The sequence below is a fragment of the Triticum urartu genome, chromosome 6 (assembly GCF_003073215.2).
Source record: "Triticum urartu cultivar G1812 chromosome 6, Tu2.1, whole genome shotgun sequence".
In the NCBI taxonomy this organism is placed as follows: domain Eukaryota; kingdom Viridiplantae; phylum Streptophyta; class Magnoliopsida; order Poales; family Poaceae; genus Triticum; species Triticum urartu.
The window spans coordinates 62,674,447-62,746,535 of record NC_053027.1 but is presented as its reverse complement, the minus strand read 5'-3'; the positions used below and the strand labels follow the sequence as shown (position 1 = coordinate 62,746,535).

The 72,089-nt window shown below is 47.1% G+C and overlaps 3 protein-coding genes and 2 pseudogenes across 3 annotated transcripts; 1 reads left to right on the top strand and 4 right to left on the bottom strand.

The window, feature by feature from the left end:
• The window catches only part of LOC125517586, a 3,131-nt pseudogene extending 856 nt beyond the window's left edge, over positions 1-2,275 (bottom strand).
• A 7,291-nt stretch (positions 2,276-9,566) lies between these two features.
• On the bottom strand, positions 9,567-11,546 carry LOC125515792 (protein Rf1, mitochondrial-like). Its single transcript, XM_048681293.1, has one exon. It carries the CDS (start codon positions 11,259-11,261, stop codon positions 9,786-9,788), a length of 1,476 nt encoding a protein of 491 aa, XP_048537250.1. The 5' UTR covers positions 11,262-11,546; the 3' UTR covers positions 9,567-9,785.
• Positions 11,547-22,230: 10,684 nt separating this feature from the next.
• On the bottom strand, positions 22,231-51,574 carry LOC125516550 (annotated as a pseudogene).
• Positions 51,575-58,635: 7,061 nt separating this feature from the next.
• Positions 58,636-59,887, top strand: LOC125515801. The gene has a single exon (XM_048681305.1). It carries the CDS (start codon positions 58,726-58,728, stop codon positions 59,512-59,514), a length of 789 nt encoding a protein of 262 aa, XP_048537262.1. The 5' UTR covers positions 58,636-58,725; the 3' UTR covers positions 59,515-59,887.
• A 221-nt stretch (positions 59,888-60,108) lies between these two features.
• LOC125516549 lies at positions 60,109-61,750 on the bottom strand. Its single transcript, XM_048681954.1, has one exon. The coding sequence runs from the start codon at positions 61,748-61,750 to the stop codon at positions 60,593-60,595; it is 1,158 nt and encodes a 385-aa protein (XP_048537911.1). The 3' UTR covers positions 60,109-60,592.
• Between the last annotated feature and the right edge of the window lie 10,339 nt (positions 61,751-72,089).

Below are 72,089 nucleotides of genomic sequence, written 5' to 3'. Positions count from 1 at the left end.
ACCAGGAAGCACACAGCTAATAATATCTTCATAGAATTTTTTTTGGCTCAATACTAAAGCTATATGATCAAATACCAATTTTAGTGTTTCACACAGTTATTTATGGCAGAAAAGTGAAATCATTCTCTTTCTCCCTGAAAGACAGCAATAACTCTCTATTGCAACTTATCAATAGATAACTGTTTCATTGTCTATCATGTACTCCCTCCATTTCTAATAATAAGATGTTTTAGGTACTGCAATATGGACTACATACGGATTAAAATGAGTGAATATACACAGTAAAACGCATCTAGATGCATACAGATCTGAGAAAATAGAGAAAAGCTAAAACATCTTATATTTAGGAACGGAGGGAGTATGAGGTTTGAAGAGCACTAATCAGCCAGGTCGCAATCCACCCTAAATATTGCAGTGCCTCGAGAAAATTCAAACTACAACAATCAACCCAACTACCAATAAAGAGCAACTAACAACCTTACGGCTTAATTCACACCTACCAAATTCAAGTGCAAGCTGGAATAATCAGAATAACAACACCTTTAGAGAACATCAAGACGATGAGAGCATAACACTAGGCTACACCAACTGATATCAGAGTATCAAGTACTCTAAACGCTTTCTCCGTCATGGTGATAAGCAATACCAACCGACCATTGAAGTGAATGTAATAGGATCAGTCCTCTCACCAGTACGGGTAACCAAGTCAAAGATGCTGTGTTCATCAATTACCCTTCCACGGCCTATGACGAATATCCTTGTTCTTCATTTTGGTAATAAAATCCTTGGCTTTCACTGAATCACCATTTTTAAAATAACCCTCAACTATGCACATGTAAATTTTTGTGTCAAGTGGTACTCCCCTATCAATCATCTCATTGAATTTTTCCATCGCATCATCCATCCTGCCCATCTTGCAAAATGCAGATATGACAGTTAAATAAATGAATTCATTAGGCTTCACCCCCTTCTTCAACATGTCTTCGAAGAAAAGCATAGCCACATCCATCCTTCCATACTTAGCATATGCACTAATCAGTATGTTGAAACAATGGAGGTCGGGTACAACTCCATCTCTTGCCATCCGCTCACAGAGATCAATCATATCAATGAGGGATCCTTCTTTAGCGTACCCATGGAGCAAAACAGAGTATGAGATGACATCAGGTTTTTGGCCGTTCACGGCCATGGAATAAAAAAATTCAACAGCTTCCTTGAATCTTCCATTCTTGCAAAGGCAGGTCATGAGTGAGTTGTAGGTAACAACGCTTGGCATAACACCTTGGCTTCTCATCACTTTCAACAACCTAGCGACTTCTTTCAACTGTCCCAAAGTTGAATATCCTTGGATCAAGCTATTATATGTCACAGCATCTGGTTGGGCACCATTATGAACCATTGATCGAAGAACCACCTCTGCCTTGTCCATTGCTCTTGCTTTGCATAGCGCATTGATAATGGAGCTATATGTCACCTCAGTAGGCACAATCCCCTGTCGTATCATTTCTTGGAATAGATCGCATGCTTTGCTTACTTCACCCTCCTTAAAGAAGCCATCAATTACCATGTTGTATGACATCACGTCGGGGGAGTGGTCAGCGCCTTTTTTGGCCATCATCTGGAGCAGATCAAGCGCAAGCTGGCTCCTCCCATTGTCGCAGAAGCTCTTGAGAATCACTGAGTATGAGATGACATTAGGCAGGTCGTCGGGCATCTTATGGAACAGCACGTTCAGAGCCTCCTCTGTGCGCTTCATGTCACAGAGGCACTTGAACAAGCTGCTGTAGGTAATGACATCCGTCTTGATGCCTGTCTTGAGCAGGCGGCCGAAGAAGGCAAGCCCTAGGTCTGGGCGGCATGCTCGGTGGCAACACTCCATTAGTATGCTGTAGGTGTAAATGGTGGGTGCTGTCGCCTGGCGACGGCCTGCTCGGGCCATGCGGTTGAAGAGCTCAATGGCGAGGGCAGGGCTATCGGTGCACGCAGGTGAGGGCGGCGCACGCGCAAGTGCAGCAAATAAGCCGCTGAGTGCACGAGCAGGTTGGCGCAGCATTTCGTCGAACAGTGGTGCGCGAGCTCTGGCCTGAGCGTTCTGAAGCCCAGATTGTCGTGGAGTTCGTCCAGAAGCTCGTGGGCGCGTGAGGAAACGGAGCTACAGAAAGAGCGGACCTGAAATCGTGACATTGTCGCAGTCTAATTTCTGCAGCAGCGGTGAATGCTGGCGGCAACGACCAAGCCCTGGTTGGAGGAGGGCGGACGGAGGAGACACTGGACAGAGTGGTCTCGCCGCTTCTTCCTGCAGCCACGGTGAGTGCGAGCGCGCGCCGGCGACGACCAACCGCCGGCGCGTCCAGCGGCGGGAGGACGGTGGACGGAGGAGTGGGATTGGGGAATTTTAGGTTCGATGTGGAAGTGGGAGGTGTTCATTACAAGCAGTGAGGCAGACGTGCGAAGTCTTTTCTTTTCTTTTTTTCTTTTCGAATCAACGGCCTTTTCATTTAAGTTAATCGGGGAAATTAGGGATACAATTTAGCCATAAACATCTCCTCCTGCTGCTACTAGCCAATATAATCAAGCGCAAAAGTTTGAGAAAAAGCCACTGATTTCTTCTATCTCTTGGAAAATGCCAGCAATCTCTATCTTCCTTTTACTAGTTCCTTCCATAGTTCTACCGATGTCAGAACGCTTCTTCCTTGATGTAAATGTAGGCGCAGAAGGCGAGCCGCGCGGGTGTGCAGATCCAAATAGACGAAAAAACATATTTAAAATAATCTCAATGGTCGTTACAAAATAAAGTTCATTTAATACTATTAAATTATTGTATTAGTTACATATAACTGAAATCCTATTATTTCGCAAAAAAAAAACTGAAATCCTATTAAAAGTTGAGGCTCAAGTCTAATGCCTGCACCTCAATAAAAATTGCAGTAAAAATGCTTTACAAAATATTTTCTTGAATTTTCTTGGGCATTTTGTAGCCAAGGTGAGGCCCATAAAATTTCCAACAATATTTTGATTTTTTTGGTATTTGAATATTTTTTGAGTGAGGTCTACTTTTACTTTTAATTTGATTGTCTTGAAAAAAATCCTCTTTTCCATGGATGTTTTTTGTTCTTTGTTCATTCTATCGAAATTTGGTTTGACATGGCTATCCCTTTTCCACACTATATTTCTTCATGTACAGAAGTACTGACCCCTGTTTTTCGCGGATACGCAAAAATTGTGTATCATTGCATTGATAGAAGTAGTAGAATGAGTACAAATAAAGATACAACACATCATATGAACGCACACAGGCGTGAACATGGTGCTTGGAGCAGAGAGACAAGGGATGCCCAGGCCGAACAGAGGATACATCATAGCTAAACCTACCAAGCATGAACCAAGAAAGTCAATGCCGAACTAGCAAGAATTCTAACATCGCCTAAGCCAAAACCGAGGACACCGCGAGTAAACAAGATACACCTTCAAGAAGGAAGTTAACTCCGAGACGTCATCACCATCCGGTTCGGAGGAACCAGACCCAGGGTTTCCCCTGAGCTCGAAGAGGGGCACATATGAGGGCCTTGACAATGCCTCCAAGAAGGAAAATGACATCCGCATATGCCGCCGCTGCCAGCATCGATAAGCAGAGCAAGGATTTCTCCTTGGCCCGAGGCTAAGCAATCCCATAGCCGCCGTAACTGGATTCAGAAATGAGGAAGCCCACACTGGTTGGAGCCACCATGTTGGAAGGGGGATTGGCGGGCTGCACCTGCTATCGGAGGGTGGCACCGCTTCCCGACTCACAAGCGTTAGATCTGGCAAAAAGGAGGGCTTTGAGTCGTACATGGTAGGGCAAGCGGCGAAGCAAACCACGAGGGGGTGGGCGATGACGATTAACAATGCCGGCAAGCAGGGAATGGAAGGACGCGGATCCATGCTGCCGTGGCCATAGCCGTCGGGACGTCGGTGAGCCAGATGAGCTTGAAGGGACCCAGGTATTGGGTCGCCGAGGCCGGAGCTGCCCGGCAGGGGACGCCGTCAGCCATGGGCACCGGAGAGACGCGGGTCCAAGGTTGTCGGGGCCGAAGCAGCGCCAGCAAGCACCCCGCTTGAGGAGCCTCGCGACTGTCACTAGCACTGTAGCCTCGTCGCCTCCACGTGATCCGTCACCGTGGCTCGAGGGGAGGAAGGGACGCCGGGGACGAGGGAGGCCGCCTATGCATGGAAGGCAGGCCGGAATACCCCCACGACCAGCCGCAGGTCTGAGGGGGGGGGGGCGCACAAGGCCATGACCTAGCATGATGCACCCGTCGTCGGACCAGCAGGGACGCAACAAGTAGGAGGGTGCGCCCGCGACGCGCGTGAGAAACTCGAGGACGCGAGGGAAGGGGTCGATATTGAGGAAGCACGGGAGGGACGGATCTGCCCCGTCGTGGCCATCCTAGGGCACGACGCGACCTTGCCGGCCGACCCTCCAGCGGCGGAGGCTCCCTTGTATTTCAGTTCGGCGGTATGGATCTCAGTTCCTTTAATTTCCATCATTATTCAGATTGGCAACTTGTGCTCCCTTGTATCTGGAACTACATAATTTAACACCCTAATTTGCAATGCCAAATTTGTGCAGTTCCAACCAACTGCGCTATCAGACCAATGCCTTCCAGTACAGCCAGCTAAAACGAGAGATTGTGCATTTCTTGTAATTACGGACACAAGCAATTCAGTTCACGTAGGAACACATCATTACAGGATCTCTAACTCATCAGTCATTGCCAATCGATCATATACATGAGCAGCATAACAAGGCCTGCACCAAACCATTTGTCCAGAAATGAAAAAATGACAACAGGTTACATTCTTCTAAAGATCTCAGTGTTAGAGATTGTACACGGAGATGAGGGACTTGATGGGAAAAACCATGAATGCCAGGAAAGACACAACGATGGAGCTGTTCACCATTTTTGGAGAAGGATTGCTCCCCCAGCTGTCGTTCTAAGTCCGTTACTCGAGCACCTGCAATACAAATCAAATAAATAATTTCAGCATTGGTCTCTCCTTGCAGAGATTCAAGAACTAATCAGTCGTAACATGTGGTGAAAGCATGTTATCCCATACAAAACAGAACAGAATGAACGAAAAGATACTAACATTTTAGCATACAGCCTGTACGAGACAAGCACACACGAAAGCTCCAGAAAGCTATTTAGGCAATGTCAAACAAAATGGTTGGACATTGACAAAATGTAATTTGTTTTGGGTAATACTATTTATCTCGGATTTAATAGCTGGCAGAAGGAAGAAGAAAAGAAGAACAAAATGAAGTAAGTCCAATGCATTGATCAAATGACATATTTTTCCAGCTTCATGTCCTCTGCTTTGGTTTATTGGTACAAGTGCCAATTTATGATTTGCTTGGTGCTCGCAACCAGGTCTGGTTATCTCACATCAAGAATAAAACACATGAGGTAAATACACGCAACTTAAACCGAAATGATAACTACAACCATAAGGCTAATGACTAATACAGTATCATCATGACGAAGGTGCTACCAGGAAGCACACAGCTACTAATATCTTCACAGAAAACTTTTGGCTCAATACTAAAGCTATATGATCAATGACCAATTTAGTGTTTCGACTTCAGCACACAGTTATTTATGGCACACAATTATTCTCTTTCTCCCTGAAAGACACAGCAATAACTCTCTATTGCAACTTATCAATAGATAACTCTTTCATTGTCTATCATTTATGATGTTTGAAGAGCACTAATCAGCCAGGTCACAATCCACCCTAAATATTGCAGTGCCTCGATAAGATTCAAACTAAACAATCAACCCAACTACCAATAAAGAGCAACTAACAACCTCAAGGCTTAATTCACGCCTACCAAATTCCAGTGCAAGCTGGAACAATCAGATTAACAACACATTTAGAGAATATCAAGACGATGAGAGCATAACACTATTGTAACGTCCTCGATGCGGCTATAGCTCCCACGTGTCGAGGCACGACTTAGAGACATAACCGCATTGAAAGCAGTGTCGTAAGTCAGGCAATCATTACAACATCCCATGTAATACATAATAAAAGGGGGAGATACATAGTTGGCTTACACTCGCCACGTCACATCAAAGTACGTAAATAACATCCATCAAACAAACACTCATGGCCCGACTACGGCGCCAAAATAGAAAAGAACCCAACATGCGACAAGGCCCTGAATCGATCCCCCAACTAGGCACCACTATTGATCATCGGGAAAGGAAACATAATAACGCTGAGAGTCCTCGTCGAACTCCCACTTGAGCTCGTACTCGTCACTTGGAGTGAAATCACCTGGACCTGCATCTGGAGTTATAGTATCTGTGAGCCACAGGGACTCAGCAATCTCGCACCCTCGCGATCAAAACTATTTAAGCTTATAGGAATGGATGAGACAAATATATGTGGAGCTGCAGCAAGCGACTAGCATATATGGTGGCTATCTTATACGCAAAAGAGAGCGAGAAGAGGAGGCAAAGCGCGAGCGAGAATCTAGAAGGACAACCTGCGCAAGCATAACTCCAACACCGTGTCCACTTCCCGGACTCCGCCGAGAAGAGGCCATCACGGCAACACACACAGTTGATTCATTTTAATTAATTAAGGTTTAGGTTATCTACAACCGGACATTAACAAATTCCCATCTGCCCATAACCGCGGGCACGGCTTTCGAAAGTTCAATCCCTGCAGGGGAGTCCCAACTTAACCCATGACAGGCTCTCACGGTCAACGAAGGAATAGACCTCCACCCGAGACATACCGATCAGACTCGGCAACCCGGTACAACAAGACAATTCGACAGGTTAAAACAAGACCAGCAACACCGCCCGAATGTGCCGACAAATCCCGATAGGAGCTGCACATATCTCTTTCTCAGGGCACACTCAGATGAGCCAGACGTCGGGTAAGCCAGCCCAGAGTTGCCCCTGGTAGCCTCGGACATAGCTCAGTGGGACCAACACTCAGAGGAGCACTGGCCCGGGGGGGGGGGGGGTTAAAATAAGATGACCCTTGAGTCTGCAGAACCCAAGGGAAAGGAAAAAGGCTAGGTGGCAAATGGTAAGACCAATGTTGGGCATTGCTGGAAAAGCTTTAATCAAGGCGAACTATCAGGGGGTTCCCATTATAACCCAACCGCGTAAGGAACGCATGACAAGCAAGATATGACAGGAAATGCATGAACCTGGCCCCAACTTGGAATTCCAAGGGTGCCACTGGAAAGATGAGATGAAATCGCTTGAAAACGATATAAAGATCATTGGAATCGGAGTTGCGGTTTGGAAATGGCAAGCGTTTTAAGATATGACACCGGTCTGCGATTTATAGCAAGTAGGCATCTAAATGCACTGCAACGAACATGCTACAGCCACCAAACATGACAAAAAAATACATGGCAGGGATGCACACAAGATGCTTAACAAAAGACTAGCACTGAGCCACGGCCAATTCATCCATTATGAGGTTCAAACAAGCATGGCAAAAACGTAAATGCAAAACAGATTCCAGACTTAGTGAAATTAACACTAGTCTGAAATTTCAGATCACGAAGCCCTCTTCGGAGCAGCAAAACAACATGAAACATGACCTGATTAAGACTAGTAAGAACATGGAATGGAGCTACTCAACAAGCTTAAGAAAAGACCCAAAGTGACCTGGGGCCAAAAGGGTTCATAAAATATATTAACGGGCACACGAACATAGCTAAAACACAATCAGTTTTCAGACTTCGTGAAAACTGAGACATGCTGAAATATAACTCACGAAGGCATGTAAACGAGCTCGATGCACTCACCATGGTGCAAGTCATAGCAAGGCAGGCATCCATCCATTAAGAAGGCACAAAATACAAGCTAGACATGGCAAGAACAATGGCATAGCATACACGGATCAACTACAACAACGCCGGCAAAATCGCAAACGAGTTGACGATCTGCCCAGATTCACCACGAAGCAAAAATAGAGCTCGATTGACTCAAGCTAGGGTGCTCCATAATTGCGAACAAAGACATGGATGGATAGATCATAACATGATTAACAAAACTCCTTTACTGATCATCCTCAAAAGAGGCACAGATCACTAGGAAACAAGCTGAACATATGGCATCATGAACTAAAATATCCCAGACTTAGTGAAAACAACTAAGTCTCTGAAAACAGATTTCCCGGGTGCCTCTCTTTGCGAGCTTGCACAAGTCACCACACACATCCTAAAAATGCATGGGTTGCACCTCTGGAAAGAAGACAAAATTCTTAACAAAACATATGAAGGACGCACAGGCATAGCATGCACACATTAATCATGGCAAAAATGACAAAAGTCTAAGATGAACTAGCAGATCTGGCAATTCACTCACGAAGCCTCCTTCTAACAGCATTTTGGGCATCAATATGAACTCAAATGAAAATGATGCAATGGAATGAAATGATGTACTCGTCGAGACGAACATTTTGAAATATATTATATGCCCAAATCGGAGCTACGGATGCAAAGTTACGGGGCCTCGAACATAGCAACTTGGACTAAAAATTTTAGGGACTTAGAAGAATTTGACCTAGGGTTCGTCCCAGATCTGGATCAGCACGCGAACCGAGGAGCTCCGGCGAGGGTTGACTTGCTCCGGCGAGGTCACAAAATCCGGCGGGGAGGAGAGGGAGAGCCGGACCCGGCCGGATCCGAGCCGGATCTGGCGGTGGCGGCCACCGGGGACGCGGGGCGGCGAGCCCGCGGCGGAGGCGGGGTCGGGCTTGCCGGCGGGCGGTCGCGGGCGAGCTTTGCGGCGGCCGGCGCTGCTCCGGCGACCGGACACGAAGAAGGCGGCGGCGGGTGGCTCGGGAGCCAGGCGGCGGCGGATGGCCCGATCGGGCGCGGGAGCGGGCCGGCGCTGGGCCTGCGGGCCCGCGTCGGTGGGAGGCAGCGGCGATGTGGACCGGGCGGCGGGGTGAATCACGACGTGACACGTGGCGGCGGCGGGCTATCCGGACATGTCTGCCTCGCGCGGTTTCGTCCGGCGGCGGCGGGAAAGATGGATCTAGGGTTAGGGGTGGTAGAGACCCGGGATTTACGAGGGGGTGTATATATAGGCATAAGTGGAGCTAGGAGAGTCCAAATGAGGAGCGGTTTTCGGCCACGCGATCGTGATCGAACGCTTTAGGACATGGAGCAGAGTTTGGTGGGTTTTGGGCTAAATTGGAGGGGTGTTGGGCTGCAACACTCACGAGGCCTTTCCGGTCCCTCGGTTAACCGTTGGAGTACCAAACGAAGTCCAAATGGTACGAAACTTGACAGGCGGTCTACCGGTAGTAAACCAAGGCCGCATGACAAGTCTCGGTCCAATCCGGATATGTTTAATCCCCACACACGAAAGAAAGTTAGAAATGGCCACCGGAGGAGAACGAAGCGCCGGAATGCAAAACGGACAACGGGGAAAATGCTCGAATGCATGAGATGAACACGTATGCAAATGCAATGCACATGATGACATGATATGAGATGCATGAAAACGAAAACAACACACGGAGACAAAACCCGAACCCGAGGAAATAAATATAACTTAACGCCGGAAACGGCAAGAGTTGGATACAAATTTGGAAAGTCGTATCTAGGGCGTTACAACTATGCTACACCAACTGATATCAGAGTATCGTACTCTAAACGCTTTCTCCATCATGGTGATAAGCAATACCAACCGACCATTGAAGTGAATGTAATAGGATCAGTCCTCTCACCAGTACGGGTAACCAAGTCAAAGATGATGTGTTCAACAATTACCCTTCCGCGGCCTATGACGAATATCCCTGCTCTTCATTTTGGTAATAAATTCCTCGGCTTTCACAGAATCACCATGATTCAAATAACCCTCAATCATGCACATGTAAATTTTTATGTCAAGTGGTACTCCTCTATCAATCATCTCATTGAATTTTTCCAGAGCATCATCCATCCTGCCCATCTTGCAAAATGCAGATATGACAGTTAAATAAATGAATTCATTAGGGTTCAACCCCTTCTTCAACATGTCTTCGAAGAAAAGCATAGCCACATCCATCCTTCCATACTTAGCATATGCACTAATCAGTATGTTGAAACAATGGAGGTTGGGTACAACTCCATCTCTTGCCATCCGCTCACAGAGATCAATCATATCAACGAGGGATCCTTCTTTAGCGTACCCATGGAGCAAAACAGAGTATGAGATGACATCAGGTTTTTGGCCGTTCACGGCCATGGAATAAAAAATTTCTACAGCTTCCTTGAATCTTCCATTCTTGCAAAGGCAGGTCATGAGTGAGTTGTAGGTAACAACATCTGGTAGAACACCTTGGCTTCTCATCACTTTCAACAACCTAGCGACTTCTTTCAACTGGCCCAAAGTTGAATATCCTTGGATCAAGCAATTATATGTCACAGCATCTGGTTGGACACCATTATGAACCATTGATCGAAGAACCACCTCTGCCTTGTCCATTGCTCTTGCTTTGCACCGCGCATCAATAATGGAGTTATATGTCACCACAGTAGGCACAACCCCATGTTGTATCATGTCATGGAATAGATCGCATGCTTTGCTTATTTCACCCTCCTTGAAGAAACCATCAATTACCATGCTGTATGACACCACGCTGGGGGAGTGGCCAGATCCTTTTTCGGTCATCATCCGGAGCAGGTCAAGCGCGAGCTGGCTCCTACCACTGTCGCAGAAGCTCTTGAGAATCACTGAGTAGGAGATGGCATCAGGCAGGTCGTCGGGCATCTTATGGAGCAGCACGTTCAGAGCCTCCTCTGTGCGCTTCATGTCGCAGAGGCACTTGAATAAGCTGCTGTAGGTAACGACGTCCTTCGTGATGCCTGTCTTGAGGAGGCGGCCGAAGAAGGCAGGCCCAAGATCCGGGCGGCATGCTCGGTGGCAGCAGTCAATTAGTATGTTGTAGGTGTAAATGTCAGGTGCTGTCACCTGGCGACGGCCTGCTTGGGCCATGCGGTTGAAGAGATCAATGGCGAGGGCAGGGGCATTGGTGTAGATGGTGGAGGGCGGCGCACGCGAAAGGGCAGCAAATAAGCCGTTGAGTGCACGTACTGATACTGGGACTGGTTGGCGCAGCATTTCGTCGAACAGTTCGCGCGCGGGCTCTGGGCTGACCGTCCCGGAGCCCAGACGGCCGTCGAGTTCGTTCAGCAGCTCGTAGGCGCGTGAGGAGAAGGAGCTGGAGAGAGAGCGGACCTGGAGGCGTGACATTGCCGCCCTCTAGTTCCCGCAGCGACGGTGAACGCGGGCGGCAAGGACCAAGTCCTTACTCTGGGGGAGGAGGATCGGACGGAGGAGACGCTGGACAGAGTGGCCTCGCTGGCTTCTCCCTGCAGCGACGGTGAGCGAGGGCGCGCGCCGGCGAGGACCAACCACCGGCGGGAGGAACGCGGGCGGAGGTGTGGGATTGGGGAATTTCAGATTCGATCTGGAGTTCGGCGCCACCGCGTTTCGATCTTTACTCCCGAGAAACATGCGAGAAGTGTGATTGGCATCGTGCACTCGTAGATAGGGAGTGTGACTTTTCCTTCCGGGAAGCTAGAGCGGAGATAGGAGACGCTGGAACCAGTCAACCAAGGGTCCAAGGTCGTCAATTCATTTATCCATTTTTTTAAATAATTTGATTATATTTCAATTAATCACTTTGATTTGTAACATGAGTTTATAATAAAAGAAGAAACCCTAACATAAGTACTTCTTGTCTTTGGCGACCTTTTTTCGGCCCCGTTTGGCGGGACTTCATTGGTTTTAGTGGTTTTCGTCCTATCAAGTCTAAGGTTTGGTCTTGATTCAAACGAAGAGGCAGCAACGTTATAGTAGGGCATAATGTCCCTCTCATCCCTTATGGGTAACATTACGGTTCTATACCGACGGTGGTGTTCGATGGTTCGACTTCAGATCCATTTGGTGTTGGCATTTGAGAGCGTGTGGTAGTGATGGTGGTGTCAATGGGACGAATAAACAAATCATAAGTAGGCTTGGGACGCGGCCCTGTCGATTTTCTTCAAGAGAAGTCTCGATAGCGCTCCTCGAAGAAAGTGTATATTGCGATCCAAAAGCTTGTGAACGATTGGAAATTTGGGATTCTTCCTGTATTTGCTCGGTCCCCTTGTTCTCTTTTCCTTCGGTGGTGGCACCGTCAGCTGTGAGAATAGTTTTGGAATGTCCATGGGTTCGTCGAAGGAGAAGGTTTTGCATGTTCTTCATGCCACTTCTTTGTTTGACAAAAGCTTCTCTGGACTCCTCGGGAGCATATGTATCGTTATACTACTAGCTACTTTTTTCCTTGATGAAATTCAGATATGAGATGTCCTCTAGCTGTCTCTTTAGAAAGATAAGTACTCATATTATGTTTTAGAAAATGTGAGTGGAATGGAAAGGATATATAATCAAATCGAAAACATCCGGGGTGTTCTCAACTAAGGTGTAATGCCAATGTGGATATGTGTCAGTTATGTGGCTCATTTGCTTACTTTTAATATGAAGGGTCCCTTGTCTAGTGAATGGAGGTGGATCAGCTTAGTTTTTTCATTGATGCTGTGGCAAACTATGCTCGAGTGAAAGAAAATATTACGAAAATCCTCCATATTGTACTTAGTGTCCAAGCTGAACTTTGAGTTAAATTGACACAATTTCTAACACTATATAGTGTGACTGCATAACAAAGAAATATGTATATATTTCTATTTTCAAATACAATTAAATTGTTGTTTATAATGGGGAAAATTAGTTGCTAAACTATATGTCTAAAGATGTGCCAATAACAATGCACGCTTAAAGTCAACCGTGTTACCTATAGAAGTAAGAAAAACAAGTTTGAGTTGATGGTTTTTGACTTGGCCCAAAAGTAGGTGAAATTGGCGTAGATGTATGGGTAGTCTCATTCCTGAAGATGCAATGTTGAAGCACCGCAAGACCGTGAACCTACTCGGCACGAGGGTGCGGCCTTCATGGACGAGTGCATCGCGAAGAATTCGCAAGTCCTCACCAAGAACCAGAGGTGATTTACCGTACCTCCACCCTGGACAAGTGCCCGTGCAAAACTCTGCAACTTAGCTGAACTTCATCGAGGTGCCCAAGCTGCTAGAATCGCCAAAAATGATGAAATACACTGAAAAAATCACGAGAATACATTGGAAACTGACTGCAACTTTTACGGGGCCAGTTTTGGGCACTTCCTTGCCTTTTGGGTCTTCCTCGTGCAACCTAGAGGCCATTAGCACCATTTCATTGCTTCCTGATTGGGCCATAGGATGTCAAGTGGTGGAACATAGGATCAGTCTAGCGAGCGGCCGGCCTAAAATTGCAAGTTTTGGTTCTTAATAATCTATAACCTAAAATCTAAAAAGTGTCCGGCCACCAACTAACAGACTCGGGCGGATGATTCGTGGTTGTTCGATCGCGCCAGCGATCGCGCCCAGATCCGCCAGGTGCCACCTGGTCTGGATTGGTCGCGCACCGCGGTCGTGGGCGGTTTTGTCCACATGTGGACGTGAGAGGCCCACCTGTAAGCGGTTGAGGAGGAGAGTAGTGGGGGTCGTGGGCGGCGGTTTTCGAAATCTGTGCCTGAAATCCCTCGCCCGCAGCGTGCTCTCTCCCCCATTCCGTCTTCGTCTTCCTCCTCGCCATCCACTCCACCGAACGGGGCGTCGCGGCGGAGTGCTCAGATTGGCGGCGGCTTGCGGGTGGTTCTCCTCGCGGGGGAATCGCCGGTGCTCCTCGCTGTCGGAGGTATGCTCGCCCTCCACTTCTACATGCTTCTCCTCCCTCTCTCTATCTTGCGAAGCGCGGATGGTTCCAAATGCGAGGGGAATGCTCTCTAGGGTTCGGGAACGGCGCGAACTACCCCTGCTTATCCTCGATTTTCGTCACGCTGAGTTCCCTTCTCCTATCTCGTAGCACGTGCCCAACGGTGGTCGGGATTTACAAGGTGGCCTGAAATCCCTCGCCGCAGCGAGCTCTCTCCCCATTCCGTCTTCGTCTTCCTCCTCGCCATCCTCTCCACCGAACGGGGCGTCGAGGCGGAGTGCTCAGTTTGGCGGCGGCTTGCGGGTGGTTCTCCTCGCGGGGGAATCGCTGGAGGCGTAGTTCACGGCACGGGGGTGGCTGGCCAGGGTCAACGTGTAGTTGGCCAGGGTACGCGGTAGTTGTTAGGTAGAAGGGATGCATGTCCACGGCGCCCGCTGCGCGATTTTAGGGCGATTTGGCTGTTTAGTTCATGTTGCGTTCAATTCTGCAGAGATTTTTGAGATCTGTTCATGATTCTTAGTCATTCTACAAGTTGTATTAGATGTGCGCAATGTTTGTGTGCAATGCATTGGCTGATTTTGTAGTTGGTGTTCAGAGATTCAAGTGGTTAGTTGCACAAAATTCTCCTCAGTTGGCTGCGTCCATATAGTACTTGGCTGAGCATATGCTCTGAAGTTGCAACAGTTGTTTTGGTCAGTTGGCTCATTGTTTTTGTACTAGGTGGTTGTCTATACGGTGTTCAGTTGCACAAGTTGCCTGCTCAGTTGGATGCATCACTTTACTAGTTGGATGTTCATATGTTATACACTTGTGCCAGTTGCTGTACTTAGTTGGTTTTGCTGTTTCCCCCTCTGTTGTGTGCAACTAGGGACTCTTGTTTGTGCAATTTTAGCACCAATGCTTGCCAGTTTTCCAATATAGTCTACCCAATCCACCAGCCTTGTGGTGGCTGTGGTGGTTTATGTGTTATTCTCCTACTTTGTGCAACTAGGACCCCTTGATTTGTGCAAATTAGTACCAATGCTTGCCAATTTTCCATTTTAATTTTTCTCAATGTGCAAATCTTTTGTTGTGGATGTGGTTGTTTTCATGTGTCTCCCCTCATGTGCAACCAGGGACGCTTTTTCAGAATAAGTTATCTTACTGAGCTTGTTGCCTTTAGTTAACTTTTTCTGCCTAGGTATTACTTGTCACAGTTGGCAAGTAATACCTAGGCAGAAAATAGTTAGTTGGCTTATTTGATGTCCAGTTTGCACAAGGTTTACTGGCCAGTTGGCTGCATCATTATAGTAGTTGGTTGTCCACATCTTCTAACTATGTTTTTTTGTTGTATTTCCTGCCGCAGGGAAAAAATGGTTATAATAGGAGGAGATGCGGATGGCAATGAAGGAGATGTATTTTTTTCACTTTTTTGAGTTGTTTTCAACTTATGCATGTATGCTAATGTCTTTTTTTTCATGTTTTCTTTTGGTTGCTTAATCAGCGTTCTGGAAGTCAGCCACTTCGCCGGAACTCGAAGCGTCTTGCTAATCGCCAGCCACGACCTGTGCAGAGTGTTGAGCAGGGAGAGGATGTTGAGGTAAGTGGCATGCTGATGACACAAGTCCAATTTATTTGGTTTTGTTTGGTTCATATAACATTTTTTTGTTTTTTCCCGTGCTCATGTTTTTTATTTTTTTTCTTAGGATGCTGATCAGTTCCGTGTTGTAAAGCGGACTAGACGTGCAACACTTGGTAAGGGAGCTGAGTCATCTTCTAAGGTAAGTAAAATGTCGAATATAAGTGTTTTTCTCGCTTTTTTAGATAGTGATGAAATTATGCAGCAGTTCGCACCACTATTTTTGTTTTTAGTTTGTCAATAACAACCTTTTGTAGTTGACATCTCTAGTCATATTTGATTTAAATACAGTTGACATTAGTTGGCATTAGTTGGCATCTTGTAGTTAACTAGTTGGCATCTTTCATAGTTGACATCAGTGGTCATTTTTTTGTGCAGGCAGCATTTGCTGGAAAAGCTGTCGCATCTTCCGCAGCAGATGCTGAGGTATGTTGGTTTTTTGTGTGTGTTTATGATCTATTTGAATAGTTCTTTGCAAACCTTTTTTTTAGTTGCTGTTTTTCTTGTTTGCAATATCATTTCTTATTGTTGCACATCCACTAGAACTTTTTGTAGCTGCGAGGTCTCGTACTTTTTTTTAAGGTTGCACACTGGCAGTCTTGCAGTTGTCCTCATGAGCTTTATTAGTTGCACAAATACATCATATTAGTTGGCATGATCTATTTTATGAATATATAGCTCATTCTAGTACTGATCCAGATGATGATTGCTAGTTTTTTTTCATTCTTGTTTTTTCTCTTGTGTTTAATGTTTCTGTAATATTTTCATTTTCTCATCAACAGGCCAGCGGTGAAGGAGTTGAGGTGGCTGCAGGGGAAGGTGTGGAGCGACCATCACAAGCAGGCAGGATAAGGGCATCACCAGCGCGGTTTGCAAATTTCAACGCCTCTCTAACCCCACCACAGAAGTCGGAGCTAGTTTCGAGGTTGTTCGGGGGGCTATTGAACTTATCAGACACACTTCCAGCGGACCTCACTAAGTTCCTGGTGCAGTCCTACCAGCCACAGACCTCTGAAATGGTTTTCCCAGGAAGGGGAAGGATCCGTGTCGATGCTGACAGTGTTCAGAGGGTATTTGATCTCCCAAACAGGGGTCAAAAAGTCAGATATTTAGTTGACAAGGATGCCACTAGGAGATTCAGAGAGGCTTTCAACATAACTGGAAATTCTCATCCCCAGATCACTACATGGCTCAAGATGATTCAGGATATGCCTGGAAGAACGGAAGACATATTCTTTATGGCCTCACTTGCGGTTGCCTTCAGCACTTTTCTAGCACCAACCACGGCCTTGAAGCTCAGCCCAAAGTGTTATGGACTTGTGCTAGATCATCAAATGCTAAAGAATACAAACATCTGCCTCTTTGTAGCAGAACACATTAACGAAGCTTTCCGGAACATGGACCAGGAGAAGCAAACTGTCTGTTGCTGCTTGTATCACTTGATGGTTAGTGAAAATGACCACTTTTTCCATCTGTTCTTGTTCTTTCTGTACAGTTATAGTTTGCTGAAATACTAATAACAATAACTGAACTTGGCTTTTTCTTTTTGTTTGGGTCTGGTGTTGATACTATACCTTGATGCGTTCGTACATGACATCCCAGTAAGCAACTGCGCGATACAATCGAATGCATGGGATAGCACTCTAATTGCCAAGGTGATCAAGAAGGATACTATCTCTCCTGGTGTGTTCGGCAAATTACAAGTGAGTTCTTTTTTGTTTTTTCCCAACAGTGTCTTCCTTCTATGTTCTTTTGATGTCTGGTCACTTTTTTGGAAATTGCGCAGAAACCTGTCATCAGTTGGCACAACAATGCATGTAGTTGCACAGCTTATAGCTTTAAGTTTGGCAATCTGCACACATGTTCATTTTAAATTGGCACACCATCTTTTTTAAGTTGCATAGTTTTACTAATCTTGTTGCATAGATGTGTTGCATCAGTTGGTAGAAACCTTTTTTAGGTGCCATGTGGGTTGCATAGTTTGTGTGTCTTTGTTCAGTTGCATATATGTATAGTTGAATTTGTCTACCCCAGTATCTTGTTGTAGTTGCACAGGTTGTAATGTGTGGTTTCGTTCAACACACAAATCTATTTCGATAACCTTTGTTATTTTCTGTTTCTCTTTTTTTCACATCAACTTAAAGAGGAGTATAGAGGCACGGAGCAGACACCACTGTTTGGTGGAATTTTGCAAGCTGAAGCATTCGTGGCATCTAAGTTACCAATAACCTACAATCTGCAGGTTAGTGTTTTGCATACAAAAACTTGTACCACTTACCAATTTTTTTCTATTGGCTGGGATGTATGTTCAGTTGGACATGTATAACTTTTGTAGTTGCGAGAATACAGAATTCAGTTGGCTGTGATGTATGTTCAGTTGCACATATAAGTTTCTGTAGTTGCACATGTTCTTTTGGACAGTCAAAGTGTTCGTTTACAACCATTGTCATCAACTTTCGGCAGAATGCATGTTTTTTAGTTTGTGCCACAGTGCATGTGTGGTTGGCTAGAATCATGTTTTTAGTTGGCCATAAATTGTGTATTAGTCGTTTTTGCTTATCACATCATGGTCGGTTACAGACATTTTTACTTTTTATTTTTTTTTCTAACTGAATCAGTATTGAATCTTTTTTGTGTTGATGTAGAAAAAGGCAAAGATTGCGAAAGTGGTCAATGAGCTGTGCAAGGATGTAACTGAACAGGTTGGCACCTTCATTGAAGCAGTTGCCAAGATCGATGACGAGGAACCAGATATTGATCCTTACGTACAGTAGTCATCAATGCAAACTGGGGCGTCACGCCGTGCTCCAAAAAGAAAGAGACGGAGGTCAACTATATAGGAAGAAGAAGAGTTAGTTGAGGATGAGTCAGAAAAAGATGAGGAAATGGAAGCAGCGATAGATGCTGACGACGACGAGGACACAGATGCGGATGAATCAGAGGAGGAGGATAAGGATGAGGATGACAATGAAGAAGATGCAGAGGAGGAGGACGACGACGAAGAGGAAGAGGAGGAGGAGGAGGAGGAGGACAAACAAGAAGAGGACAAAGGAGAGGAGGAGGACAAGGAAGAAGATAGTGAGGCAGAGGAGGAGGAAGAAGAAGGTGAGGCCAAAGTGGGGGACAGGGACAAAGGGGCAGCAGTTGATGGCAGTGAGAGGGGAGAAGACAAAGGCGCAGCAGCTGATGGCAGTGAGAGGGAAGAAGACGATGATGAAGAAGACGAGGATGGTTATGGTGATGATAAAGGGGGATCCAATGAAGGCAGCGACATCAGCGATGACGATGATGATGACAACACCCCTGGTTCTGGTGGTACATGTGGCAACACATCCAGGAGGACTAGCACTTCTGCCACCCCTGCCAGCAGCAGCAATTCATTGAGTACCAGGAGCACACTACAGATGTTGCTTGACAAAACTTGCTGGAAAGATAAGGATTTGCCGATGTCAAAGAAAAATGACGAAGCAGAGTCTCAGGGCAGCATTGATATGTTCAAGCTCTGCAACTTGAAGCCAGCTTTGCCAACCACCTTTCCTGTGCCAGATTTCAGCGACAAAGATATGTGTGAGAAGATCAACTTTGCCATTGATAAGAGCCTATTCTTATCAAGTGATGCTGAAAAGAATCAAATTGACATGGAGGAAGCAGGAAAGGGTCTTGACTGGGTTCATTCAAAGGAAAAATATAAGGAATATTTAAAGCAGCTCCCAGACCTAAGCTCCAGCAAGAGCAAGGCAGCATCCATGGCAAATCCTCACGTGGTCCAGAAGCGTAAAGCAGTTTCAATGAAGAAGAATCTACAGTTGCCTCAAACCAAGGAGAAGATGATGAGTGCAGATGCTGAAGTAAATATGGTCAAGGAAGCTGTGTTTCAAACTGATATGCCAACTGTAGTGAGCAGAGAGCCAACCAATGTCACAGAAGTTCAACAGATCAAGGGGAAGACTCCCCTTTCAACAGTCCCACCAAAACCACCTAAGCAGAAGATTGTCAAGTTTGCCAGGGGCACAAAGGGGGAACAGGCCACAAAAGGTTTGGGGTTCAGAGACGAGAGAGAACTACGAGCCGCAGCCATTGATGCAGGGGTGCCAAGTTCTGCTAGGTTGCTGCCAACTCAGACTGGAAAGATGCCAACTACAGATACCAGTGTGCCAACTGATGTGTCAGTTAGCAGCATGGTCACAGTCAAAACCACCACAGCTGGTCAGGAAGGCACCACTGCAACTGCAAGCCCCAAGGTGCCTACTCATAGAGATGCTTCAATGCCAAACACAAAAGGAGGTGATCCAACTATCAAAGTGTCGTCCCCAAGAGCTAGCACACAGCAGCCAAGCAAGCCTGCATCACCAAGAGCTGACTTTTAGCAACCATTAACACAATAGGAGGTGTTCAACATTATAAATAGGTGCAAGCCTCCAAGGCCGCCAACTACAACACTATTGCGAACCAAGTCAGTGAACGATGCACCCGTGTTTGTGCCGCAAGGAGATGCCCTGGTCCTTGAACCCTTATGAAGATCAAAGTCTTATCATAGTGACGGGTTCTGTGATGCATCATCTTTTGACCTCGGCATAGATGGTGATGCTCCAGCACCTGCTCCAGCAGCAGAAACAGCGGAAGCCAGTGTGATTTGCATTGATGAGTGTGAGTTGGACCCAGCAGCTGTGAATGAAGGATGTGATGCTGCTGATGCTGGCAAGGCAATAGCTCAAGAGCTAGATGTTGGTTCACCAGAGAATTGCCACACCCCGATATGCGTAGAACCAGAACTTGGCACGAGCAGTTCTTCGGGACCACCTCTTGCACGAAGACAGAGGAGGGTAAGAAGGCCCGCAGCATCTCAAAGGTCTCCATTCATTGACTACAAGAAGAAGAAGAAGACGTTCAGCTCCAATGAGGCAGTGAACAAGCTTTACGCTGCCCTCTTGTATTGGGTAAGGCATCACAAAGGAGCAAATGATGGATCTACCAGGTAAACTAACTCCTCACAGCCTACATACATATCTTTTTCAGTTGCACAGGACCAGCCACTTAGTTGCACAGAAAGCATAGCATGTTGCACAGAACAGGGCTTTTAGTTGCACACTGTTCTGTTTTCAATTTCATGCACATTTTTTTGCTGCTATGACCCTTCGAGCTAACTTGTCTTTTTATTGCTTTCAAAAAATAATCAGCCCTGAGATAATCAGGTATGGTGCTTTCTACATTTCTTTAAAGGAGTTAGTTGATTCGATGAAGCCAGTTCAATGGTTGTCAAAAATTGTTATTGAGACTGGAATCTTACACATCATGGCTAACTTACCAGAAGGGTCAAAGAAGGTTGTTATGCCACTGAGGTTTTCTATAAGTTTTTCCAAAACCTTCTTTTTACCCTCATCTTTGTTCTGTAGCACTTTTTTTCGTTGACCATTTGAGGGAGGCCTTTCACCTACTAAGGAGTTTTGAGCCATGTTTTATAATTTCTACAGATAAATTTACAGCAAGGGATCCACAATGTGAATGAGATAAACAAGAAGTTTGATTATAAGAACCGTCTCGACAAGAAAGACTTGGTGAGTGTTGTGCCCACATGATCCATCTCTTTTTAGTTGGCACCCACATCATGTTCAGTTGCACATGATACATCTGTTAGTTGGCAAATACTTGTTGCAACCTGTTTTTAACTTGACCAAGTCATTTACTATTTTTCTTAGCTACAGCCTGTATTTGTGTCTGAAATTGTTCACGCTTGCAGGTCATGCTGCCAGTGCTCGAGTGCGCTGATGTAACCGATAAGGACGGAGGGAGGCATTATTGGGTCTTCAGTGTCAACTTGAGGGACGGACGCTTCGAAGTTCTTGATTCAAGCAGGAAGTTGGACAACATTGAGCTGATGAACACTGCCTCTACCATCGCGGGGGCAGTACGCTAGCTATGGAGGAAGCATTACCCAAAGTTCAGCATCACGCATTTCCAGATTATTGACATTGACGTAACAAAGCAGCTCGGCATGTAAGACATTAAGAATGGCATTCTTCTCAATTTCTCACCATCAACTTGTAGTTTTTACAATTTTTCTACTTGTGCAATCTTTAGTTTTTCAAGACACGGAACTAGTCTGCAATCTGTTTATCATTTTTATGAGATTCTAATGGATTATCTAGCCAGTTACAGAGTGGCACATAAGTAGTTGCACACTGACACATAAGCAGTTGCACAGTAGAACATAAGCAGTTGCACAGAGTGCATTATCTTTATTGGTTTTAATTTTATGTGACAATTTTTTTTGCCCATCGCAGTAATGAGTGTGGGTTGTTCGCACTGCTTAACGCCACCGAGTGGAATGGTAGCCAACTGCCCAACTTCGACCCCAAGGAAGTACTTAACATCAGGAAGAAGCTGGCATATGACTGGGTTACCAGCGTGCACAACACCGCCCCATGGAGGAAGTTGCTGAGATACGACAAGGACTAGGTCAGTACTATTTTCTTTTTTCCTGCTCCATGGAGGAAGTTGCTGGTTTGCACATTTTTTAAGCAGATTTTGTAGTTGCACACTACTAGTAATTCCGTTTGTAACTCAATATCATCACTTTTTTTGATACATTAGGAGGACTGGACATACAATTGTTCAACAACTAAATATTTTAACCAGTTGCCAACAAAGGCACAAATAGCAACTTTTTTTACACAGTGCATGAACTAATTCAAGGAGCATAAATTAGATAAAGAGGAATCATAGATGCTGAATGTGTCCACTTGGTCCCAACATTGCTAAAAAAACATCATTCTTTTCCTTTTATGTTCCAAAGTTACAAATGAGGAAATAGAATCACAGGAGCCTGAGTGGACACACACCAGCAGTGTGCTCTGTAGATTGGCAATGGCTGCATTTGTTTTTCTTCTTTGGGTGTAGCTCCAGCGCCGATTTGTACCGTCGACTCTTTGCCCTACCCTTTGTAGTAGACCTGGGAGGATCCCTGGGCACAAAATCATCAGAAGCTTGTGCAAGGGATGCAGCCTCCAACAGGGCAGTAGGACCATCACGATCACCTGTGTAATAATCATATAAAAAGTTTAGTATTTTTGTTATTGTGCAACCAGCACTAATGTTCTGTGCAACCACACAGCACATTTTTGTGCAACTAACTGGTTCCTGTGTGCAAGTTAAGTTGAAAAAAACACCTGTAGTAGCACGGCCCATCATGGTACTTGGATTGTAATCGCCTATGGGCAGAACATGAAAAACAAGTTAGATTTTTAGGTTGATCCTTAAACTAACACAGCGCACGCAACTAGGCAGCATGTTCTGTTCAACTGGGCACTATGATATGTGCAACTAAAGTCACACACCTTAGTTTTTGTTTGGAGTCGGTGAAGGTACTTACCTGGGTGATGAGCCCCCTGAGTCCTACCTGTAGGTCCATTGGGAGTAGCACGCAGGGCACTGCTAGTTGGGCCTGGCGGGGGAGGAGGTCTTTGAGGGTTGGCATCACTTATAGGCAGAACACGACAAACAAATTAGTTGTGTTTATCTTTTGATGCTCGAACAAACACAGCATGCGTAACTAGGTAGCCTGTTCGGTGCAACTGAGCACCATGATGTGTGCAACTGGAGTTACAGACCTAGTTTAATGAGGAGTTGGTGGCAGGTAATTACCTGGACGATGAGCCCCCTGAGTGCTGCCTGTAGGGCCATTGGGAGAAGCACGCGGGGGAGGAGGTGGCGGAGGATGCCGTGTACAGCCAGGAGGGGGAGGAGGTCCTTGAGGGTTGACATCACCTATATCTAGAACAGGAAAAATAAGTTAGTTGTGTTATATTTGATGCTTGAACTAACACAGCGTGTGCAACTAGGCAACATGTTCTGTCCAACTGACTACCATGGTGTGTGCAACTGGGCACAAGGATGTGTGCAACTGAAGTTACACAGCTAGTTAGATCAGGAGTTGGCCCCCTGATTGCTGCCTGGAGGTGGAGGAGGTCCTCGAGGGTTGCCATCATCTGATGGCCTCGTGGCAGCAGTTGGTTTTTTCTTTTTCTTGGACTTGTTCAGGTGGCCGATCTCGGTACGTGCTGCACGCATATGCTTGTATACAATAGCTTGTGCTGGATCAGAACCACTCGCAAACTTTGCTAGTTTGTTCACCTCCCTTATCTACTTCTTTGATTGAGGAGGCATTTCATCTGGTTGCTCATAACCAGTCCCTGGCACACTAGGTACAGCAGTAGGTGTCCACTGTCTTAGCAGGTACCTTACCGGTATGACATCGACTCCAATATGGGTGAACACCTTAAGGATGTGGCAACAGAGGATGCCGTCCTTGTCCATTTTACAGCACTCACACAAATAGAAACCCTCCTCCACCCTTGTCTGCACCAAGTAGTTTCGAGAACCATATTTGGCAACAAATTCCTGGTTCGGCCTGAGCTCAAATATATCAGCACCAACTTGGAATGCATTATAACGTCCAATCAGCTCAAACTCTTCTCTGAACTTGCGGTAAAGGTCCCTAGTATAGGTTTTGTAAGCTTGCTTCTCTATTGGGAAGTTGGACCACAACTCAATCTCAAGGTGTTCTATCCTGTAATCATTGCAGCCTTCCTTGGCAAGGATATGGTTCTGGATTTTTTCATATTGCTTGACGAAGTTCAGCATTGAGTTGTGTGGGTTCACATATCTTTTCAGGACGGCGTTGAACCCCTCACTACGCTGTGTAGACTGGAGGAAGGGAAAGAACCTGTGTTTGAAGTAGCACGGCACCCAAGTTGACCTGTATTCGTACAACTTCTCAAAGTGCGTGTGTGTCATGGCCTCGTACTTCATCATTAACCCAGCCCAATTCTGCTCAAACTCGTCTATAGTGAAGCTGAAGTCAACACACTTGTTGAAATCATCAGAGAGTCCTGGATTCCGGCACAACAGCCAACCAACTTTTTCCTGAGCCTTTTTCATGATGTGCCATCGACAACAGCGGTGCACGGTGGTTGGAAAGATGCTCTGTATTGACTGCCTCATCGCACCATCCTGATCGGTGATGAAGTTGTCAGGAGGTTTGCCATCCATAGCCTTTAGGAATGCTCCAAAGACCCAATCAAAGCTCGATGCCAACTCCTGCCTCACAAACACGCAACCCAGCATGAAAGATTGGCCATGTCGGTTTATTCCTATGAAGGGCGCGAACGACATATTGTACATGTTGGTCATGTAGGTGGTGTCAAATGATATGCAATCGTGGTACGCCTCTGCATAAGCTTTTCGAGCTAAGCCATACACCCAAAATATGTTGAAAACTCTGTCCTCTTCATCATATTTCACCTTATAGAAGAAGTCTGGATCGATTTTTTGTATATCCTTGAAGTGCGCAATTGTCTCAATCAGATCACCCTCCTTTGTGTCATCTCTACGGAAACTTGTACAAAGATTTGTTATTGCCTTTGGTCCGAATGACACCATCATCTCAGATCCATAGATCTCTGCCATTACATGCACCATTCGTCCTGCATAATACAAAAGGAATACAAAAACAAACACTATATCCTTTTTTTAGTTGCACGAATGTGCACATCCAGCTGCACAGTAATAGGACATGTGTTGACACAGAAGATAATCGCAGGAAATGGGCACCTAGCTACACCTTTTTAAAAACACTTTGCAGTTTTTGCATACAGGACATTGTGTAGTTGCATAGTAAAGACAATGTAGTTGCACAACAAGCACCAAAAGTGATATACAAACATCATGGGAAGTTGGATAGCAGTTGCACAGTTAAGCCATTTCAGTTGCACAGTAGTACCATAACAGTTGCACACTGGACTGCCTAGAGGGAAACTTAATTCTTTAAGGGATATAGAAAAACACCTGTGACGCCCGGATAATTAAGCTACAGTAACTTTCTACTAATGATGCCATGCCACCTCGATTACAGTTGCTAATCTTGCGTTAGTTCAGAACCGATGCAAATTCAACTTTAAATTAAAGTCAACCGATAAAGTTTTCAAACATTAAAACTAAAATGTTCTAGAGGTGGAAAATAATCCATAGTAAATATTGGAGGAGAAACCACATTTTTATAATGTGTTTGCATGTTCCAAAATTAATAAAACATTGATTTTAAGTGTTTAGTTAAATGCCTTTTTATTATTTTGAAACACTAAACTATTCTATTTAGTAATCAAACTTGTTATTGCAGAGGCTTATATTACAACACTAATTTAGGTGCCAATTGTGTATTTTACAAAAAAAAATGAATTGAACAATAAATAAAATAGATAAGAAAATAAGTAAAACAGGAAGCAAAAACTAAAATAAAAATAAAGGCCACCCCCTCTCACTCATGGGCCTCAGCCCACCAGGCCACCACCTAGGACGGCCCCACAGCCCAGCTCGCTCCGCTCTTAACCCCCACTACCTCGAACCCTAACCCAAGTGCGCCCACTCCCCCCCCCCACGTCGCTCGATCCCCACCCTCTCCCTCCAGCGCCGCCAGGGGAGAGCCCCACGCACGAACCCCCACTCTCCCTCTCTCCCGATCCCGATTGGATCGGGCACCCAACGCCGCCGCCGCTGCCCAGTGCCTCCGGCCACCCCCCTCGCCGGCGCCCGCCTCCCCATCTTCCCCGCATGGCGCCCGCCCCACCTCGACCCGAGCTAGATCGGATCGATCCCGCTGCTTGATGCCCGACGCCGCCCCGCTGCTCGACGTCGGAGCCTCCTCGCCGGACCGTCCTCGCCTTCCTCCTCAGCGGCCTCCACCGAACCTCGTCGTCCCTGCCGCCATCGACCACGCCGGCGCCGCCCCGTCCACGATCTCCTCACCGGCCGACCCCGAGCCCGCGGCCTTTTCCCTACGGCCCTCGTGAGCTTCCCCTCTCCTCCCCTTTCCCCCGTGCTGCTGCTCCCACCGGCCACGATCCGCACGCGCGCCTTGCTCACCCCGCATCGCCTCACACGCGCGGTGGCCGCGTCCGGCTGCGCCTGTCGCCGCCGCTGCTTCGCTCTACTGCTGCTGGTGCCGTTGCTTGCTGCCGCCCTTCTCGACCCCGCTCGCCACCGCTGCGAGTCCTGCTGGCCTCAACCGCCTGCAACGCGCGCCGCCCTGTGGTGGCCTCGCCACTGCCGCCTCAGGCGGGCGGCCTCGCCGTGCCCATGGTCGCCCCCCTTTCGATCTGGGCGAATGCCCAATCGGGCTGGGCGCCCGTGCCCGTAACCCGCACGCCCTTCGCCCTTCGCCCGACCCACAAGGCCCCTATGCCTATGACAGATGGGGCCCATGCCCAAAAATAAAACATAAAAAGAAATTAAATAAATAAATATTGTTAAATTAATTAATTGATTATTAGCTAGTAAGTTAACTAGTTAGATTAATTAACCTGCATAATAACCAAATCAACCAGATTAGTTAATCAAGTGCTGTTTAGTAAAACATGTATCAATGACACATGGGTCCATTGACCAGTCAAACCGCTGACTAGGATAACCCAGTCAATGACATTTGGGTCCCACGGGCCCCCTTTGACCAGTCAACGGTCCAGTCAAACGCTGACTGGACATTTGACCAGGGCCCCACCTGTCAGCCCCTTAGACACAATCTGGGTACACTTCCTGTGTACCCATAGAATTTAAATACAAATTTAATTTCGAATTAAATTAAATCCTGAATCTAGAAAATGATTAAATCTTTATAAATTAATATAAAATAATCCGTAACTCAGATGAAAATACTTTGTACATGAAAGTTGCTCAGAACGACGAGACGAATTCGGATACGCAGCCCGTTCGTCCGCCACGCGTCCCTAGCATAGTGAACCTGCAACATTTCACCTCCGGTTCATCTGTCCGAAAACGCGAAACACCGGGGATACTTTCCCGGATGTTATCCCCCTTCACCGGTATCACCTAATACCGCGTTAGGGCACCCCTAGCACCGTTACTTGTCTTGTCATGTATCGTTATGCATCTGTTTGCATTATATTCATTGTTTCTTCCCCCCTCTTCTTCCGCTAGACACCGAGACCGACGCCGCTGCTACCCAGTACGACTACGGTGTTGACGACCCCTCTCTCTTGCCAGAGCAACCAAGCAAGCCCCCCCTTGATCACCAGATATCGCCTACTCTCCTCTATACTGCTTGCATTAGAGTAGTGTAGCATGTTACTGCTTTCCGTTATTCCTATCCTGATGCATAGCCTGTCCTTGCTACTACTGTTGTTACCATTACCTGCTATCCTACTGCTTAGTATAGGATGCTAGTGTTCCATCAGTGGCCCTACACTCTTGTCTGTCTGCCATGCTATACTACTGGGCCGTGATCACTTCGGGAGGTGATCACGGGCATATACAATATACTTTACACAGTTACCTTACCTGTGATACTGTTCGGAGATGGGGGCTGAAGGGGCAGAGCGACAGGGCAGGTTGAGACCACCTAGGAGAGAGGTGGGCCTGGCCCTGGTCGGCGTTCGCGGATACTTAACACGCTTAACGAGATCTGGGTTTTTGATCTGAGTCTGGCCATTTGGTCTATATGCACTAACCATCTATGCCGGAGTAGTTATGGGTATCCCGGCGTTGTGGTATCAGCCGAAGCCTTCGTGACGTCGGCGACTGAGCGGCGCGCGCCGGGTTGGAACGTAAGCCTGCTCTTGTATTAAGGGGGCTAGTTCTGCTCCCGGCCGCGTTCGCAACGTGCAGGTGTGCTAAGGGCGATGGGCCCAGACCCCTGTGCGCTTAGGTTTAGACTGGTGTGCTGGCCTCTCTGTTGTGCCTAGGTGGGGCTGCGACGTGTTGATCTTCCGAGGCCGGGCATGACCCAGGAAAGTGTGTCCGGCCAAATGGGATCAAGCGTGTTGGGGTATGTGGTGCACCCCTGCAGGGAAGTTAATCTATTCGAATAGCCGTGATCTTCGGTAACAGGACGACTTGGAGTTGTACCTTGACCTTATGACAACTAGAACCGGATACTTAATAAAACACACCCTTCCAAGTGCCAGATACAACCGGTGATCGCTCTCTCACAGGGCGACGAGGGGAGGATCATCGGTTAGGATTATGCTATACGATGCTACTTGGAGGTCTTCAGTCTACTCTCTTCTACTTGCTGCAAGACGGAGGCTGCCAGAAGCGTAGTCTTCGAAAGGATTAGTTATCCCCCTCTTATTCTGGCATTCTGCAGTTTAGTCCACATATGATACCCTTATTCCATTTGATACCCATGCATATGTAGTGTAGCTCTTTGCTCGCGAGTACTTTGGATGAGTACTCACGGTTGCTTTCTCCCTCTTTTCCCCCTATCCCTTCTATCTGGTTGTCGCAACCAGATGTTGGAGCCCAGGAGCCAAACGCCACCTTTCGACGATGACTCCTACTACACTAGAGGTGCCTACTACTACATGCAGCCCGCTGACGACGACCAGGAGTAGTTTAGGAGGATCCCAGGCAGGAGGCCTGCGCCTCTTTTGATCTGTATCCCAGTTTGTGCTAGCCTTCTTAAGGCAAACTTGTTTAACTTATGTCTGTACTCAGATATTGTTGCTTCCGCTGACTCGTCTATGATCGAGCTCTTGTATTCGAGCCCTCGAGGCCCCTGGCTTGTAATATGATGCTTGTATGACTTATTTTATTTGTAGAGTTGTGTTGTGATATCTTCCCGTGAGTCCCTGATCTTGATCGTACACGTTTGCGTGTATGATTAGTGTACGATTAAATCGGGGGCGTCACAAGTTGGTATCAGAGCCGACTGCCTATAGGAATCCCCCTTCCACACTCCTTGGCCGAAGTTGAGTCTAGTCGATGAAAAATGTTTTACTAACATGGCTGTGCGGCCCATGGGCCCACGTCGCCATTGGGTGGTAGTAGGATCTTTGTTTCCCGACCTATACTCTGGGACTCTGACATCTCTCCTATTCGGGTTAAATGAATTTTTCTAAAATCTAACATTAGGATCTCGTTATCACTTCTCCCGGAGAGCCCTTCATTACAGATGATCGACTGCTTTAACAGAAGATTCTGATAATACTCTATGATGTTCTCCTGAAACTTTGTGCCATTGCTTTTGCAATTCCCTACCATCGAAAAATCCCTATGGATAAATATTTACACCTGTCGTTCTTACTTTTATTCCCAGTCGATCTTGTTATTATAAGATACCCCGAGAATACTTTGTGCCTACTGCCTTGCAGTTCTTTGCCACATGCATACCACTACGGATAATTACTCGCATTTATCAAGTATCCGCTCATCCCCGGATATTCATGCAGTTCACAAAATTCTTCGAAATACCATTCGGTCTTCCGAAAATCCTGAGCAACCTATTGCTCCTGAAATTCTTGCTTGCTTGCATTATGGTTAATCCCATAAGTATAGTAATCTTATTGGCAACCTTTGTCAATATCATTTTGAGTCCATTGACTCAATATGTTGCGAATTCTCGCAATCCTCACTCAGATCGTAGAATTCATCCTTCTAGCTCAGATGTCATTTAAAATGCGAGCTGGTCCTCGGCCAATCAGATTGCCATCGATTGTACCCCTAAGTCTATTCAACTTGTCCGTCCTTGATCAGAGCGTTTGCTCCTGATCCCTTGATTTAAAAATCATAATTCCTTTGTTATTTAAACGTTGAATTATTCAGATGTTCTGTAAAACGATGCATTTGCATTCTTTCTTCCTCTGATTGGGTATCGATACTCACATCAGCTCCATTGTGGATCACCATATCCACTATTGGATTATTATCCGACAATGTCCTTCATAATTAATCACCTTGTGAGTTCTTTCTCCGATACATAATGCCTTTGGTAATTTGTATCCTCTCCTTTTGCCAACCATGCTCTGCTTTCGAGCTGGTAATATTTACTCTCAAAGCTTGTGGTATATGTTTCCACGATACCCTGACGGGTTGAGCCTATGCCTTCCTTAATTTGTGTGACCTCGAAATTTATGCGGGTTATACCCTGCTGACGCTTCGTCAGATAACTTTTCAACACTACAACTTCTTCGAAAGTGAGAAGTGAATGAAAGGTTATGCATGGGAGAAGTGGGAGTCGATCTTGAACTTTGTGTTCATGCCCATGGACACGATGTAGATCTTATTATTAAAGCTTCTCTTAAATTAATTACTCCCTTGGTATAAGTTCATATTATATCTGGGATCTGGCCTTTTTCAATCGTGGTTCCGACCATGTTCTCCTTTAAATAACATTTCTCGTGCAAGTTTAAGCACTTGTCTTCTACAGGGTAATACCCCAGTCCAACCTCTACTTTGATTTGTCGTCGAGTATTACCCCCTGGTATCTCAAGATTATCACGGAACTGCATAACTTCTTGTGAGTTCTTCATCAAGTGCTACATTCTCATTGATTCCAATTTTTCATGGGCTCTAAGTTATTAAACACTCAAAGACACCGATAACTGAACCGAGTCCACACTACGGTTCAACAACTCTTAGTAATCTTCTTTAAGTACGAGTTTGAACTCAATCGCGTCATTCCGAGCCTACTCGGCTATATCATTATCGTGCCAAATTTTAACTGTGCTACCTGGTCCTTCTTTCCGGAGCACAATTTCGACGATGGGCTAAGCTTACGTCGATCTTCCTTGTCTTATCGTTTCACCTCAAACAACAAACTTGATTTCAAGTTTGTGTCGTACCCATGGTTCCAATAACCTTTCGCTTCATCATTCGTTTGACTTGATGTCATCGCCGACCGATTACATCTCCATGAAACCTCTCGACAGAAATTGTCATGATCATCATCAACATTTCGAGCTCCTCAAGGATATCAATTGAATTCCTGAAGAGAAATACCATCCTTGCCCTCGATGATTTGTGTTATCATCGACCACTCGATTGCCTTCCGTTCAACACAAACTTGTTCGTGTTTTGTGTTATACCTTGAGATCCTTGCTATCCAGCATTTGTTCTCCTTTACCTTGGAGTATTGCCATCTTTTATGTCAAGAATGTTGTGAGAATTTTACCACCTCGTAAGAATTCTTGGTATCGTGATACTTCTCACCATCACCATTCTTTCTTGGTCCTCGTGTTGATTCCAACTGGGGTACCAACAAGTGAACGGTGTTGTTTGGATTCTGCACTTCTAGCAACCCTATTGGTTTGAAGTTAATGGTCGGCCGTTCGTTCTTAGAATATTGATTATTGAATCACCATTCTGACGTTGGTCGTGCAACCCAACCCATATTTTGGGCGCACCTTTCAACCAATGTTTAATTGTGTATGTTTTCCTCGAGCATACTTCTTTATATTATTTGATCTGACAAATGCTATCTCCTTATCCACATAATTGTGGAGATGCATCCTTTTGGATACCTCGTTGAATTATTGCTGAGTCCATCAGCCACTTCCTCATCCTCCCCTTGGCTTAATGATGAACCCTTGATCGGGACTCGCTTTCATAGTTCATTTCCCAAGAGTCATATAATGTCATCTCATAACTTGTGTTGCACCTCTTCTTCTCAGGCACCCCGAGTCTGAGATATCCTAACACCAATCAGATATGAATCCTGGTCAGATATGATGGTTGGGACATATCTCCAAGAGTTATAACACTGGTCCTTATATATTGGTAAGGTGATGTCATGCCCATCACACCTGGCCGGAGGACTTGTGGTTATAGTTTCCATTTTAGTAAGGTTATCCTTTCTTCCATGAGAAAATGGTAAGACTTATTCTATAAGTTGTTCCTAATGGATCCTTTGTGTATCCATAGCCTGATCCTTACCTGATGACCATGTCAATGCTATCTCGAAGCCTATCTGTAGTACTCCGATTTTCAACCAGAACATTTGATGCCAATGCTAAATGTTTCTTGCTCAATTATCCAAACACCATTGTATGGGTAATGTCATGAAATTTCTCTCCCCTTACCTAAGGGGTTTTCTACATGATATCCTGCCACGGATATCATGCTCTGCTTGTCCTTGGGAAAGATATACCCCTGGAATATGTGTTTAAACACATTTTCATTTCCATTGTTCTGCGTAAACCTGATAATCATATTTTCCTTTCCATTGTTTGGTTTAACCTTTCTTGTGATCTATATGATCTAAGCAGTAATATTCTCCTGCTTTTGTAAACACCTCGGTGTACAATTCTGTCAGAAAGACCCTGTTACTTTTGTTGATGACATTCCGGTAACCACCGATGGACGAGAACTCTGCCTACTGGTCTGCCTCGTTCAACGAGCAGGAAAATGGTTCTCTTCGTCCCTCGCCCTTGGTACCGACATTGTTGCCGACATAACTGATAGGCTACCCTCTGACATGTCTTGCTATCATGACCGTGCAAGATGTCAACGCCCTTCCTACTCTTAACCACATGGTGGGCCCATAACCCACAGTTCCACAGGATCGAAACCTGACACTCCTGTACACCCCTGCTCCCAAAGTTATTCCTCCCGCGTGGCCTCGTATGTAATTCATGAGCCACCTTCCGATGAGATCATCAATACTGGTATTAGACACAACACTTAACTCCATTACTCTGAACCCCTTCACGCCCTGTTTCAGGCATCGAACGATTGCCTATGCACTTGAAACTTCTACTTTGCACCTTCTTACTTTGCTCTCGATAATTTTTTAAGTTTTAATTCGAGAGTTACTTTTCGCCACGTTCCCTAAGGATTATCTACCGGATAAGCAACCATGCAGAGTTCCATTCTTATGGTATACCCCCTTATTCTTTCGTAAGTACAATGGAGTTTCCAAAGAGAGGATGCCAACTTCATCATGAGAACCTGAAGCAGAGGAATGAAGACATCAAGGTTATGGATCGGCCTCTTCGAGAAGAGCAACCAAGACCGAGAACACTCGCTAGAAATTCGTAACCAGAACCTTCTCCCTTACTCCCCTCTTAAATCTCGGGACGAGATTTCTTGTAGTGGAGGAGAATTGTGACGCCCGGATAATTAAGCTACAGTAACTTTCTACTAATGATGCCACGTCACCTCGATTACTGTTGCTAATCTCGCGTTAGTTCAGAACCGATCCAAATTCAACTTTAAATTAAAGTCAACCGATAAAGTTTTCAAACATTAAAACTAAAATGTTCTAGAGGTGGAAAATAATCCATAGTAAATATTGGAGGAGAAACCACATTTTTATAATGTGTTTGCATGTTCCAAAATTAATAAAACATTGATTTAAGTGTTTAGTTAAATGCCTTTTTATTATTTTGAAATACTAAACTATTCTATTTAGTAGTCAAACTTGTTATTGCAGAGGCTTATATTACAACACTAATTTAGGTGCCAATTGTGTATTTTACAAAACAAAAATGAATTGAACAATAAATAAAATAGAGAAGAAAATAAGTAAAACAGGAAGCAAAAACTAAAATAAAAATAAAGGCCACCCCCTCTCACTCATGGGCCTCAGCCCACCAGGCCACCACCTAGGCCGGCCCCACAGCCCAGCTCGCCCCCCTAACCCCCACTACCTCGAACCCTAACCCAAGTGCGCCCACTCCCCCCCCCACGTCGCTCGATCCCCACCCTCTCCCTCCAGCGCCGCCAGGGGAGAGCCCCACGCACGAACCCCCACTCTCCCTCTCTCCTGCTCATTCTCCGATTCGCCGACGCCACACCCTCCCGCCGCCTGGAGTGCCTCGCCGCCCGGAACAATGTCGCCGCGCCTCTTCACTCGACCAAATATAATCACCTTCATTCTGACTCCCAGAAAGTCATTGTCCCCGTCTCCCCCCCCCCACGTCGCTCGATCCCCACCCTCTCCCTCCAACGCCGCCAGAGGAGAGCCCCACGCACGAACCCCCACCTCTCTCCCGATCCCGATTGGATCGGGCACCCAACGCCGCCGCCGCTGCCCAGTGCCTCCGGCCACCCCCCTCGCCGGCGCCCGCCTCCCCATCTTCCCCGCATGGCGCCCGCCCCACCTCGACCCGAGCTAGATCGGATCGATCCCGCTGCTTGATGCCCGACGCCGCCCCGCTGCTCGACGTCGGAGCCTCCTCGCCGGACCGTCCTCGCCTTCCTCCTCAGCGGCCTCCACCGAACCTCGTCGTCCCTGCCGCCATCGACCACGCCGGCGCCGCCCCGTCCACGATCTCCTCACCGGCCGACCCCGAGCCCGCGGCCTTTTCCCTACGGCCCTCGTGAGCTTCCCCTCTCCTCCCCTTTCCCCCGTGCTGCTGCTCCCACCGGCCACGATCCGCACGCGCGCCTTGCTCACCCCGCATCGCCTCACACGCGCGGTGGCCGCGTCCGGCTGCGCCTGTCGCCGCCGCTGCTTCGCTCTACTGCTGCTGGTGCCGTTGCTTGCTGCCGCCCTTCTCGACCCCGCTCGCCACCGCTGCGAGTCCTGCTGGCCTCAACCGCCTGCAACGCGCGCCGCCCTGTGGTGGCCTCGCCACTGCCGCCTCAGGCGGGCGGCCTCGCCGTGCCCATGGTCGCCCGTGCCCGTAACCCGCACGCCCTTCGCCCGACCCACAAGGCCCCTATGCCTATGACAAATGGGGCCCACGCCCAAAAATAAAACATAAAACGAAATTAAATAAATAAATATTGTTAAATTAATTAATTGATTAATTAGCTAGTAAGTTAACTAGTTAGCTTAATTAACCTGCATAATAACCAAATCAACCAGATTAGTTAATAAAGTGCTGTTTAGTAAAACATGTATCAATGACACATGGGTCCATTGACCAGTCAAACCGCTGACTAGGATAACCCAGTCAATGACATTTGGGTCCCACGGGCCCCCTTTGACCAGTCAACGGTCCAGTCAAACGCTGACTGGACATTTGACCAGGGCCCCACCTGTCAGCCCCTTAGACACAATCTGGGTACACTTCCTGTGTACCCATAGAATTTAAATACAAATTTAATTTCGAATTAAATTAAATCCTGAATCTAGAAAATGATTAAATCTTTATAAATTAATATAAAATAATCCGTAACTCAGATGAAAATACTTTGTACATGAAAGTTGCTCAGAACGACGAGACGAATTCGGATACGCAGCCCGTTCGTCCGCCACACGTCCCTAGCATAGTGAACCTGCAACATTTCACCTCCGGTTCATCTGTCCGAAAACGCGAAACACCGGGGATACTTTCCCGGATGTTATACCCCTTCACCGGTATCACCTAATACCGCGTTAGGGCACCCCTAGCACCGTTACTTGTCTTGTCATGTATCGTTATGCATCTGTTTGCATTATATTCATTATTTCTTTCCCCCTCTTCCACTAGACACCGAGACCGACGCCGCTGCTACCCAGTACGACTACGGTGTTGACGACCCCTCTCTCTTGCCAGAGCAACCAAGCAAGCCCCCCCTTGATCACCAGATATCGCCTACTCTCCTCTATACTGCTTGCATTAGAGTAGTGTAGCATGTTACTGCTTTCCGTTATTCCTATCCTGATGCATAGCCTGTCCTTGCTACTACTGTTGTTACCATTACCTGCTATCCTACTGCTTAGTATAGGATGCTAGTGTTCCATCAGTGGCCCTACACTCTTGTCCGTCTGCCATGCTATACTACTGGGTCGTGATCACTTCGGGAGGTGATCACGGGCATATACAATATACTTTACACAGTTACCTTACCTGTGATACTGTTCGGAGATGGGGGCTGAAGGGGCAGGTGGCTCCATCCCGGTAGAGGTGGGCCTGGGTTCCCGACGGCCCCCGACTGTTACTTTGAGGCGGAGCGACAGGGCAGGTTGAGACCACCTAGGAGAGAGGTGGGCCTGGCCCTGGTCGGCGTTCGCGGATACTTAACACGCATAACGAGATCTGGGTTTTTGATCTGAGTCTGGCCATTTGGTCTATACGCACTAACCATCTACGCCGGAGTAGTTATGGGTATCCCGGCGTCGTGGTATCAGCCGAAGCCTTCGTGACGTCAGCGACTGAGAGGCGCACGCCGGGTTGGAACGTAAGCCTGCTCTTGTATTAAGGGGGCTAGTTCTGCTCCCGGCCGCGTTCGCAACGTGCAGGTGTGCTAAGGGCGATGGGCCCAGACCCCTGTGCGCTTAGGTTTAGACTGGCGTGCTGGCCTCTCTGTTGTGCCTAGGTGGGGCTGCGACGTGTTGATCTTCCGAGGCCGGGCATGACCCAGGAAAGTGTGTCCGGCCAAATGGGATCAAGCGTGTTGGGGTATGTGGTGCACCCCTGCAGGGAAGTTAATCTATTCGAATAGCCGTGATCTTCGGTAACAGGACGACTTGGAGTTGTACCTTGACCTTATGACAACTAGAACCGGATACTTAATAAAACACACCCTTTCAAGTGCCAGATACAACCGGTGATCGCTCTCTCACAGGGCGACGAGGGGAGGATCATCGGTTAGGATTATGCTATGCGATGCTACTTGGAGGACTTCAGTCTACTCTCTTCTATATGCTGCAAGACGGAGGCTGCCAGAAGCGTAGTCTTCGACAGGATTAGCTATCCCCCTCTAATTCTGGCATTCTGCAGTTCAGTCCACTGATATGGCCCTTTACACATATACCCATGCATATGTAGTGTAGCTCCTTGCTTGCGAGTACTTTGGATGAGTACTCACGGTTGCTTTTCTCCCCCTTTTTCCCCTTTTCCCTTCTACCTGGTTGTCGCAACCAGATGTTGGAGCCCAGGATCCAGACGCCACCGTCGACGATGACTCCTACTACACTAGAGGTGCCTACTACTACATGCAGCCCGCTGACGACGACCAGGAGTAGTTTAGGAGGATCCCAGGCAGGAGGCATGCGCCTCTTTCGATCTGTATCCCAGTTTGTGCTAGCCTTCTTAAGGCAAACTTGTTTAACTTATGTCTGTACTCAGATATTGTTGCTTCCGCTGACTCGTCTATGATCGAGCTCTTGTATTCGAGCCCTCGAGGCCCCTGGCTTGTAATATGATGCTTGTATGACTTATTTTATTTGTAGAGTTGTGTTGTGATATCTTCCCGTGAGTCCCTGATCTTGATCGTACATGTTTGCGTGTATGATTAGTGTATGATTAAATCGGGGGCGTCACAACACCACACCTGTAGTCAAGTTGCAGTTATACAAGATGCGTAAAAACTCCTTTTCATCAGGTGAGATGCCTTGGTGGGATCTCAAATATTTGGACAATGAAGGTTTGTTCACGAGCGGATGATTGTGGTCACAAACAAAGTGTGTCACCTCCCTGTGACGCCCGAACAATTAAGCTACAGTAAACCCCTACTAATGATGCCACGTCATCACATTACTGTTGCTAATCCTCATGTTATCCAGATCACAATTCTAATTCTAATTCAAATTAAATTCCAATTTTCAAATTTCTCAAACATGCAAAATAAAATGCTCAAAGGATGGAAAATAATTCCTGGATATTTGTCATGTTGGAACCAACCTCATTTGAATTCCCAAAATGCCCTTGGAAATTTATTCAGTGGATCATCATCCAATTATCTCATCTTTTCAATTTCTAAAAATAGTTGAACACTCCCAAATGCTTTGAAACTTTTGTACCAACACAGAATATTGCGATGTATTTTTGTGCCAAGTTTTGTATTAAACAAAACTAATTTAGTAGCTCAAGTAAAATGCAAAGTAGTAAAGAGATAAATAAAACATAAAAATAAAAAGGGTAAAAGGCCTATTCTACTAGGCAGTAAGGCCCATCTAGCAAACAGGCCGGCCCAGCCACCTCACCCATCCCTCCTCACGCTACAGAGGACAGGGGAGGGCGTGGCGGCCATCCGCCGGCCATGGCCACCCCAGGCCGTGCGTGGCGGCCATCGGTCGCGCCCCTCCCCCTACAAAACCCCCGGGTCGAACCCTAGCCCTCCCCCACTCCATCTCCCTCTCCCTCTCGTTCCTCCCTCCAGATCCGCCGCATCCGAGCTGGTAGCTCGCCGCGCCACCACCGTCAGCATGCTCTGGCGCCACCCCGGGCTGTAGCAGGGCATCCAAGAGCTCCCTCTCCCTCTCCTACGTCGTCTACCCCTCCCCGTCGAGCCACACGACGCCGAATGGCCTCGTGACGCCGCCCCCAACCTCAACTTCCTCGTCGGGCTCCGGCCGCCAGTGTCGACCCGCGCCACCTCGAGCTCCTCCGGCGTCCCCGGGCCTTCTCGTCAACGTTGTGAGCACCTGCGCGAATCCCCTTACCTGCTGCTTGACCCGTTGCTCCTAGCTACTGCCACCATTGATGTCGAGCTATGTTGCCACCGCTACGCCTTGCACCATAGCTATAGCACCGCTCCACCTCAACCAAGCACGCCCACGTGGTCATGGTCTTCTGCTGGTGCTAACCATACCGCTGCCTTGCTCATTTTTGTCGTGAAACGACAAACCCCGAGCACCCCATGCTCCGTCCATGGCCTGCTGTCGCTAACCTCTGCCCCACCCCCACTTTTGCCGGCGCGTCCATGTACGCCCGCGATCACCCGGCGCTGCGTGCTGCTTGCTGTCATAGCCGCGCGCCCACGCCCTGACTCGTCGAGGCCGCGCCCTGCGCGTCACTCCAGCTGCGCCCGTCGGGGGCCTGGCCGCGCCCACCAGGGCCGCTGCTGCCCGGGGCCGCGCCCCTACTCGTCCGTGCAACTGCCTCTCCGCAGTCGCCCGCGCCCGCGAGCACCGGGGCTCGCTCATGCCCGCCTGCTGCCGCGTCCACCGCTACTTTGTTACTGATGTACTGCTGCTAGTTACTATAGTTGGTACTAGTTAGCTTTTCTAATTCTACACTAAATAGCCCTCTAAACAGCCTCTAAACTGCGGTTAAACAACTGTTAACAAGGATAAGAAAAATATGAGTAGTTAGTATACTTGACAAACTCCATTTTATCCCACTGGGCCAAATCCTTTTGGTGTGTGGTTTAATTGTTGGAAATATGCCCTAGAGGCAATAATAAATTAGTTATTATTATATTTCCTTGTTCATGATAATTGTCTTTATTCATGCTATAACTGTATTATCTGGAAATCGTAATACACGTGTGAATACATAGATCATAATATGTCCCTAGTAAGCCTCTAGTTGACTGGCTCGTTGATCAATAGATGGTTACGGTTTCCTAACCATGGACATTGGATGTCGTTGATAACGGGATCACATCATTAGGAGAATGATGTGATGGACAAGACCCAATCCTAAGCCTAGCACAAAGATCGTACAGTTCGTATGCTAAAGCTTTTCTAATGTCAAGTATCATTTCCTTAGACCATGAGATTGTGCAACTCCCGGATACCGTAGGAGTGATTTGGGTGTATCAAACGTCACAACGTAACTGGGTGACTATAAAGGTGCATTACAGGTATCTCCGAAAGTGTCTGTTGGGTTGGCACGAATCGAGACTGGGATTTGTCACTCCGTGTAAGCGGAGAGGTATCTCTGGGCCCACTCGGTAGGACATCATCATATGCGCAATGTGACCAAGGAGTTGATCAGGGATGATGTGTTACGGAACGAGTAAAGCGACTTGCCGGTAACGAGATTGAACAAGGTATAAGGATACCGACGATCGAATCTCGGGCAAGTAACATACCGCTAGACAAAGGGAATTGTATACGGGATTGATTAAGTCCTTGACATCGTGGTTCATCCGATGAGATCATCGTGGAACATGTGGGAGCCATCATGGGTATCCAGATCCCGCTGTTGGTTATTGACCGGAGAACGTCTCGGTCATGTCTGCATGTCTCCCGAACCCGTAGGGTCTACACACTTAAGGTTCGGTGACGCTAGGGTTATGAAGATATTAGTATGCGGTAACCCGAATATTGTTCGGAGTCCCGGATGAGATCCCGGACGTCACGAGGAGTTCCGGAATGATCCGGAGGTAAAGAATTATATATAGGAAGTGCTGTTTCGGCCATCGGGACAAGTTTCGGGGTTATCGGTATTGTACCGGGACCACCGGAAGGGTCCCGGGGGCCCACCGGGTGGGGCCACCTGTCCCGGGGGGCCACATGGGCTGTTATGGGCCAAGGGCACCAGCCCCTATAGGCCCATGCGCCTAGGGTTTCCATATGGGAGGAGTCCCACTAGTGGAAGGCACCTCTAGGTGGCTTGGGGGGGAGGGAAACCTCCCTTGGGCAGCCTCACCTAGGAGATTGGATCTCCTAGGCTGGCGCACCACCCCCCTTGGCCCTCCTATATATAGTGGGGGAGAGGAGGAACTTGACACACCAGCCCCTGGCGCCTCCCTCTCTCCCCGTTACGTCTCTCTCTCGTAGTATGGGCGAAGCCCTGCTACTGTGACGCCCTGCATCCACCACCACGCCGTCGTGCTGCTGGATCTCCATCAACCTCTCCCTCCTCCTTGCTGGATCAAGGCATGGGAGACGTCTCCCTTCCGTACGTGTGTTGAACGCGGAGGTGCTGTCCGTTCGGCACTAGGATCATCGGTGATTTGAATCACGACGAGTACGACTCCATCAACCCCGTTCACTTGAACGCTTCCGCTTAGCGATCTACAAGGGTATGTAGATGCACTCTCCTTCCCCTCGTTGCTAGTCTCTCCATAGATAGATCTTGGTGACACGTAGGAAAATTTTGAATTTATGCTACGTTGCTACAGTTCTCTCATAAAAATTTCAAGAAGTGTTCTCCCCTAACTGTGCACCGTTGCTACAGTTCGTCGCTTCGAAGCACCACGTGTTAATCGGGTGTGATAGATCCTTTCGTTCACATACAACGGGTGTAAGAAGTTTTACACATGCAAAAACACTTAGGGTTAACTTGACGAGCCTAGCATGTGAAGACATGGCCTCGGAACACAGAGACCGAAAGGTCGAACATGAGTCGTATGGAAGATACGATCAACATGATGATGTTCACCGACGTTGACTAGTCCGTCTCACGTGTTGATCGGACACGGCCTAGCTCACTCGAATCATGTAATCACTTAGATGACTAGAGGGATGTCTATCTAAGTGGGAGTTCATAAGATGAACTTAATTATCCTGAACATAGTCAAAAGATTTTTGCAAATTATGTCGTAGCTCACGCTATAGTTCTACTGTTTAATTATGTTCCTAGAGAAAATTTAGTTGAAAGTTGATAGTAGCAATTATGCGGACTAGGTCCGTAAACTGAGGATTGTCCTCATTGCTTCATAGAAGGCTGATGTCCTTAATGCACCGCTCAGTGTGCTGAACCTCGAACGTTGTCTGTGGATGTTGCGAACATCTGACATACACGTTTTGACAACTACGTGATAGTTCAGTTAAACGGTTTAGAGTTGAGGCACCAAAAACGTTTTTGAAACGTCACGAAACATATGAGATGTTTTGAGGGCTGAAATTGGGATTTCAGGCTCGTGCCCACGTCAAAAGGTATAAGACCTCCGACGATTTTCTTAGCCTACATACTAAGGGAGAAAAACTCAATTGTTGAGCTTGTGCTCAGATTGTCTGAGTACAACAATCACTTGAATCAAGTGGGAGTTGATCTTCCAGATAAGATAGTGATGTTTCTCCGAAGTCATTACCACCAAGCTGCTAGAGCTTCGTGATGAACTATAATATATCAGGGACATATATGATGATCCTTGAGATATTCGCGATGTTTGACATCGCAAAAGTAGAAATCAAGAAGGAGCATCAATTGTTGATGGTTGGTGAAACCACTAGTTTCAAGGAGGGCAAGGGCACGAAGGGATACTTCATGAAACGGCAATTCAGCTGCTGCTCTAGTGAAGAAACCCAAGGTTGAACCCAAACCCGAGACTAAGTGCTTCTGTAATAAGGGGAATAAACCACTGGAGCAGAATTACCCTAGATACTTGGTAGATGAGAAGGCTGGCAAGGTCGATAGAAGTATAGTGGATATACATTGTGTTGATGTGTACTTTACTAGTACTCCTAGTAGCACCAGGGTATTAGATACCGGTTCGGTTGCTAAGTGTTAGTAACTCGAAATAAAAGCTACGGAATAAACGGGGACTAGCTAAAGGTGAGCTGACGATATCTGTTGAAAGTGTTTCCAAGGTTGATATGATCAAGCATCGCACGCTCCCTCTACCATCGAGTTTGGTGTTTGCGTTGAGCATAGACATGATTGGATTATGTCTATAGCAATACGGTTATTCATTTAAGGAGAATAATGGTTACTCTGTTTATTTGAATAATACCTTCAATGGTCTTACACCTAAAATGAATGGTTTATTGAATCTCGATCGTAGTGATACACATGTTCGTGCCAAAACATAGTAATGATAGTACCACCTACTTGTGGCACTGCCACGTAAGTCATATCGGTATAAAACGCATGAAGAAGCTCCATGTTGATGGATCTTTGGACTCACTCATTTTTGAAAAGTTTGAGACATGCGAACCATGTCTATTGGTGTATATGCATGAAGAACCTCCATGCAAATGGACCATTTGGACTCACTTGATTTTGAATCACTTGAGACATGCAAATCATACCACATGGGCAAGATGACTGAAAGCCTCGTTTTCAGTAAAATGGAACTAGAAAGCAACTTGTTGGAAGTAATACATTTTGATGTGTGCAATCCAATGAGTGCTGAGGCATGTAGTGGATATCGTTATGTTCTTACTTCACAGATGATTTGAGTAGATGTTGAGTATATTTACTTGATGAATCACGAGCCTGAATTATTGAAAGGTTCAAGTAATTTCAGTGTGAAGTTGGAAGATCGTCGTGATAAGAGGATAAAAATATCTATGATATGATCATAGAGATGAATATCTGAATTACGAGTTTGGCACAGAATTAAGACATTGTGGAAATCGTTTCACAACTAATACAGCCTGGAACACCATAGTATGATGGTGTGTCCGAACATCATAACTGCACCCTATTGGATATGATGCATACCATGATGTCTCTTATCAAATTACCACGATAGTTTATGGGTTAGGCATTAGAGACAACCACATTCACTTTAAAAGGGGCACCACGTAATTCCGATGAGATGACACCGTATGAACTATGGTTTAGAGAAACCTAAGCTGTCATTTCTTAAAAGTTTGGGGCTGCGACGCTTATGTGAAAAAGTTTCAGGCTGATAAGCTCGAACCCAAAGCGGATAAATGCATCTTCATAGGACAACCCAAAAACAGTTGGGTATACCTCCTGTCTCAGATCCGAAAGCAATAAAGGATTGTTTCTAGAATCAGGTTCTTTCTCGAGGAAAAGTTTCTCTCGAAAGAATTGAGTGGGAGGATGGTGGAGACTTGATGAGGTTATTGAACCGTTACTTCAACTAGTGTATAGCAGGGCACAAAGAGTTGTTCCTGTGGCACCTACACCAATTGAAGTGGAAGCTTATGATATTGATCATGAGACTTCAGATCAAGTCACTACCAAACATCGTGGGATGACAAGGATGCGTACTACTTCAGAGTGGTACGCAATCCTGTCTTGGAAGTCATGTTGCTAGACAACAATGAACCTACGAGCTATGGAGAAGCGATGGTGGGCCCGGATTCCGATAAATGGCTTGAGACCATATAATCCGAGAAAGGATCCATGTATGAAAACAAAGTGTAGACTTTGGGAATACAGCTCGATGGTCGTAAGGCTGTTGAGTGCAGATGGATTTTAAAAGGAAGACGGACAATGATGGTAAATGTCACCATTAAGGAAGCTCGACTTGTCGTTAAGATGTTTTCCGACAAGTTCAAGGAGTTGACTACGGTGAGACTTTCTCACTCGTAGCGATGCTAAGAGTCTGTTGGAATTATATTAGCGATTACTGCATTATTTATGAAATCTTGCAGATAGGATGTCAAAACATTGTTTCCTCGACGGTTTTTGAGGAAACGTTGTATGTGATACAAACCGAAAGGTTTTGTCAATCCTAAAAGATGCTGATAGGTATGCAAAGCTCTAGCAATCCTTCTAAGGACTGGAGTAAGCATCTCGGAGTTGGAATGTATGCTTTGATGATGATCAAAGATTTTGGGTGTATACAAAGTTTATGAGAAACTTGTATTTCCAAAGAAGTGAGTGGGAGCACTATAGAATTTCTGATGAGTATATGTTGTTGACATATTGTTGATCAAAAATGATGTAGAATTTCTGGAAAGCATATAGGGTTATTGGGAAAGTGTTTTTCAATGGAAAACCTGGATTAAGCTACTTGAACATTGAGCATCAAGATCTATAAGGATAGATCAAAACGCTTAATGGTACTTTCAACTGAGCACATGCCTTGACGTGATCTTGAAGGTGTTCAAGATGGATCAGTCAAAGAAGGAGTTCTTGCCTGAGTTGTAAGGTATGAAGTTAAGACTTAAAGCTGGACCGCGGCAGAATAGAGAGAAAGGACGAAGGTCGTCCCCTATGCTTAAGACATAGGCTCTGCAGTATGCTATGCTGTGTACCGCACCTGAAGTGTGCCTTACCATGAGTCAGTCAAGGGGTACAAGAGTGATCCAAGAATGGATCACAGTACAGCGGTCAAAGTTATCCTTAGTAACTAGTGGACTAAGGAATTTTTCTCGATTATGGAGGTGGTAAAAGAGTTCGTCGTAAAGGGTTACGTCGATGCAAGCTTAACACCTATCCGGATAGCTCTGAGTAGAGATACCGGATGCATATAATGGAGCAACAATTTAGAATAGCTCCAAGTAGAATAGTTATTTGGAATAGCTCCAAATACAGCGTGGTGGCTACATCTAGGAGATGACATAGAGATTTGTAAAGCACACACGGATCTGAAAGGTTCGGACCCGTTGACTAAAACCTCTCTCACAAGCAACATGATCAAACCTAACACTCATTGAGTGTTAATCACATAGTGATGTGAACTAGACTACTAACTCTAGTAAACTCTTGGGTGTTAGTCACATGGCGATGTGACCTGTGAATGTTAATCACATGGCGATGTGAACTAGATTATTGACTCTAGTGCAAGTGGGAGACTGTTGGAAATATGCCCTAGAGGCAATAATAAATTAGTTATTATTATATTTCCTTGTTCATGATAATTGTCTTTATTCATGCTATAACTGTATTATCCGGAAATCGTAATACACGTGTGAATACATAGATCATAATATGTCCCTAGTAAGCCTCTAGTTGACTAGCTCGTTGATCAATAGATGGTTACGGTTTCCTAACCATGGACATTGGATGTCGTTGATAACGGGATCACATCATTAGGAGAATGATGTGATGGACAAGACCCAATCCTAAGCCTAGCACAAAGATCGTGTAGTTCGTATGCTAAAGCTTTTCTAATGTCAAGTATCATTTCCTTAGACCATGAGATTGTGCAACTCCCGGATACCGTAGGAGTGCTTTGGGTGTATCAAACTTCACAACGTAACTGGGTGACTATAAAGGTGCACTACAGGTATCTCCGAAAGTGTCTGTTGGGTTGGCACGAATCGAGACTGGGATTTGTCACTCCGTGTAAGGAGAGGTATCTCTGGGCCCACTCGGTAGGACATCATCATAATGTGCACAATGTGATCAAGGAGTTGATCACGGGATGATGTGTTACGGAACGAGTAAAGAGGACTTGCCGGTAACGAGATTGAACAAGGTATAAGGATACCGACGATCGAATCTCGGGCAAGTAACATACCGCTAGACAAAGGGAATTGTATACGGGATTGATTAAGTCCTTGACATCGTGGTTCATCCGATGAGATCATCGTGGAACATGTGGGAGCCATCATGGGTATCCAGATCCCACTGTTGGTTATTGACCGGAGAACGTCTCGGTCATGTCTGCATGTCTCCCGAACCCGTAGGGTCTACACACTTAAGGTTCGGTGACGCTAGGGTTATGAAGATATTAGTATGCGGTAACCCGAATATTGTTCGGAGTCCCGGATGAGATCCCGGACGTCACGAGGAGTTCCGGAATGGTCCGGAGGTAAAGAATTATAGATAGGAAGTGCTGTTTCGGCCATCGGGACAAGTTTCGGGGTTATCGGTATTGTACCGGGACCACCGGAAGGGTCCCGGGGGCCCACCGGGTGGGGCCACCTGTCCCGGGGGGGCCACATGGGCTGTAAGGGGTGCGCCTTGGCCTATATGGGCCAAGGGCACCAGCCCCTATAGGCCCATGTGCCTAGGGTTTCCATATGGGAGGAGTCCCACTAGTGGAAGGCACCTCTAGGTGGCTTGGGGGGGAGGGAAACCTCCCTTGGGCAGCCGCACCTAGGAGATTGGATCTCCTAGGCTGGCGCACCACCCCCCTTGGCCCTCCTATATATAGTGGGGGAGAGGAGGAACTTGACACACCAGCCCCTGGCGCCTCCCTCTCTCCCCGTTACGTCTCTCTCTCGTAGTATGGGCGAAGCCCTGCTACTGTGACGCCCTGCATCCACCACCACGCCGTCGTGCTGCTGGATCTCCATCAACCTCTCCCTCCTCCTTGCTGGATCAAGGCATGGGAGACGTCTCCCTTCCGTACGTGTGTTGAACGCGGAGGTGCTGTCCGTTCGGCACTAGGATCATCGGTGATTTGAATCACGACGAGTACGACTCCATCAACCCCGTTCACTTGAACGCTTCCGCTTAGCGATCTACAAGGGTATGTAGATGCACTCTCCTTCCCCTCGTTGCTAGTCTCTCCATAGATAGATCTTGGTGACACGTAGGAAAATTTTGAATTTATGCTACGTTCCCCAACATTAATTCCTATGAAAATCACAAAGTTCTATGTTCTGTTAATAGAAAAGCCGAAAACAGCTTTAATTTCATAGCTACTTTAGAGCTGTTGATGATCAAGCAAATGCACTCTAACAGAGATGAAAGTGCTACTATCTTGTAGATCACAGAAAAATGCTCAAAATTGATATAAGGCACAAAATCATAGGATGTACAGAACAATAGTTGTAGCATTTTGAAAACAGCCAAGTAATGTTTAAAACTGGCGAATTCTCAGACTTAGGAAAATTTCAAGGATTTTTCCGAGTATTGTTAAATCTTTAATAAATTCGTATAAAATAATCCGTAACCCGGATGAAAAAGTTTTCTACATGAAAGTTGCTCAGAACGACGAGACGAATCCGAATATGCAGCCCGTTCGTCCGCCACACATCCCTAGCATAGCGAACATGCAACTTTCCCTTCCAGTTCATCTGTCCGAAAACGTGAAACACCGGGGATATTTTCCCGGATGTTTTCCCCCTTCACCGGTACCACCTCATACCTCGTTAGGGCACCCCTAGCACCGCTACTTCTCTTGTCATGCATCGTTATGCATCTGTTTGCATTATATTTATTGTTTCTTCCCCCCTCTTCTCTCGCTAGACACCGAGACCGACGCCGCTGCTACCCAGTACGACTACGGTGTTGACGACCCCTCTCTCTTGCCAGAGCAACCAGGCAAGCCCCCCCCTTGATCACCAGATATCGCCTACTCTTCTCTATACTGCTTGCATTAGAGTAGTGTAGCATGTTACTGCTTTCCGTTAATCCTATTCTGATGCATAGCCTATCATTGTTGCTACAACTGTTGATACCTTACCTGCAATCCTAAATGCTTAGTATAGGATGCTAGATTATCATCAGTGGCCCTACACTCTTATCCGTCTGCCATGCTATACTACTGGGCCGTGATCACTTCGGAAGGTGATCACGGGCATATGCTATATACTTTATACTGTTACATTACTTATGATATTGTTCGGAGATGGGGGCCGAAGGGGCAGGTGGCTCCATCCCGGTAGAGGTGGGCCTGGGTTCCCGATGGCCCTTGACTGTTACTTTGTGGCGGAGTGACAGGGCAGGTTGAGTCCACCTAGGAGAGAGGTGGGCCTGGCCCTGGTCAGCGCTCGCGGATACTTAACACGTTTAACGAGATATTGGTATTTGATCTGAGTCTGGCCACTGGCTTATACGCACTAACCATCTACGCGGGGACAGTTATGGGCACTCGACATCGTGGTATCAGCCGAAGCCTCCGTGACGTCAGCGACTGAGCGGCGCGCGCCGGGTTGGACCGCGTAACGCAACTTCCTTTGTAATGGAGGTTGCTAGGTCTGCTCATCGGCCGCGTTCGCAACGTGCAGGTGTGCAAAGGGCGATGGGCCCAGACCCCTGTGCCATAGGATTTAGACCGGCGTGCTGACCTCTCTGTTGTGCCTAGGTAGGGCTGCGACGTGTTGATCTTCCGAGGCCGGGCATGACCCAGGAAAGTGTGTCCGGCCAAATGGGATCGAGCGTGTTGGGTTATGTGGTGCACCCCTGCAGGGAAGTTAATCTATTCGAATAGCCGTGATCTTCGGTAACAGGACGACTTGGAGTTGTACCTTGACCTTATGACAACTAGAACCGGATACTTAATAAAACACACCCTTCCAAGTGCCAGATACAACCGGTGGTCACTCTCTCACAGGGCGACGAGGGGAGGATCATCGGTTAGGGTTATGCTATGCGATGCTACTTGGAGGACTTCAGTCTACTCTCTTCTACATGCTGCAAGACGGAGGCTGCCAGAAGCATAGTCTTCGACAAGATTAGCTATCCCCCTCTAATTCTGGCATTCTGCAGTTCAGTCCACTGATATGGCCCTTTACACATATACCCATGCATATGTAGTGTAGCTCCTTGCTTGCGAGTACTTTGGATGAGTACTCACGGTTGCTTTTCTCCCCCTTTTTCCCCTTTTCCCTTCTACCTGGTTGTCGCAACCAGATGTTGGAGCCCAGGATCCAGACGCCACCGTCGACGATGACTCCTACTACACCGGAGGTGCCTACTACTACGTGCTGCCCGCTGACGATGGCCAGGAGTAGTTAGGAGGATCCCAGGCAGGCGGCCTGCGCCTCTTCCGATCTGTATCCCAGTTTGTGCTAGCCTTCTTAAGGCAACTTGTTTAACTTATGTTTGTACTCAGATATTGTTGCTTCCGCTGACTCGTCTATGATCGAGCTCTTGTATTCGAGCCCTTGAGGCCCCTGGCTTGTAATATGATGCTTGTATGACTTATTTTATTTGTAGAGTTGTGTTGTGATATCTTCCCGTGAGTCCCTGATCTTGATCGTACACGTTTGCGTGTATGATTAGTGTACGATTGAATCAGGGGCGTCACACTCCCATCGCCCATCTATCAGCTTCACCAACATTTTTGCCTTGCATTCAGTCTGCTTTATTGTCTCGCGTTTGCGCTTCTTCTTCTTCTTCTTCTTCTTCTTCTTACTAGTACCAGCCTCCTCTTCAGCAAATATTGGAGGTTCTTCTTCCATCTCCTCATCACTGTCAACAGATTTTGGATCTGGAATAGGGTCCAGGACAGGAGGAGGCTCAGCTCCTCCATCATCAGCTTTGGGCTTCTTGAACTTGTTGCAGCAAAACTGTTGTTTTATCAATTCATTGGTGCGGGGTGCCCGTCTAGAGGTGTTCATCTTGGTAGAGAAACCCATCCGTAGTGCATAGCTGTTGTAGTGATCCTTAGCAATTTGAAGGCTGACAAACCTCATGCCAACATAGGGTTCCATAGGTTGAGAACCAGCCTCATCCTCTCCTTCTTCTCCTTGCACAGCTCCGTCAACAGCCCCAGCTCCTAGCTCAGTCCTGGTTGGACCATGAACATTTGCCTCGGTTCCCGTGTCATCAAGAGTATGGCTCTCTGACTGCAAAGACACCACTACAGGGGCACCACGGGCTAATGACTGGCCTGCCACATTGTCATGGCTCGTAGGGTTACCATCACGACTTGCCTGCGTGTAGTAAACAGATCGACCATTTTCTGTCCAATTTCCTTGTTGTATGCTGGGTTGCTGCTGATCCATATCATGAGGAAGCTCATTGAGATCAGGGGGCAACTCATTGAGATCAAGCATTTTTTTTCCTTTTTTTGGATGCTGCCACACACTCCTTGCACATATATAAAAGAAGAAATTGATGTCATCAGTTGGTAACCACAGAAAAGAGTGTTTCAAACAACCTAAAAACTTAGTAAATAGGCAGTTGCACACCATTTTGTGATATTCTTAGTTCCAAAAGCAACATGACTGTAGCATAATCTTTCTTATAACAGTTATGAATTTTTTGTCTGCACAGAGTTGTTATATTAGTTGCACAGTTTGCAGCAAATAGCTGGCAAGAGCATGACTTCTTTTTACTACAGAGTTTTCTGAATTTTTCCTTTTTTGTTTTGTTGCAATGATATGTAGGTTTCCGTTTCGCAATGAGCTCTTTTCAGATTTTTCTGCACATAATTGGATGTTACATTTGAGAAGGGAAATCCAGGTGAAAGAACAAAGAAGAATTGGAGGACAGATTATAGTTATATGTTTTTCATCGCCGTTTATGTTTTTAGTTTTGGTATATTTGAACATATTAATATGGTTTGCAATAGGTGTGGGACCAGAATATATGTGTGGGGCAATATTATATGTGTGAATATGTTAATATGGTTTGTGGCTTCATTAGCCATGGACAAAAGTTCTTGTGTTTTTTGCTGTTGCACTACAGATTTCTGGTTTTCGCTAGAATAGACGTCTCAATTGTCAGGATGCATTTTTCCACTTGGCCAGCATAAATATTCAGTTGGACATTCAATGTTTTTAGTTGGCTACAATAGATGTCTCAGCCGGCCAGGTTGCATTTTATTTCAGTTTTTGGCCAACATGCATGTTCAGTTGGACAGTTAATGCATTCAGTTGGCTAGAATAGATGTCTCAGTTGGCCAGGATACATTTTCTCAGTTTTTGGCCAACATGCATGTTTAGTTGGCCAGAAAACATGTTTTTATTTGCACATATACTACAGTTTTGTTAAAGTGTTCACTCACAAACATCTATTGCCAAATATACATGTTTAGTTGGTCAGGATACATATTTAGTTGGCCAGGATACATGTTTTTTAGTTGGCCAGAAAACACGTGGGGTACAATGCATGTTTTAGTTTTGGCTAGCATGCATGCCGAGTTGCCAGAATATAGGTTCAGTTGGCTGGGATGCATGTTCAGTTGCACATTTATGAATTTTTCGTTGCACATATCTATTGGGCAGTCGATTTTTGTTCATTTTGCAAACAATAACTACAAGCTGGTAGAATGCATGTTTAGTTTTTGGCTACAATGCTTTGTCGAGTTGGCTTTAATCATGTTTTAATTGGCCAGAGAACTTATTTTTAGTTGGCTTGTTTAACACATCCAGGTGGTAGAAACTTGTTTGGCACGCATCAAGTAGTTTTTGGCTTGTTTAACACATCCAGGAGTAACATCAAGTAGGCTGGTGTGATGTGCCAGATTCACCTCTTTTTTGAAGCAGCTTCTCCATGGATTTGTCCTAGATATATGGAGAAGGGGGTTTACATATGCCTATGCAGTAAAAGAAGGGGGGAAGTGAAGAGGGCAGAGGGGGGTTACCTACTTGATCTTACTGCCTGGTATGGCTCTGACCACCCTGCCCTTAGATCTTTCTTTTTTGAAGCAGCTCCTTCTACTTTGGGGCTCCCATGACGGCTGTGTAGGAGGAGGAAGAAGGGCTGGGGGCAATTCTGTTGGATCTGCTTCTGGCGTGGAGAAGAAGAAGAAGACAGCGTGGGAGGGGCTGAGGCGTGGGGGCGAGCGGGGCGTGGGTGCGAGCTGGGGATAGCTGGCCACCTGGGGCAGTTTCTGTTGGTGGCCGCTTGATCGGTCTGTTTTGGTGGCCAGTCGATCGATCGGGGTAGGTGGCCTTCCTTTTCTGTTTCACGGGGGACAGGGGGTTTCCCTTTCAGCCGGCCGCTCGGTTGCACTAGTGGGCAGCCGGCCGCTCGGTTGCACTAGTGGGCAGCCGGCCGCCCACTAGACGCGTCCAATCTATAAATAGCAATTACCTAGTGTATGTCTTTTTTGCCAGTTAGTGGATGTTTTTGTTAGCATTAAATGTGTACAGCAAATGCGCACAGACTAGTCTGTGAAACACATTTATTTTCGTCTCTTAAATTTTTAAAAAAGTCATATATTTTAAACCACACGTTGGAATTCAAATCCATTTTCACCTTTGGATTCATCGCGACGAGATCTTCGAAACTAGGTCCCGCATGGGTATGTTTTGATGAATTTTTTTATGCCAACTTTGATGCTATATGGTGCAACTAAAGTACTGCATTGTGCAAGTAGAATACATTGCCGCGCTAACTGAGTATATGTGTGTGTAACTAGTCCTGTCAACTAAATATCAATGCGTGTGCAACTAGTGTCCTGCCAACTAAACATCAATATGTGTGCAACTAGACTATATTACAAGCCAACTAAGCATACGTGTGTGCAACTAGTCTTCATGTTAACTAAACATCAATGTGTGTGCAACTAGACTACGTTACAAGTCAACTAAACATCAATGTGTGTGTAACTAGACTACATTACAAGCTATGACAATTCATATGCGACTATGCGGACCAGATTGTGCAACTCTGTGGTCATGCATGTGCCAACTAGAACTACTATGTGTGCAACTACAATTACTGTAGATGCAGCTCCAGAAAACTGGGTTTGGAAAAAAATGTACCATGCAATACTAAACTTGCACAAAGGAGTACTGAAGTTGCACAATATAGCGCCAAAGTTGGCATCAAAAAAATTTCGTCGAAACATACTCATAGGAGATCTAGTTTCAAAGATCTCGTCGCAAAGAATTCAATAGTGAAGACGGATCTGAATTTCAACACGTGGTTTGAAAGATATGACTTTTTAAAAATTCGAAAAACCAAAATAATTGTACGTGAAGCTGTTTCTTTTAAATTGGACTAATTAGTGTGAACACATTAAATACTAATAATGACATGCACTAACAGACAAAAATACAACTCATGCATGACAAAAAAATTCTGCCGCTCGTTTTCTCCTGTTAGCGCGCGGCTACTTTTTAGATTTTGGATGGAACATAATGCGAATCGATAGATCGATCGAACGCTCGTGGAGGTAAGGAACGTATGAGTCCCGAGAACAAAACCGGCGCTCGTGCGGCATGATCCACACCTGTCAGACCGCCGTAGCTACTCCGGCCGGCCTCAGAGGCAGACTGGCCCGAGGAGTGATGAGTGCCGGAGAGCCAGTAACAAGATAGATGGCGCACAATGGGAGGTCGACTCCGACGAGCGATGGACACGATCACAAGTGCAAGGGCACATCGACTCCTTCCGTGGGAACACCACTCCCGTCCGACGGATGGTGGCCCCTTGTTGTTGGTGCTCCAGCTAGCTATAGTCACACGAAAAATATCCACAAGTGCCTGACCTGGGCAAGGCCGCAACCCGGAGGCCACAAGTAGCAACAAAACCATCAACAACGAGGGCTACGGGTGATGGGTGACAACTAGGTGAGTTGTTCTCGATAATTTGTTGACAAATTGTGCAATTAATCGATGATTGTGCACGACTTCAATTATGCTACTTCCTCTTTCCATCTATATAGGGCCTAATGCGTTTTTTAAGGCTAACTTTGACCAAATATTAGAGCAATAATATATGACATGCAACTTACACAAAGCACATCGTTAAATTCGTGTGTCAAAGGAGCTTTCAATGATATAATTTTCACATTATGCATGTCATGTACTATTAATCTTGTCAATAGTCAAAGGCGGTCTTAAAAACGCATTAGGCCCTATATAGATGGAAGGAGGGAGTAGCTGAAATTTCAGAATTGAGTAGTTCTTTTATTGAAACTAGAATAAACGTTAGTGTGTGTGTGTTGCACATGACGATTATCCAAATATCTGATATTTGTGATGTTTGGTACACCAAATTAAACTTTAGTTTGAGGATATCACTTATGGTTAGTGTTTCGGTTTGCTGGGGATTTGAGATCAATCAAAAATCAGACGATTAATCGATTTTATCGATCGACTATTGATTGGTCGGTTTTTGCTTATTATTCCCATATTCCAAGCACTAATAAGGTAATTTTTATTGGTTGGTTTTTGCTTATTATTCCCATATTCCAAGCACTAATAAGGTAGAAATAGAATTTACCATCAGTGCATTGTAATCCATTAAATAGGACAACACTATATCAATACATAACTACATATTCCATATCAACAATATAAGTCAATGACAGGTAAATAGGACAACACCACAACACATGTCCCATCGAACGGGGGATGAAGTGTGATGTGCGACAGTATACTGAAGGGGAGGCCCTGTTTTGGAGTTTCTGACAATAGGACCGGTCCGATTAATCGCTAGATTCCTGATTAATCGCTTGTCGGAGCGGTAAATCGGCCCAAATGATAAATAGCAAAGATAAGGTATAATCTTAGCAGTCGCCCAGCGATAAGCGATAAATCGAATGATAAATCGATGAATCAGACGATATTTTGAACAATGCTTTACGGTGTGCACATGCTTTAACGATTCTCCAGCTCCGCCACTGCCGAGAATGAAGTTTGTCCGAGTCCAAGGAGAATGGCAGGATGTTGAACGAGCTCATGGCCAAGCCCACAGGCAAGGAGGTGAAGATGCCGCCGACTCGGCCTAGCACCAATGGCGACGAGGCCGGACCCTCCGGTGGGTGGGTGTGAGGTGGGAGGCGGTTGGGGGGGGGGGGGGGTGGGTCCCTTGGGGGGGGGGGGGGGGGGGTGGGGGGGGGGGGGGGGGTGGGGGGGGGGGGGGGGGGGGGGGGGGGGGGGGTTGATCCCTATCTCATCTGACACAGACGACTTCAACGGGTACTGCGCCCATGGCGATGATGAGAAGTAGTTTAAATTTTGTGTAGTTGTGCTATTAGTGATGAACTGTATAATTATGCTATGTATGATGTGCAATATTTATATAATTATGCAGTCAAGTATTTTAAATTTGTGTTTGAAATTATTTTTTGTGTAATTTTTCTAGGGAGTTAAGTTGTTAGAGTTCAACTACGAACCGTTTTTTTTACTTCTCAAATTTGAAGGGTTAGGTTTGAAGAGGCATTTGAGGGCAAATCCAAAGAGGGTCGCCAATTCAGACACACCAAACATCTGCGGACACCGATTGGAGAGTCGGCCATCCAACCCTATGCACCAAATATCCGCCCTTGTTTTTCTATACCCAAGCACTCAAAATAATTATAGAAATAACACATTTCATCCATAAACAACATGTACAATGGTTCAAATATAAATATTACAATCCAAATATGAAGTTTTAAAATAAAATAGTTCAAATTTGAATTAAAGTTAGTACGGTATATGTTCTAGTTGTCCCCTTGAAGCGCCCATAGTTTCAATCAGTTCATTCGGAAGATGCTCATGAGTTCCTCAATACCGAATATGTTGATTCATTTGGATGAAATCTTGAAACGTCGCAGGTTATGTGGTGGAAGTTGGGTAGGATTACACATGTGCTCAAAATCCAAACGGTTGCGAACCGCCTCACCCTAATCCTCCATGAGCATGTTGTGCATGACCACACAAGTTGCCATCACCTCCCGCAACTTCTCTTAATTTCATAATTTTGCAGGTCCTCGAAGAACTATAAAACGGGTTTGAAGCACTTCAAATGCCCTCTTCATATCCTTTCTAGCTCCTTTCTGTCTTTGGAAAAAGTGAGATATTTTCTGACCCCTTGGCTCAGAGATGGTTTTGAAGAAGGTCCCCATGGAGGATAGATTCCATCTTAAAGATAGTAGTCCATCTTGAATTCATGAACCATTGATGGTATAGTTGCACGGAGGAGTCTGACCCGCACTTACCCAAGCAAACAATGGAGACCGTTAAAGAATGTTGATGTCATTATGTGGGTCATGTCAAAGAAAGAGTTACAAATCCAGAGGTCTTGTGATGTGACTGCTTCAAGAATGATGGTTGGCTTCTCACAATGCACTTGATAAAGCCCATGTTGATCATATGGGTAATTCTTCCATTTCCGCGCATGTAATACAGGGATCCGAGCGTACCTGGCCACCCTCTTGCTTTTAGTGGTGCTAGGAGCTGTCGGATTTTGGGTTCCGGCAGACCCTTGAGGTTCGAACACTGGGGTGCGCGCGGAGATCTCTCCCCTACCGATCTACGTCTAATCTCATCGCGTGATCTAAGCTGGAAACAACGAACAACACGAGAGACACGAGGTTTATACTGGTTCGGGCCACCGTTGTGGTGTAATACCCTACTCCAGTGCGTGGTGTGGTGGATTGCCTCAGGGGGCTGATGATGGACAGTATAAAGGAAGAACAACCTCGCGAGAGGTGTTCTTGAGCTGGTGCGATGAACTGCTTGGGTGAGTTCGATTGCCTCTCTCTCTCTCTCTCTGCTAGGGTTCTACCAGATCTCTCGATGTTTTTCTACTCTGTGGTGGCTAGCTCTATTTATAGAGGCCCTGGGCCTCTCCCCAAATAATGAGCGGGAAGGGCGCCAACAATTGGCCATTTTGAAGGGGAACATGTAGTACAAGTTATCCTGACCAAAGGTGGTCTTCGGCTGCCAAAAGTACTGGTGATGACGCCGTCTTGGGCTCCACGGTGACCTCCGTCCTGCCGCTCTGCTGGTCTTGGTCTCGTTGCACCGGAATGGTAACCTTTGCCCGATGCCTTGGCCTGTGCGTGCCCCATTTGCACCAAAGGGGAAACAAGGACACTGCGCAGGCCGGCGCCCGCCTGGTCTCGATCGTCATGGCTTGCGTCACGGGTTCCTCGCGAGGTACCCCTGCCTTGGTCTCTCCGCCTCCTCGCGAGCCTGCTTGATGAGGTTGCCTCTGAGGAAGCTTTCTGTCGTCCACCCCGCAAGGCTTGGCCCCTCGCGAGGGTCTTGAGTTTGAGCTGATGAAGATGGGCCGCGCTGGGCCCCCACTTGAGCCACGCCGCAGGCCGCAGGCAGACAAGTCTGGGGACCCCCGTTTCCATAACGCCGACAGGAGCCTTCTGGCGTCTGCGGCAATTGGTTCTGTCAAGTACTCCAGTCCAAACACCTTGACAACCACAAATAGAAAATTCTGACATTTGCTTCGAGGCCGTCGGATCTGGGAGGTAGCGAATGCAGAGAAGGAATGAGGATGGAGTGAGGAAAACAAAGGGTCTGGGTGGGGCTTTAGAGTCTTCCCCAATTTCGTTTACAGATCGTCTGAAAAAAAAAGATAAATTTGAGCTAAGCGGAGCTAGCTCGCCAGATTTTGTTGAACATAGCTCAGGTAAATGGTATATAAACTGCAATACACATAAAAAACATTAAATAAGTGCTAAAAAGACAAGAACAAAGGACCTCAATAACTGGCGAACGTTCGTTGAGAAGGGTTGGCATTTGCAGACGGATTTCATGGTTGTTTTAGTTATAGAGGGATGACAACTTCTTTAGAATAGCGTGCCAGTATCTTACAGAGAACATTATTATTTTCTTTTGAAAACTGCCACCGTTCAATCTGGATCAAACGGCCATGAGGGGAGTGTGTCAGTAGAGCTGCCAGAAACTTGATGTTCGCCGTATATCATTAACGAAAACAAAATGACGTGTCAGATTGTGAATAGCACCAATACGGCAATACGTTACTGTTTACATCCAAGCTATGAATTTGGCAATGTTCACAGTTTGACTGATGTACATCTTTTTACTATGAAGGTACGTATCATATACTCCTACTTATTTTGTTTTAAGTTTTCCTTTCCGGTTTCACCACCTATCCAGATTAGAACATGACAGAAAAAAGCAAGAAACGGCGAACCGATCAATTCGAAGCACCCCCCGCCGCTTTGCACGGGCTAACAGAAGTTGGCACCGAGCAAAAGCAAAAGCAAAAGCAATTCTTGATTTTGACGCAAGTAGGGGGGGGGGGGGGGGGGGGTCTGAACTGTCTTCCATGTACCCCTTTTCTGCTCACCCCTGATCCGATGAGGCGCCAAAGCGGATTCCACTTGTCCACGCCGTGTTGATCCTCGGCCGTCGGCTGCGCGTAAGGTGCTTCGGAATTCGGCTTCCAGAACGTGATTTTGGACTGTGTAGTATTGTAGTGTAGCGCACCTCGCATGGTGGCCCCGTCTAGAAGCGTGATGGATGGGTCATGGGTGGATACGGGAGGGAAGTTCCTGGGCTGTTCGTGGCAAACGGGGGAGCGTGAATAATCCACGCCTGCGCGAAAAGAAACGGGAAGAATCCAAGCGGGGATGCCGTTGAGGCGCAGCAGCCGGCCTCAGGCCCAAGGAGAACGATCGACGACCACGGGCGGGCGTAGTAAAAGACCGCGTCGCTGTCGGGGCCGCGGCCCGCGCGCCCACGCCACCGGTGCCGTGGCCCCGCGTGCCGCGCCCGTGCGTGGCCAGCACCAGCGGCTTCGCGTCCAAGCAACACGCCTCGGCCTCGCTTTCCCTTGCTCCTCACGCCCGCCCACGCCCCCGGACGCGTCGCCCCTCCCCACGCGCATTCGCCTCTCCTTTATAAACGCGGGCCACGCCGCCCGCCACACACCAGTCACGCTCACACGGTTTCCTCTCTCTTTGCCGCCACCACAGCTCCAGCTCCAGCAGCTAGCCACAGCAATGGCGCGCCTGGCGACCATCCTCAGCTTCGGGGACCGCGCCGAGGAGGGCGCGGACGCCATCCCGGAGCCGCAGGAGGACTACCAGGGAGAACACGACGACGACGACGACGACGCGGCGTCGGATGCCAGCGGCGACAGCTTCGAGTTCGCGTTCGCGCGGCCGCTGGCGCCGGCGGGCGGGGAGGCGCTGGCGGACGACCTCTTCGCGCACGGCCGCATGCTCCCGGCCTACCCGGTCTTCCACCGCCGCCAGGCCCGAGACGACGACGACGCGGCCACCTCCGCGACGGCGCCGCCCTCGCCGGACACGTACTGCGCGTGGGCGCCGCGGTCGGCGCCGGGGTCGCCCGCGCGCGAGCCGGCGGCGGCCTTCCCCAAGAGCGCGTCCACGGGCACGGGCGAGGCCGCGCGCCGGTTCCGCCTGCGCGACATCCTCGGCTCCGGCGGCCGCTCCCACAGCGACGGCAAGGAGAAGTTCCTCTTCCTGCAGCCCACCCCCGCCACCAAGCCCAAGTCAAAGACGAGCGCATTGTCCACCCCGTCGGCGCCGGCCGCCAAGAAGACACAGGCGCAGCAGAAGCAGGGCAAGAAGAAGGCCACCGCCCCGACGGAGATGGACATGGCCACCGCGCACAGGCTCTTCTACAGCAAGCCCGGCGCCGCGGCCGGCCCCGGCGGCGAGAGGACGACGACGACGACGAAAACGTCGTACCTGCCCTACCGGCCGGCCATCGTCGGCTTCTTCGCCACCGCGCACGCGCTGCGCCCCAAGCACCACCCGTACTAGCCGTCCCATCCCGTCCCCTGCTCCGCTGCCGCCACGATGAATCAAATCAGATTAAATTAGTTGGTTAATTCGTTCTTTTGTCAGAATCCACGCCCCCGAAAAAAAGAGATTCGGTCAAATCGCCGGTTCGTGTTGGTGTGTAAATATAAAATCGCGTGCTTTCTTTGACCCTGAAGTCGTCAATTTCCAGCTACTGCACGCGCCCTATAGTTTACTGCCAACTGTGAATCCATCTGCTCTGTCATGTAAATTAGTCAGCTAATTCACCCGAGGCCACCAGTTTGGTGTAGATTAGTCATCAGTTAATACTTAAGAGTTGGTGAGTTTGGATAATCTACTGCTGGCAGTAAAAGAAATTGACCTTTCTGGACTCTGAACTCGTCAAATTCGCCGCTGCATCTCCGTGTCAACTCTGCATGCGTCCGTCCGAGCTGATCCTGTCTCGCAGATTACCGCAGTTTCTTATTCCCGGACCAGTACAAGTTGGTGGGTTTGGATAATCTAGTAGGAGTACTGAAAATTCCTAGCATTCTTGGTTGGAAACAGCCATGGATTGACCGATCCATCGACCGCTCTGGGTCAAAGGATTTGAGTTTGAGCTTGGGGAAGGAGATCCCGTTGGAAGTTGGTGGCTGCTTGAGAGGAAATGTTCCACGGGTTGCACGAGGGGAGCTGCCGGGGGAGCTGGCAGGTGGACCCGACCACGGCCAGGCTTCGTATCTCTGCTTTGCTGCGAACAAGTTTCGTTGGAGCTGGGCTTCAGGCCAACTCCACCGCGCGACCCCAAACGGACGTCCGTTTTATCCGGTTTTTGTCCCTTTGGGTAGGGATTTGGAGTCGTGTCCGGCCCTGTCCTGGGATGCGGTGGCCGTGCGCCCAGCGCACGGCCGCATCCTTTTGCCCTATCTTATCCGTCAGTGCCAAGAATTGGCCAAATTTGCATTAAAACTAGTTTCGAACCCAAATATTTGTCTGAAAATTAAAATAGTTTTACAAGCCAATTGAAATTGTCTTTAATAAAATAGTTTTACAACCAAATCGAAATTGTCTTGACTGAACATAAAATAGACAAATACATCTATTGGTTGCCAACGTGCTCCCACACATGCTCAACCAAGTCATTTTGAAGATTCACATGAGTGTGCCAATCACGCATCTCACGGTGGAATTGGGCAAACTGTTCAAATATGGCCGGGTCTTGGTGCAGGGGCTCAATATTTTCACCTTGATAATCAAATCCTTGGTCGAAGATACTCTCATCACGCTCGTTCTCGACGATCATGTTGTGCATGATCACACAAGCAGTCATCACCTCCCAAAGCTTCCCTTCATCCCATGACAACGCAGGGTTTCGAACGATACCCCACCGGGATTGAAGCACACCAAAAGCACGTTCCACATCCTTTCTAACACTCTCTTGCATTTGGGCAAATCTCTTTCTCTTCTCACTTTGGGGTTTCGAGATTGTCTTCACAAAAGTTGACCACTGAGGATAGATACCATCTGCTAGATAGTATCCCTTGTTGTAATAGTGGCCGTTGATCTCAAAGTTGACAGGTGGGGAGTGGCCTTCTGCAAGCCTCGCAAAGACTGGAGAACGCTGCAGCACGTTGATATCATTGTGAGAACCTGCCATGCCGAAGAAAGAATGCCATATCCAAAGATCTTGTGATGCCACCGCTTCTAATATGACAGTGCACCCGTTAACATGCCCCTTGTACTGGCCCTGCCAAGCAAATGGACAGTTCTTCCACTCCCAGTGCATACAATCTATGCTGCCAAGCATACCTGGAAATCCTCTAGCTGCGTTGGTCGCCAACAATCTCTCTGTATCAGCGGCAGTTGGCTGCCTCAAGTACTCTGGCCCAAAGACCTCGATCACAGCCTGGCAAAACTTGTACATTGACATCAGACATGTTGTCTCACTCATATGCACATACTCATCGACCAGATCGCCTGGAATTCCATATGCAAGCATGCGGATGGCCGCGGTGCATTTCTGGTACGAGGAGAATCCAAGCTTGCCAAGGGCATCCGTCTTACACTCGAAGTATGGGTCGTGAGCAACCACTCCCTCTCGGATACGATTGAACAAATGCCTTGCCATACGAAAACAGCGACGAGATTTATCTGGCCTGAAGAGCGGGGTGTTGGCAAAGTAATCTGCATAGAGCAGGGCGTGGCCTCTCTCCCTGTTGCGGTTCAGGTTGGGAGCACGGCCAGGGACTGACCCCATGTACCGAGGAAGCTGCCGTTGAATATGGTCGTGAACGACCAGTGCAGCCACCGCAAGATTGTCATCATCCGACGACGAATCGTCCGATGAACAAAGGAAGTGATGGAAGAAAAACTCGTCTCCACTGTCCATACCTTTGTTGGCAAAAGGTCGAACACCTTGCGGTCGTGGTGGCGAAGAGGCCGCGATGATCACCTCGACGCAGCAGGGTGGTTGCCGGCCGGCTACAGGCCGCTCTGGAGCTCTCGTCGGAATCTGCCTCGGCCGCCGTGGTACGTCGCCGGCAGTCGTGTCCGCTCTGCCACCGGCAAGGACGGCCACGGCCAAACCTCCTCCGATCGACGAACAAAACTACAGCGGAAGCGCGGGCGTGGTGGCGGCCATGTCGACAAGTGGTTTGGTATGGACGGCGGGGGGGCTGCGCGGTGAGGAGGCGGCCGGAGAATAGCGGCGGCGCCGGCGGCGGGGTGGGGCAGGGAGAGAGGGTGAAGCGTTGGGAGCGGAGGGATGCTAGTGTCCCCGACAGGCGGGCCAAGGGAGGACAAACGCGCGCGTCCCGCCTGTCCGCGCACTATCCATTTCACTTCAAAACCGGCGCAAATTTGGGCCGGGATGGGTCGAAAGCAGACACAAAGCGAACAAAAATCCGTTTGCTCCCGCGCGCTGGGCCGCCTTTTTTGTCTCTTTTATCCTAAACGGACGGGGATGGACAGGATAAGGTCGCGCGGTGGAGTTGGCCTCACACCGTACGTATGCGCGTGCTGGTTCTTTCCGTTTGTGTGCACGAGCATCTGTCTGTCTATAAAAAACGAGGTCAAGCTTCGTTGTGAACGTGCACTTGTTTATCAACGGTGTTGATTATTGAGGAGCGCGGGAAAAGGCAAGTTTTTCATGTTGTTCTTGTGGAACGTGGTGCTTTTCCGGATTTGGGAGCCCCGAGAGGGTAGATGATTGGGGAGTCGGAATCGGCGGGGCTGGTTTGCTAATTCGTGCACGGGGGACTAGGCTGAAATTGTCGTTGCACAGCTGTGAGCCTGTGATTATAATCTAGCGTGATAATATCAATTTTTTTTGCGGGTAGCGTGATAATATCATTGTTAGAAAAGGAAAAGGGCCTAGATATCCACCACACGTGTCTCATATAATCGAAATGTTCTTTCATTTAGTGAGAGATGATGTTCCGTCGATAGCAAGATGTGGACAAGTGTACATGCATGTATGTAAACATCTAGTACATCTGTATTGTACAGTATTTCTAAAGAAAAAAAGAGCTACCAGCGGCATTTGCTTCAAGCTGGCCAAACACATGCGCTCCGCACCACTCTGATGCGTCAGCTAGCAGGCAATTCCTCCATCCAGCTCCATTAATTCCTCTGAAATTTGAGCCTAAATTTGGTTAAAAAAATTATTATATGCTAAAACAAACATATATCATTGGATTCGTACTTCAAAGAAGCGTTCAATGATCAAAACTTTGTGTCTTATGGCTCCTAAATTATCATTTAAATTTTAAGTTAACATGCTCATAATAGCATCTCCAGTCGCACCCCTAACAAGACCCCAAGACGCCATTATTTCCGCCGGCGCAACAAAAATCCCCCAGGACGCCGAATTCTGCTGGTTAGGACCATTTTTGGCCCGACGATCTCAGGCCGAACCTAGCGCACTGGGGGGCACTTGGGGCTCCGGCGGAAGGAGAAGTGGCGTGTGGACCATCACTATCAGGCGGGAAACGCCTTTTCCCGCCCAGATTCGACCAACATGTGGCAGAACGCCACTTCCCCTTTCGCCGCCATGCTGATATCGGTGCCACCCACCTGCCCACAGCCGCTGCTCCGCCACTAGAAAGGCCATTCCCCCGTCGAAAAGAGAGGGTTTCGCCGTGGCAGCCTCCATCCCGCTCCTGGGCGAGCTTTCCAGGACCCCGCCCACGCAGGCAAGGATGCCGGCGGCTACCCGCCCACCACGCCCACGAGGTGTTCGGCTATTTGCCTGTTCGGCAATGGGCTCCGACGACTAGGAGGCGTTAGCGGCTCTGATGGAGGAGGAAGCCGAGGCCGACACCGACGACGAAGAGCACCTCATGATCCTCGCCACTCTGGTCGGCCTATTCACGAACAAGGCAAAGCCGCGGCGATGTGGCTCAGCGCCGGGCCGTCGCAAGAGAAAGTGGAAGCATAGAATGGAGGGCTATTGCTTGCTCTACGCCGACTACTTTGCCAGCGCTCCACTGCACAGCGAGAAAGTATTTCGGTACCGTTATCGGATAAGCCGGAAGCTCTTCCTCAAGATTGTGAATGCCATCCGGGAGTTCGACAACTATTTCATTTGCAAGAAGGATTGCACCGGCACATTTGGGTTCTCCTCACTCCAGAAGTGCACGACAGCTATGAGGATGCTTGCATACGGAGCTCTCGGTGATATACATGAAGACTATGGACGCATGTTCGAGTCCACCATCATTGAGTGTTTGTACAAGTTCTGTAGGGCAGTGGTGGAAGTGTTTGGACCACAATACTTGCGATCACCCAGTGCTGAAGATACTGCTCGGATCCTAGCACAAAATGAAGCAAGAGAATTTTCTGGGATGCTTGGAAGCATCGACTGCATACATTGGACATGAAAAAACCGTCCATTTGCTTGGCAGGGGATGTATAAAGGAGCTTGCAGTGTGGTACTAGAGAAGGTGGCTACACAAGACCTCTGAATTTGGCACTCCTTATTTGGTATGCCAGGAAGGCAGGAATTCACAATGACATCAACGTGCTGCAGTGTTCGAATGTCTTTGCCAAGCTTGTTGAAGGTCATACTCCTCCAGTGAACTACGAGGTCAATGGGCGCCACTACATCAAGGGATACTACCTAGAAGATGGCTATCCAAGATGGTGCACATTTGTAAGACTATCTCAAACCATGTGCCACGAGGCAAGAACTCCTACTTTGCTAAGTGTCAGGAGGCTTGCAGGAAGGATGTCGAGCGGGTATTTGGTGTGCTCCAATCTCGATTTATTGTTGTCCGGTACTCCACTCTGACCTGGTCGAAATCTTAGATGTGGGAGGTGATGAATTGTTGTATTATCTTGCACAACATGATCATTGAGGGCAAGGAGGAAGAGCCAGTGTTTGACACTGAACCATATTTTAGGCAGTTTCCTCTTGCAACTGTTGATCACCAGGTACCGGCAACATGGGCTGCCTTGCTCAACATGCGTCAGGAGATCCGAGATCCACAAGTGCATCAAGAACTGCAGCACGATCTGGTGGAGCACCTATGAAGGCTCACAGACAACACCCAGTTCGATGTGTTTTAATTTGTGTTCGAATTATGAGCTTGCTTCGTTGAACTATTTGATTTGTATTGATTTCTGTGATGAACTATGTGATAACAATTAGTTTTATTGAATTTTTGCCGAAATGCGATGAATTGGGCCGAATTTGAGTTGGAACTCAACGGCTGGGGGGTGAGGGCGAACTTGGGGGAAGGTTGGGAACCGGAGCCCCCCACGCTGGAAATATCACCGGTAATCCCCCAAGAGGCGCTATTTTACGCCTAAAAAAAGTCCTTGAAAGGCTGAACGGCTGGAGATGCTTTAAAAGTCCAGAGTATTTCTATATAAACCCGGACGGAGAAATTAGTAATAAATAGGCCTTACCGTCTACCGCATTTGCTCTACCTCTGCCTAGCAAATGTCGCCTCCTCATCCCTTCTTGAGAGTTGGCAACATTGGTGGTTGACCTGACCACAGGGTTGCACGAGAAATTCAGGGAGCCATGGCCTGAGCCTGACCAGGCTGGGAAGAAGTTTCGGTAGAGTTGGGGCCGCTTGTTTCACACCGTATACGCGTGCTTGTTCTTTCCGTCCCTGTGCACCAGCAGCATATACAATGAGGTCAACGATAGAAAGGTCGTTTTGCGAACGTGTACTACTTGTCGTAGTATATTTATGAGTGGTACCTATATGGGGGAGCATGTGTTTAAGCCGTTTCCAGTGGCGCCTTTCTTCTAGACTATACTAGAACGTGGTACTTTCCGGAATCAGGAACGAGAGTACGTAGCTTTGGTTACCTACCCCGTGAGTGTGGTTTGGCTTTCTCTTCGATGTGCCATGCTATTGCTTTCATGACCTCCCTTCCCATGCAACTTGTTTTCTTAAGGGGAGCCTAAGTATAGTTAGCTTATTTTGACCCTTGACAAAATATTGTTTTGGTGAAAGCCTTGGAAACTTGTGTTATTTTATGCAACAACTTTGCTTCTTAATAAAGTTCTAACCAAGAGGTTGGATGTTTTTTTACTCCTGATGAGAGTTGGTGTTCATGGATCTTGTAAGCGCGGCGAAAAAAATGCACATATGTTTCTTTAGGGCAAATATCAAAGAGACATGAATGTCTTTAATAATAGAACTTGACATTAAGTTTTTATGTGAGGTTTTTTTTTTGAAGATAGATCGGGGGAAAAGCACAGGACGACGTAGAATGTGGAAGATGCCTGACCTTTGGAAGGGGTCTGAGCATTCCTCACTTTGTACGATTTCCCATGCACGCGCGTTACTTGTGTGTGTGTTTTCCGTATTTCAGGCGAGTTTGTTCTTGCTTTCTCTGCTGTCTCATCTGCCATGAGTTCAGGTCAACGTCAGTTCGATCATGAGCCTAAGGGATTGTGCATGCGTGCGCATCATTACTGATAGCATTGACACTTGTTTGTTTTTGTGTTGCGATGAATTGTTACTTCTGGCAAATTTTGTACCGGCGGGGATTACACGTTACAAGCTCGGATACACCCGGATAAACAATAAACAAAAATAATAAAAAGTTAAATATAAAATACTGACGTTTTTGGTAACATTTTTTTTTGCGGGGGACGTTTTTGGTAACAAACATGATGGAATGTTATATGTTCAATATTTACTTCTCACACCTCTTGAAGCCTTCTTCTAGAAAGAACATGATGCTTTTCCAAATTGGGAACGAGAGTAGGTGCGGCGTGGAACATCGAAGGCAGCCACAACCTACCACGCAAGTGGGCTCCTCCTCTTTGCCCATTGTTGTATTGTTTTCATGATCTCCTAATGATCTATCACAGTCTTTGTTCCCTTCCTTCTCTTTCCATGCAACTTGTTGTGTTTTGTATTTGGGGAACTTAACTAGTTAATCTAGTTTGACTCTACAAAGATATTGTTCTAGTGGAAGTATTGGAATTTTGTGCTGAAAGTTCTAACCATGTTTTTCTTTAAATTCCGGTTGAGAGTTGGTGTGATTTTGTAAACGCCAAGAAATTAATACATGTATAATTGCAATGTCAAATAGACTTTTCTTTGAGGGGAAATATCAAAGAGACCTGGATGTCTTCCATAACAGATCTTGACATCAAGTTTTTTTGTGAGGTTGCACTTTGAAGATAGATCTGGGAACAAAAGACAACGTAGAATAAGAAAGGAGCCGGAACTATGGAAGTGGGCTGAGCATTCTCCACTTTGTAGGATTTCTTTCTAATGCACGTGCATTACCTGTGTGTTTGATTGTCGAAACTCCATGCTGGGACCAAAAACCTCAGGCCACTTTAGACAATCTCCTAGCTCTTTCGTTGTTACACATCTTAAGGATGCTAACATGGCCCATTTTTTTAGTCTCTACATATTTCACGTCATCACATGGTAATCAAAATACTAACTTTGTTTTATCTTTTATTATATGTCTCAGTACGCCGTAGGTTGAATTTTATTTATGAGCCCAAGTTTCGTTGGAGCTGGTTTCACACCGTACGTATGCGCGTGCTGGTTCTTTCCGTTTGTGTGCACGAGCATCTGTCTCTCTATAAAAACGAGGTCAAGGTCGTTGTGTTTATCAACGGTATTCAAGAGCGCGGCGAAAGCCAACTTTCATCTTATTCTTCTAGAACGTGGTACTTTCCCCGATTTGGGAACCCTGAAAGAGTAGAACCCCGTTTATCTCATATTCGATACCTTATATCCATACTAAACCATACAATGTGGATAAAAAATACGTAGATCATAAAACAGACATACAATTGGACATAGAAATGCATAATCCATTCATCGAAAGATCACCAACGGATCTTCAAAAGACCGCTAAAGTTTACTTAATGCACATAAAGGACTTTCCAAGTTCAAACTACATCTAAAAACTTAAAATTAAGGTGGAGCAGACGGATCTTCACCGCTTCCTCGCCGGCACTTTTCCATTCCAGTCGAGGATGATGATGTAGGCGTCGGCGGTTGGTGGAGGATCGCCCGAGTTGTCGGATGAAGCGCCTTGGTCATCGCGGTCAGAGGAGTCGAAGTCGGAGAGGCCGATCAACCCTTTGAGCCGCCGAACGACCCTGTCTTGTTGCCGCTTGAGCTTCGCCAGCCGAGCCGCCTCTGTCGCTGCCTCCTCCGCCTCAATCTCTGACTGCTCAATGGCAAGCCGGAGCACCTTGGTGTTCTTCAAACGGAGCTGCCGAGCGTCTGTCTCCACCGTCGTAAGCGACCGGCGGTAGAACCAAGCGAGGAGCCGCTCGTCCTCGCCGGGCTCCGCCGGCAACCCGCGGTGGCGGCCCACGAACTACTCTGCCGCGTCCCTCTCCCTTGCCCACTGCCCGTCGCGATGGGCAACGCGCGCCTTCGGTTCTGGCGCGCGCGTCTGGGCCAGAGGTGCGAGCACTAGCACCCACCCTACCCGCATGGAGCATGTTGGAAATATGCCCTAGAGGCAATAATAAATTAGTTATTATTATTATATTTCATTGTTCATGATAATCGTTTATTATCCATGCTAGAATTGTATTGATAGGAAACTCAGATACATGTGTGGATACATAGACAACACCATGTCCCTAGTAAGCCTCTAGTTGACTAGCTCGTTGATCAATAGATGGTTACGGTTTTCTGACCATGGACATTGGATGTCGTTGATAACGAGATCACATCATTAGGAGAATGATGTGATGGACAAGATCCAATCCTAAGCCTAGCACAAAGATCGTGTAGTTCGTATGCTAAAGCTTTTATAATGTCAAGTATCATTTCCTTAGACCATGAGATTGTGCAACTCCCGGATACCGTAGGAGTGCTTTGGGTGTGCCAAACGTCACAACGTAACTGGGTGGCTATAAAGGTACACTACAGGTATCTCCGAAAGTGTCTGTTGGGTTGGCACGAATCGAGACTGGGATTTGTCACTCCGTGTAAACGGAGAGGTATCTCTGGGCCCACTCGGTAGGACATCATCATAATGTGCACAATGTGACCAAGGAGTTGATCACGGGATGATGTGTTATGAAACGAGTAAAGAGACTTGCCGGTAACGAGATTGAATAAGGTATCGGGATACCGACGATCGAATCTCGGGCAAGTATCGTACCGCTAGACAAAGGGAATTGTATACGGGATTGATTAAGTCTTTGACATCATGGTTCATCCGATGAGATCATCGTGGAGCATGTGGGAGCCAGCATGGGTATCCAGATCCCGCTGTTGGTTATTGACCGGAGAGTTGTCTCGGCCATGTCTGCATGACTCACGAACCCGTAGGGTCTACACACTTAAGGTTCGATGACGCTAGGGTTATAGGGAAAGTATGTACGCGGTTACCAAATGTTGTACGGAGTCCCGGATGAGATCCCGGACGTCACGAGGAGTTCCGGAATGGTCCGGAGGTAAAGATTGATATATATGAAGTATGGTTTTGGCCACCGGAAGTGTTCTGGGCATCACCGGTAGTGTACCGGGACCACCGGAGGGGTCCGGGGGTCCACCAGGTGGGGCCACCAGCCTCGGAGGCCTACATGGGCCAATAGTGGGAAGGGGCCAGCCCCTAGATGGGCTGGGGCGCCTCCCACCAAGGCCCAAGGCGCCTCTAAGAGGGGAAGGGGGCAAACCCTAGGGCAGATGGGCCCCAAGGCCCACCCTAGGTGCGCCTCCCCCTCTCCCCCTTGTGGCCGCCACCCTAGATGGGATCTAGGGCTGCCGCACCCCTTGGGGTGGGAACCCTAGGTGGGGGCGCAGCCCTCCCTCTCCCCCTATATATAGTGGAGGCAAAGGGGCAGCCCAACACGCGATTCAATCTCCCTGTTGGCGCAGCCCTACCCCTCTCCCTCCTCGTCTCTCGTAGTGCTTGGCGAAGCCCTGCTGGAGTCCCGCGCTCCTCCACCACCACCACGCCGTCGTGCTGCTTCTGGATGGAGTCTTCCCCAACCTCTCCTTCTCCCCTTGCTGGATCAAGGCGTAGGAGACGTCACCGGGCTGTACGTGTGTTGAACGCGGAGGTGCCGTCTGTTCGGCACTAGGATCATCGGTGATTTGGATCACGACGAGTACGACTCCATCAACCCCGTTCACTTGAACGCTTCCGCTTAGCGATCTACAAGGGTATGTAGATGCACTCTCCTTCCCTCATTGCTAGATTACTCCATAGATTGATCTTGGTGATGCGTAGAAAATTTTGAATTTCTTCTACGTTCCCCAACAGTGGCATCATGAGCTAGGTCTATGCGTAGATTCTATGCACGAGTAGAACACAAAGCAGTTGTGGGCGTCGATTTTGTCAATTTACTTGCCGTTACTAGTCTTATCTTGATTCGGCGGCATCGTTGGATGAAGCGGCCCGGACCGACCTTACACGTACTCTTACGTGAGACTGGTTCCACCGACTGACATGCACTAGTTGCATAAGGTGGCTAGCGGGTGTCTGTCTCTCCCACTTTAGTCGGATCGGATTCGATGGAAAGGGTCCTTATGAAGGGTAAATAGAAATTGGCATATCACGTTGTGGTTTTGGCGTAGGTAAGAAACGTTCTTGCTAGAAACCTATAGCAGCCACATAAAAACTTGCAACAACAATTAGAGGACGTCTAACTTGTTTTTGCAGCATATGCCTTGTGATGTGATATGGCCAAAAGGATGTGATGAATGATATATGTGATGTATGAGATTGATCATGTTCTTGTAATAGGAATCACGACTTGCATGTCGATGAGTATGACAACCGGCAGGAGCCATAGGAGTTGTCTTAATTTATTTATGACCTGCGTGTCAACATAAACGTCATGTAATTACTTTACTTTATTGCTAAAGCGTTAGCCATAGTAGTAGAAGTAATAGATGACGAGACAACTTCAAGAAGACACGATGATGGAGATCATGATGATGGAGATCATGGTGTCATGCCGGTGACAATGATGATCATGGAGCCCCGAAGATGGAGACCAAAAGGAGCAAAAATGATATTGGCCATATCATGTCACTATTTGATTGCATGTTATGTTTATCATGTTTTACATCTTATTTGCTTAGAACGACGGTAGCTTAAATAAGATGATCCCTCACTAAAATTTCAAGAAAAGTGTTCCCCCTAACTGTGCACTGTTGCGAAGGTTCGTCGTTTTGAAGCACCACGTGATGATCGGGTGTGATAGATTCTAACGTTCGAATACAACGGGTGTAAGGCAGATTTACACACGCAATACACTTAGGTTGACTTGACGAGCCTAGCATGTACAGACATGGCCTCGGAACACGGAAGACTGAAAGGTCGAGCATGAGTCGTATAGAAGATACGATCAACATGAAGATGTTCACCGATGTTGACTAGTCCGTCTCACGTGATGATCGGACACAACCTAGTTGACTCGGATCATGTTTCACTTAGATGACTAGAGGGATGTCTATCTGAGTGGGAGTTCATTAGATGAACTCAATTATCATGAACATAGTCTAAATTGTCTTTGCAAATATGTTGTAGATGAATAACTCACGTTGTAGCTCCCTATTTCGATACATTCCTAGAGAAAGACCAAGTTGAAAGATATTGTAAGCAATGATGCGGACTAGGTCCGTAGTCCGAGGAGTGTCCTCACTGCTACACAGAAGGCTTACGTCTTTGATGCACCGCTCGATGTGCAAACCCCTACAACGTCGTCTGTGGATGTTATGAACACCTAACAGACACGTCCAGATGACTACTTGATAGTTTAGTGCACCATACTTTACGGCTTAGAATTGGGATTCCAATGACGTTTTGAACACCATAAGAACATATGAGATGTTCCAAGAGCTGAAATTGGGATTTCAAGCTCATGTCCGTGTTGAGAGGTGTGAGACCTCTGACAAGTTCTTTTGCCAACAAGATGGAGGAGAATTTCTCAGCTAGTAAGCATGTGCTCAGAATGTCTGGGTGCTACAATCACTTAAATCAAGTGGGAGTTAAACTTCCAGATAAGATAGTGATTGATAGAGTTTTTTAGCCACTATCACTAAGCTACTAGATCTTCGTGATGAACTATGACATGCAAGGGATGGAGTTGATCCCGGAGCTGTTTGCGGTGCTTAAGACCGCAAAAGGTA

What these genes read in the sequence shown, in the direction of transcription:
- LOC125515792 (XM_048681293.1), bottom strand. Translation starts at nt 11,261, where the DNA reads ATGTCACGCCTCCAGGTCCGCTCTCTCTCCAGCTCCTTCTCCTCACGC.
- LOC125515801 (XM_048681305.1), top strand. Translation starts at nt 58,726, where the DNA reads ATGGCGCGCCTGGCGACCATCCTCAGCTTCGGGGACCGCGCCGAGGAG.
- LOC125516549 (XM_048681954.1), bottom strand. Translation starts at nt 61,750, where the DNA reads ATGGGGTCAGTCCCTGGCCGTGCTCCCAACCTGAACCGCAACAGGGAG.